This window comes from Schistocerca cancellata, chromosome 2, assembly GCF_023864275.1.
Source record: "Schistocerca cancellata isolate TAMUIC-IGC-003103 chromosome 2, iqSchCanc2.1, whole genome shotgun sequence".
NCBI classification, from domain to species: Eukaryota; Metazoa; Arthropoda; class Insecta; order Orthoptera; family Acrididae; genus Schistocerca; species Schistocerca cancellata.
Genome location: NC_064627.1, coordinates 1,144,429,717 through 1,144,501,805, shown reverse-complemented (window position 1 = coordinate 1,144,501,805; position 72,089 = coordinate 1,144,429,717).

Genomic DNA, 72,089 nt, shown 5'->3' with positions numbered 1-72,089 from the left:
TATGGTCATCAGTCCCCTAGAACTTAGAACTACTTAAACCTAACTAACCTAAGGACAGCACACAACACCCAGCCATCACGAGGCAGAGAAAATCCCGGACCCCGCCAGGAATCGAACCCGGGAACCCGGGCGTGAGAAGTGTCTAATTTAAGGCGTGTAATGCGACACGTGCGATTCAACTGCTAGACGAATTTGAGCCCAGACATTTCGACGAAGGTGAACCACACATGAGCCCGAACATCTTTGGGATGTTAGCTCGCATAATATTATCCGCCACTTACACAATTGCTTCAGTGTGAGCACCCGAGAGAGCGAAGATATATGCTGCTCCTGTGTTATCATCAGTTGTTGGGAGCAGTTCTTGTTGAATCTTAGCAACGTGTTGCTGTATAGAGGCCTTCTGATCAGGCAAAGACGAAACGTGGTAAACGCGTTCTTTTGGATATTCTCAATGCCAAAAGTCACTTGAATTCTGTTGAGGTGATTTTGCAGGCCATGCCTCTGGAAAGCCTCTGAAAATGACACATTCGTGGAACGTGAATCAAGAAGATCTTTGACTGGGCGAGTGAGGTGGGGTGAGGTGTTTTCACACAGCTGTACTCTTCGGAAGCAGGAATCACATACAGTACAAAAAGGTTTCGCTAATGGGCATTTTGCTAAATGAAGTCAGAGTGTAGCGAAATTTATTACTTCTGACAAACATTCAGTTTTCACACAACACATGTCAACCTTCAGTTTCCACGCTTTTAGTGCTAATTATATATGCATTAATCTTTCTTTTTCAGTTATTATAGTAGTTGTCCATGGGACTGGCGACCGTAATTTTCCCCAAATCTCAAATATCTAATTAACGCCAATTAATTGTTAACGTAACGGCCGCACATTTACTTTCTTTATTAACTTTACCCCTTTTCAAAATTAATTTCCACCAGTTTCATTAGCATTTTTCCTTTCATTTAGATGTAACCCTTTCCTCCCTCTTTACCGACAAATTAACTTCGGTGACGATTGCTTTTCCCAAATTTCCATTAGGTACACGCGGTTTAATTTTTCACTGTCATTAAGGTCGATAAGTGAGGGGGAGGTTACAACCACCTGGTATGACAACAGACAGAAGGAATTGTACACAGTTCACAGACGGATGTTGTACATGAATTCCCTCGCCTGAGTTACCTCGACGACTGACGTCATGAAGGGCATCCACGCACAAAGTTAAAAAAGAAAATAAAATTTGCCAAATTCTGAAACAGCGGGCACTAGCGGACATTTTACGTGAAATTCGTTGAAATTTGACATTTTCTGTTTTTAACCCCATAATGTACTTCGGACTTTGCTGAACATTTTGGTATATAATGCCTTAAAGTCAGACACTTTTGAGGCCTTCAAATAATATTTTGAATGTTGATGTGTGACTGTCAAATTTCGCAGCTGTGCATCTACTGCGCCAGTCGAGCAGTCATATCTTGGAAACAACACAATCAGAAGGGTGTGAATTATTTTTTGTTTTGTGCCTACTACTGCGTCTCAGAAGTTGGCATTACCCAATAAACATATGCGTCCTTGGCTTCTGACACTAATTTTTGTTGAAAGTAGTGTGATTGTCGGCTATTTATGTAGTGAGCTAACTTCAGTATCTTTTTATGCGTAAATAAATCGTAAAAGTAACTTCAGGAAACGCAAATTTGCGGGTAGCAGATATGTGAGACCTGCATTTTCTTGTGAAGTACACCTCCACCAAACACTTGGTGTAAATATAGGCAAGCTGAATTTTCTGGTATCCTTCATGTACACTCCTGGAAATGGAAAAAAGAACAATTGACACCGGTGTGTCAGACCCACCATACTTGCCCCGGACACTGCGAGAGGGCTGTACAAGCAATGATCACACGCACGGCACAGCGGACACGCCAGGAACCGCGGTGTTGGCCGTCGAATGGCGCTAGCTGCGCAGCATTTGTGCACCGCCGCCGTCAGTGTCAGCCAGTTTGCCGTGGCATACGGAGCTCCATCGCAGTCTTTAACACTGGTAGCATGCCGCGACAGCGTGGACGTGAACCGTATGTGCAGTTGACGGACTTTGAGCGAGGGCGTATAGTGGGCATGCGGGAGGCCGGGTGGACGTACCGCCGAATTGCTCAACACGTGGGCCGTGAGGTCTCCACAGTACATCGATGTTGTCGCCAGTGGTCGGCGGAAGGTGCACGTGCCCGTCGACCTGGGACCGGACCGCAGCGACGCACGGATGCACGCCAAGACCGTAGGATCCTACGCAGTGCCGTAGGGGACCGCACCGCCACTTCCCAGCAAATTAGGGACACTGTTGCTCCTGGGGTATCGGCGAGGACCATTCGCAACCGTCTCCATGAAGCTGGGCTACGGTCCCGCACACCGTTAGGCCGTCTTCCGCTCACGCCCCAACATTGTGCAGCCCACCTCCAGTGGTGTCGCGACAGGCGTGAATGGAGGGACGAATGGAGACGTGTCGTCTTCAGCGATGAGAGTCGCTTCTGCCTTGATGCCAATGATGGTCGTATGCGTGTTTGGCGCCGTGCAGGTGAGCGCCACAATCAGGACTGCATACGACCGAGGCACACAGGGCCAACACCCGGCATCATGATGTGGGGAGCGATCTCCTACACTAGCCGTACACCACTGGTGATCGTCGAGGGGACACTGAATAGTGCACGGTACATCCAAACCGTCATCGAACCCATCGTTCTACCATTCCTAGACCGGCAAGGGAACTTGCTGTTCCAACAGGACAATGCACGTCCGCATGTATCCCGTGCCACCCAACGTGCTCTAGAAGGTGTAAGTCAACTACCCTGGCCAGCAAGATCTCCGGATCTGTCCCCCATTGAGCATGTTTGGGACTGGATGAAGCGTCGTCCTACGCGGTCTGCACGTCCAGCACGAACGCTGGTCCAACTGAGGCGCCAGGTGGAAATGGCATGGCAAGCCGTTCCACAGGACTACATCCAGCATCTCTACGTTCGTCTCCATGGGCGAATAGCAGCCTGCATTACTGTGAAAGGTGGATATACACTGTACTAGTGCCGACATTGTGCATGCTCTGTTGCCTGTGTCAATGTGCCTGTGGTTCTGTCAGTGTGATCATGTGATATATCTGACCCCAGGAATGTGTCAATAAAGTTTCCCCTTCCTGGGACAATGAATTCACGGTGTTCTTATTTCAATTTCCAGGAGTGTATTTACACATAACCATACTCTTTCTTTGGCAGTAATGGGGGCAATCAAACGTATTAACAGAGATTTAGCAAATACTGAGATACTAAAGAAATCTTTACATGGAAAGACCCAGAATGTGAATGAGTCTTTCAATAATCTTGTGTGGGGCCGTGTCCCTAAACATGTATGACGCTGTAATAACTTTTAATGGTCGGAACTATGAAAGACGTAAGGTTCTGGAGAAGGTAGGGATAAGATTTGGACAGAACACAGCTGAAGGACTGCGGGAACTGGATGAGCTTCGTGTACGTGAAGCAGAGTTAGCTGCTCAGCAAATGACAAAAGAAGCGAGAAAGGAAAGGAGGAGCCAAGCACTGTGCTGTTGTGACACTGAAGAAGACGCAGACTATGGGCCAGGGCAATCCAATGCATAAAGGACGCAAAATATAAGTCTGTATAAGAATTTGCAATAAAAAAGTTTTAAGCCTCAATACCTCTGGACTACATTTTTTGCAATAAATGACCCGTTTTCTAAAAAATTACTGATGGTAGAGACATGAAATTTTCACAACACGCCAAATGTGAGATTTAAACCATATGGAACTAGAATAAGTAAAATAACCTGAGTTGCTTTGTTTTCGTGTTCATTTATTTACAAAATTCTGTCAAAAAATTGAGTGTTTGCAAAAAAAAGATAACATGCCCCACAGTATAATTTTAGTAGTAATTCTAGTTAAGTGTATCTAGAAAGGTGTATTCAATAATTGTGGAAAACTGTAAGTTGGTGACTTAAAAAGTTTCCAAGATAATGTGTCACAGAATTCGATAATTTAACATTGGCGGCATGGGACATACAATGTCCCCTTAATATACGGGTGAAACGCTAGGGAAAATAATTAAGAAAGTTTGACGTTTGATACATTTTGTGGAAGTACTTAATTCCTACATTCAAGTGAGCTGTTATTCTCGCTGGTTTGATTGTCGTTTGTTGAGGAAGCTTATCTGGTCCTGGTGACAGTAGATAGTTCCTACAACGTTGACTCAGGAGTGCGTCAGCAGTGCAGACAACAGGGGGCTGTAAACGGGCCAGCAGTCTGCCTATGACCAGCCATGGCAGCAGGACGTTCTTCAGCTGTGGATCCACCTGCTGCTGCTGCTCCCTCTGACTACCAGGAGAAGCGCAGAAGTAGCCACCCAAAAGAACTGGATGCGGAGCTCCACATCGCAAGCCCACTGGATGCTAGAGACTACTACCTCTCTCTGGCAAACGCCATCGAATTGACCTCCAGCAAGATCCAAGTTTTCTATTCGCAGTTGCAAAGTATGAAGGTATGTTCGTATATCAACTACGAATTAACATTTGAGAGAAATATTAGAGCAATGAAACTGACCCGTTGACCAGTCAGTAGTTCAGATGCGAATAGATTTAAGCTGATTATACTTGCTACTTCTGTCGTGAATTGGACGCGTTATCGATTTATTTAGCTATTTTCTTATCCAGTTAATTGCCTCTGTGCGGCTGAAAAAGAATATCTCGTTGCCGTACGCCCTTCACACTTATTTTCGTACCATCTTTAGCGACCGTTTCGTGTCGTCTTTTTAAATTATTTTATGCAATGGAACTGCGTTTAGTTACGTACAGTCCAGGTTCGCCTTATCTTATTACACACACCTACAGTTTGCGCTGTCGTAAATATCACGTAGTATGGTTGTTAACTGTGCACTCAAAAGTCAAGGAAAGAACATCCTAGACTGTGTTGAAATCAACTCACTACCACTACGGCCTAAAGGAAAACCGGATATTATCGGACACGTAAGATGTTCTTCGAAATTATTATTTTTTCCAGAAAGGTGTATTGGAACACTTCGTAGTAAACAATTCTATAATACAAATACAATTATGAAACTGAACGTCACAAGAAAATACGTTCGCTAAAAATGTAGGCTTTGTATTACTATGAAAACATTACACTAAAGTAAGTACAAGTTATACCTCGTTAGGACTAAGTTTCCAGGCTAGGACAAAGTTGACTCAAATAAGCAAAAATTCATAATCAAGTTATTATGTTAAAATAATGAATTATAAGCTGATCTGTAAGAAATTTAGCATTTTACTATAAAAACTTCAATAAACTATTTTAAATCTATAGCCCTTGCGGAAAACCGATTATTTCAGGGCACCCACGGAAAATGCCTTATAACTAAGGCCAAACGCGGCCGGGTGCACAAGTTAAATAAACAAAACTTAACGTGCAGGACGCAAAAGGCGTTTTTCTTTTGACCTACTGTAACTGACATACAGCAGTTGCGAAAATGTCCACCACAAAAAAATATGTTATTAACTTAAAGAACTGAACAGAATAGCCCAGAATCAAGAGATTAGGTTAACCTTTAGTGAAAAATTCCTCGCACGTGAAGACTGCAGCTCTGTAGGGGCACATTTCTCACGTGCTTAACCGTCATAAATATGAGGCTGTATTCAGGCTTCTGCGAACGTTTACTGATCATTCAGTAGTGTTTCCTGTCTATCACTGAATGTTTTTGGAAAAAAAATGTTATTTTCTAAGACAGGTTCCGATTGTTATTCCAAAATATCAGTTGTAACTACAGATACAAAAACAGTGTAGTATTGCTGAATGGCAAAGGAAACACCTCACTTCCAAGCGAAGTTCGTGCAATGAAGAACTCACTGGGAATAGATAGCTTGTTGCCACCCGGAAACGCACTGTTTCGATTCAGAACCGTGTGACCTGTCCTGCTCCGTTCTTCTATTGCTCACACTGCAGCGGTACGATTGGTACTGAGAACAGCCGACTAGTGCTGAAGTTTGGAAACAACCGATGTCCGATACAATCCACTGACTTTCCCTTATATGTGAACCAAATGACGTTCCACAAAACACGACTCGAAAACAAAGAAGCAAAACACATCTGGCAACCAGTACATTTAATTTAGTCGGAGAGATGAAATTTATACTTAAATAAGATACTAATATGTGTACTTGAGTTCTGAGGGCCTGAATTTCATTGTCGAATTGTGACATTGTAGGACAACTAAAATGATAATATAACCGTGTGATCCAGGATATATTCACAACGAAACTGTGGGCGACTATTTTAACATGTAAAAGCTGAGGATAAAATCTGTTACTTTTTAGAGGGGTGCTAGGATTGTTCGTCGGTCTGGTGTGATTGGAAAGAATGATGTCTTGATAGCCGTCTTTAAGTGATCAATAACAATATAGCAGGACCAAAAAAACGTTAAACAGAAAAACTAAAGTCATCTTTAATGCCATAACGAACTGAAAACCTCGTGGTAGTGTATTGCAATATTAAGGACACTTTGGTACAATCTGTGAAACTGAAATTGCGTAGCTGCTTGGACGGCAACTTCAAATACCTCACATTGGGATGTAACTGCTTTACGATGTTGAAAATACTCGAAATCTCGGCCGAATTGTTAAACTTATCGGTAAAGGACGCCTGTTTCGACCAGTTGCAGCGATATAGGGACTGTTCGTGAAACATAGGTAACCCCTAAAGCAGTGATAGTCAACCAAGTACCTATCGTCGAATAGATGGTTTCATGGTGGGGGCAGGTGGTAGGGATTAAAAAGAAAAAAAAACTCTAACACGTTTTCATAAAATTTTTACATAAAGTGTTTGGTAAGTAATTAGTGTTATACACTTTAGCTTGTTACATGTCTGCCTTATAAATTTTATAAAGTAATTGCCGAACTTTATATATCTCCATTACTGTGGAACCGGTGGACGATTACATGAGAAAGCCTTGGGTAAATAAGGTTGACTACCCCAGCTCTAAAATCATTACTTGAACCATAAAATTTCAACCTAACGTATTGTTTTGCTGCACTATCATCATATATTTCACTAAAAGTACGCGCAGAGTGCTTATGTGACAAACAGCAATTCATTCATTTGTATGAATATATTTCGTAAACATAGTAGTTCTGTACTGAACGTTTATGAATAAAGATTGTTTGATTGTGTATTCCGATTATGTTTACATTAAGTTACGAAGATGTCTGCAGTATGTTGCGTTCGAGACCTGCAAGCTTAAACAGTTTTCATGGCAAAATGGATTTTTCACCGGCCAAACATTCCCGCCAAGAAAAAATTTAGATTTGCATCCTTCTGAGGAGTCGACGCAATCTCTCCCCAGTTGCATTAGACGTTACTAACTTTAATGTATTCGTAATTAAACTAGATCCGTTAATATCTTGAGATAAAACCTTAATTTATGCTACAATATAAAGTACCCTCCGCTGCACACTTCATAGTGATCCATAATATGTAGATTTAGAGCCACCTCCGTCAGTGTCTATAGGCCCTCGGGTAATAAAACCTCAGCGTGAAGAAAATTCTAATTTTTGCCTTTCTTAACAGTGGAAGAAATAGTTTCAACCTTTGCTGCACTAATTTCCTGCGGTAAAATTTTTTGTGAACCTTAAGTCCCTCACAGTACTATTTTTCGCTAGAAATGAAAGTAAACAAGACGCTGAGTGTAAGTTTTAATTCACGTAGGGCCGCGCGGGATTAGCCGAGCGGGCTAAGGCGCTGCAGTCATGGACTGTGCGGCTGGTCCCGACGGGGGCTCGAGTCCTCCCTCGGGCATGGGTGTGTGTGTGTTTGTCCTTAGGATAATTTAGGTTAAGTAGCGTGTAAGCTTAGGGACTGATGACTTTAGCAATTAAGTCCCATAAGATTTCACATACATTTGAACACATTCATGTAGGAGGCTATTTGAGTAATGCCCGTCTCGGGATTAACCCCACCTCCGACAGCTGTCGCTAGTAATCATACAGGAAAGATAGAACGAGATATACATTTTTATTGATATATCCAGACTGAACGCTGAAAGGCATAATCAGTCTTAAATGATGATGATGTTGATGATGATGATGATGATACAGCAAGCCATTTATATTTTCACTACAGAATGTCAGTAACCGTCTGTCCGCTGCTTAAATATGACATTAGTAAGATATTCTCCCTTTTGGTGTTTACATCTTAATAGCCTTTTTATTGAAACGCCGGACTACTCGGCGCAGCATGTCTCGAGGAACGGCAGTGATTCCGTTAACATGTCTCGTGCAACGGCCATGATTTAGTCTTCAGTTTTCTATTTCACTTCTTGGACGAGCACAAGACGTCTGCTACACACATTGCTTTTAAGATATCCGACAACAAGATATCGCAGACATGAAGGTAAGTGAATCTCGGATGCTATGGAATGTCACCTTTACAGGAAATGATGTGCCTTCCAAACAAATGGCGAACGGTTTCCATCGATTGTGGAGCAGTATGAGTCGTTCGTTGTTTCATCTGTCTGTTAACATGTCTCTCAAGGCAAGGCGGAAGTGGGATTCCTCTGACAATCTTCTTTTTTCTTCTTTTTGCCTTAGTTGTTGATTTTAGCAACATCTGTGCGCTAAACTGCCTACACGACACAGGGTTTCGTAGACTGAATCGCCGCACAATCTGTGGCTTACAGGGGTGAAACTACAGGTCGTGCACTATTGTTTGTACGCTTCGTCGGCCAGTCTCTAGCGCAGATGCATGTTGTCGAAAGCAGTAGCGAGGGCCCCTATAGATGGGAAGTCGAGCAGTTGCAGTGTTCTCTGGGATACGAACCATTCGAACGCTGCCTGGTGGCTTCTTCTTCAAAGCTGGACCAGTTTCTTCAAAATTATGGACCTACGCTATAATCGCATGATCAGATAGGTCACTTCCATTACGGTCTATCTGGTAACGCTATCGAAATACCCTTTGCGGAGCAGTCGGTCACACTAATACCCTGGTTGTAAAACGCTTTCACAGCGTTATGCGCCACTCCTCTGCTGTTTGATCACTAAATGGCAAAGCGTTCAGAATAACTCAGCATCGTTCGCGAATGACTGCCGGCACCAAGGTGCTGACAACATAAATTTTCGAAATTACGTTTTCCTGAGCCACTCCGTAACTGCGTAACTCGGTTTCACCGAGTCGCAGAGACCTCAGCTTGTGTGGTATCATAGTAGCTGTCTTTATTTGTTTCTGAGTCACGTATGTCTGTAAACATAAAGGTCACAGTAGTATCTAGACTGAAGTTCAGTGGGCGATTAACCGACAGATGAGGCTCGAGGGCTGAACATGAACCCTCAACACCTCGTCTTAAAACAGCAGAAATTATGAAGGGTGAATCACCTACTACTTCCACCGCAAATATCGCGGAAATGGAAAGTAGTATTGATTTTCGGTTTTGACAGTCACAGGTTCGTATTGTTAGGCAATCAACGGATTACAATAAGGCGTATTTTTGTGCAGACATACACCTTTTTAAATGGAACAGTGCCTGTTGACTTAAACAAACGGAAGTATGGTAAATTAGAATGTCATCGATATCTGATTTAGGATTCTAGTGCGAGTCGTATACGAGACACAGTATTTTGAAAAGTTTCCACACCGACACTTGTTTATACCACTCAACTAGCGTAGTTCCTAGGTGCGACGTTTTTATGTTTGCTTACAGTGTGCTTGTGTGTCCCTTGAGTGCACTGCCACTTGCTAGTCAGATAGTGTGTGACAGTTCAAGCAGCAGGTCGTGACTGGACGACGAGCTTCACCAATGCAGAAAATGCCGATTTGCTTATAGTGTATGTGGAGTGTGGCAAGAATTCAGTTCATTCTTGTACGGTACATGCGTCAAGATATCCCAATAGAAGTCAACCATCTCGACAATTATTTTTCAACCTCTTCAATAATTTATTTGAAAGTGGTAGTAACACATAGAGAACGTAGCACAACGAAACAAGTGACGACAGGAGATGAAGAAATCTATGTTTTCGCTGCTGTCGCAGTTCATCCGCACGTCGGCTTCCGCGCAGTCTCACGAGAAAGTGGCGTAGTTAGGCGACTGTCGTACGCATTCTCCATCGACAAAAAAAAAAAAAAAAAAAAAAAAAAAAAAAAAAAAAAAGTCAAATGGCTCTGAGCACTACGGGACTTAACTTCTGAGGTCATCAGTCCTCTAGAACTTAGAACTACTTAAACGTAACTATCCTAAGGACATCACACACATCCATGCCCGAGGCAGGATTCGAACTTGCGACCGTAGCGGTCGTGCGGTTCCAGACTGTAGCGCCTAGAACCTCTCGGCCACACTGGCCGGCTCCATCGACACAGCTTCCATCTCTATCACAGCGCCCTCCACCAAGAGCGGCTGGCAAACGATTATCGGAATCACCCTAACTTCTATACGTGGGCATTCAGACAAGATAATCCAGATATATCATATATGTGGTACAGTGGTGAAGCCACTTTTACTAACCGTGCAAGCTAACATCCCAAAGATGTTTGGGCTCACATGCGGTTCCTCTTCGTCGAAATGTCTTGGCTCAAACTCGTCTAGGGGTTGGACCGCACGTGTCGCATTACACGCCCTAAATTAGACACTTGTGACCCTTTGGTTAAACTGTGTGACTGATGGCAAGTTTGCAAAATAAGAAGTTAACATAACATATAATAACAGTAATAATAATATCGGGAGCTAAATTAACGAACCATAAGTGAAGTAGGCCACACAGCTGCGACTTGATTAGAATAATGTTCATTCATAACGCAAACTAACAGCGGAAAGTGGACGTATTTAGAGTTACTGTTGCACACGAGCGCTTATCCATTTGATATAGTTATATCATTCACAATCTCACCGCGATTTACAAGTTCGATACTCCACGTCGTTATCTTCACGAAAAGTTAAGAGTTCTCTCCAGGAGCGCCGCTGTTCACCGCTCAGAGACTAAGTCCCGTGATACCACACAACGCGACATTTTCCAAGTCGTTTCACTTCCTGGCTACCGAAAGACCGACCGTCTGCTTTCGCGTCTACACCAGCACTGTTCCCTGTGGCGTCTAGACCAGAATTGTCAGCTTTCGCGTCTGGATCAGCACTCCCTTTGCTTGTCCCCGGCCGCGTTTCCCGCGCATCGAAATCCTCGCTCAACTGACAAGTGCTGCTCCCTTTCCTGAAGCCGTCCATCTGATTGGCTACAGCTTATTCTACATTATTTTACATTTCAACAGATGTAAATTATCAAAGATTGACCACTTTCACGTTGTAAATACAGTAACAATAATATACATTACATAAGAAACCTAAAATACTTTTACATAAAACCAATACAATATATTTCTTAGCTTTGAATGTCACGGCCAGTAGACTTGCACCATTGTGCCCTCTGATAAGTAAATAAAGAACAAAAGTAACTATTATGCACTAAACTTTACATCAAATATTACATTACCTGATGATTCAATAAGGTGTCATGCTATCATCGTTCAATGTGTTCTGTGTGCAGGAAATGATGATCTGATGCTCAACTGAAAATACTGATAATTTAAATTTACTATATCATTTAAACAAATAAAATTACTGAGTTGATATTTACAACATTTGTCATTTTAATGATGTGCTTCTATAAGAAATGTCGGTCGTGAAGATCTACCAAAGCGCGCAGATTTTAGCATTCAGGTCTTTTTTTACAAAACTTGTTAATACCACATTAACAATAAATACTAAACTATTACTGATACGATCAATACTCACAATTAATTGGGATCACCAAGAAAATTTATGGAGGATGGCAGATTAAAATTTTGTGCCTCGATTCCCTGCATTACTACAGAATTAAATAGTTTTCACAAATATTTCGCTTTATGGCAGATTTTAGGTCCGCCATATTTAACACTGCTACGTCTCCTCGGAAACATACGGATTCCACTGGGCTTCCCCATCACGTACGTTCTCGCCTGTCTCACTCACACACTACAGTGCTTAGGCCTCAATAGACAATAGAAGGCTTTGGGTTCCCCATCTTGTGGTGAATCTGTGCCCTTTGTAGCATTCGGTCCTGGACGACAGGGTTCGTTTCACAATTCCTGAAGGCTGACTCTTTCGGCCATATACTCAAATGAGGGTGAAAAGCTCATTAACTCACAATCGTGATCAGGTGAACAGTCGAAACATGCACTATCGTTTTGTTGACAATCTCTGCTGGCTTCGTCATGTGGAACATCAGCGTCCATATCTTGTAAACGAGTGCTGTGAGATAGCGAACCATCAGGTCAAATGTGCGTGTTTCACAGACGGAACACCAAACGCACACAAGTGTCTCAGCCTCGTAACGGACCGTCTTCCATGAATGTTAGAAGACGTTTCTAAGCAGACTAGGAGGAATGCGTGGTACCAGCATGATGGATGTTCAGCCCATAGTGGACGAAATACTACAGCATGTCTTCACAAATTGTTTCCAGATCGTTGGATTGGCAGCAGGGGACCTTTACCTTGACCGGCCCCCTCTCGGCTTTGACCCCTGTACACTTTTTTCTGTGGGGAAAGCTGTCTGCAGGGTTCAAATGGTTCAGAGCACTATGGGACTTAACATCTATGGTCATCAGTCCCCTAGAACTTATAGCTACTTAAACTTAGCTAAGCTAAGGACATCATACAACACCCCGTCATCTGTCTGCAGGGACATACCAGCTACACCCAGTGATAAGAAACGACGTAATACTGCAGTCCGTTCGTACATCTCCGCTGAAATGATGGCACGTGTGTAGCAGTCGTTGCACAGCAGACTGGAAGCGTGTACTGCCGTCGCAGGTGGTCTTTTTGACCCAAACCTGCGATGGTCAGTTGTCTTGTTACTGATCAGAATCCACATAAGCACCAGTGCATGCATTTCTGTTATTCTTTAGTGTATGCTACTACAAGTGTTGTACAAGTGTCGGTGTGGGAACTTCTCAAAATACGGTAGCTCGTAAACTACTCGTACTGTAGTCTTTCAATAAACACCACTGACATTCTAATTTACCCTTCTTTTACTCTGTTAATGTCAGCAGGCATTGTTCCACGAAAAAAGTGTATGTTTGCAAACAAATACGCTTTCTAAGTATTATTACAGTCTGCTGATTGGTTAAAAATACGGGCCGCTGACTACCAATCCATTACGTGAAAACCGCAGATCAACAGTCCTTTTGAATTCCGCAATATTTACGGTGTAAGTTTCAGGTGGTTCACCTTGTATTCGACCACTAAGATAGTACTGTAGTGCGGTCGAATATGAAAACGAGCTAAGACAAAGGGTAGGCGTAAAATGCACTGCAAGTGGGAGCGGAGGGGTAACCTGGCTAGGCTACCTATCGCCCAGGCAAAGTTTGAACAGCGCCCCCCCTCCCCCCCCCCCCCCCCCTCTGGTCAACCTCAGCCCATTCTTTTGCCAAATCCTCATCGGTGCTTATGCTGTTCACACATTTAATGAGATCAGTACGACTTGATAATGACGTAAAAGGTACACGCTTTAATAATCTTCTTTGTACAACATTTAGTGCAAAGTCGCATTACTTGCAGCAGTGGCCAAGACTCATGTTTCATTGCTGATAAACGCAAAGCCATACCAATCTAAACAAAGAAGGGACACAGCTCTCTCATTACAGAACATTTTTATGCACACTACTATAAAACTGCTAAAATTTTTATTATCCTACAGCTATTTTCACCACTTTGTCGTCCGACAGACTTAAGAAGATATTACTGTCGAAAGCAGATGGCCCATAATAAGGATTTTAGGAGCTTTGTAATGGTATACATAACAGATGCTTTTTTTTATAAAATTTGTGAACCACAAAATGAAGACTATTTTATACTCTTTATATTTTCTACATTTGCATACTCTTTTACGTACATACTCCGCAAATAGCAGTAGGCTACATAACGAAGTGTTACAACACTACGAGTCACTTACTCTCCAGTTCCACTCCAAACGGAGAGGGAGAAAACATGTGGTCGTTCGAACTTAATTTGTTCTCAATTTTAATTCCTAGGTATTTGGTAGAACTAACAGCCTTTGAGTGATTTGTGGTGTAACCTAAGTTTAACCGATTTCTTTTTGCACTCATGTCGACAACCTCGCGCTTTCCCTTATTCACAGAAAATTACCACATTTTGCACCATAGAGATACCGTATCTAAGGCATTTTGCAATTGTTTTTGATGTTGTGATGACGTTAGGAGTCGGTAAATTGCAGCATCATCTGCAAACTACCTAAACGGGCTGCTCAGATTGTATCTTAAATCGTTTATGTAGATTACGAACAGCAAAGGTCCTGTAATACTTCCTTGCGGTACGCCCAGTATCACTTCTGTTTTACTCAATGATTTTCCGTCAATCACTACGAACTGTGACCTCTCAGAGAAGAAATCTCGGATCCGGTCAAGATGGCCGCCGAGTGAGATCACAGGTATTTTCTTCATTCGTTAAAAGAATATATGTAAGGGGAATTGTGTCAAATTTAAATTTTCTTTGTTTCATATACTTGCTGTAGTGTCCGTTCTTGTCACACAACTGAATATTAGCTTCCCAGCAGGACTTGTTCTTGAAAAAAATTGTGTTGCCTGAAGTCCCAATAATTGCGACATAGTCCGAAATTTATCGTGACATAAACAAAAAAAATTCTGAAACTTCCTGGCAGATTAAAACTGTGCGCCGGACTGAGACTCGAACTCGGGACCTTTGTTTTCGCGGGCAAGTGCTCTACCAACTGAGCTACCCAAGCACCACTCACGCCGCGTCATCACAGCTGTACTTCTGCCAGTACCTCGTCTCCTACCTTCCAAACTTTACAGAAGCTCTCCTGCGAAACCTGCAGTACTAGCACTCCTGAAAGAAAGGAGGCGAGGTACTGGCAGAAGTAAAGCTGTTAGGACGGCTCGTCAGTCGTGCTTGGGTAGCTCAGTTGGTAGAGCACTTGCCCGCGAAAGGCAAAGGTCCCGAGTTGGAGTCTCGGTCCGGTACACAGTTTTATCTGCCAGGAAGTTTCATATCAGCGCACACTCCGCTGCAGAGTGAAAATCTCATTCTAAAAAAAAAATTCTATTCAAGCTTCCTTGATAGTGCAAAATTCATTAAAAAAGGCAGCTACTAGTTTCATCAATGTCTATTGTGGCAATAAAAGTGTAATTAAAAGTTTGTAAAACGTATTTAACTGACATATTTCGTATTGTTTACTAGTACATAGACGCGATGTACGCCCAAATTTTCTGAGTTATAAACGTTTAAAACCTGACTGAACACGATTGATAACTTAAATTCTCTAAAATCAAAGTAAATACTAATTCATTCTTCTGTCGTTGTATCTCTGAATCAGTAAAAAACCACAACGATCGTACATAAGACCTTTGTGTCGGTTTTTGTTTACATACAACTAGTATCGCGTCCATGACAAATTTGAAACATTCATTAAACTTAATTACTCTTTCGAAACTGACCATGACTGAGAAATGTAGGAGCTGTTAAAGGGTAGTGAGTAGAGGGATCTGTTGCCAATCTTGTAAGGAATATTTTCAGTGGGGGGGGGGGGGATTCTGTGAGGAGAATGTTAGGAGGACAGAAGAGGCTCTCTCCTGGGACTGCAGAGTATGCAGTAGGAACATTTTGATTGGGGAACAGGAAAGGAAAATCTGTGCGCTTTAGGGACTGATAAGGATCAAGGGAGATAGGGGGCACGAGGGTTGTTGGGAACTGGCAGCTGGTAGGAGGATAGGAAGAAAGAGAACGTGATCTGACAGTTTTATCATCAACACCATAAACAGGTATCTACCACTAGTCGAGTTAAGTGGAGAATATCCTCAGGTAGAACAAGGAGCAGGAAACGTGCAGCACACTTCGATCCAGGCCAAGATGCCTAGGAATGTACAAAGTGTTAGGAAGGAGAAAGTGCTGCTGCTAGGTAGTAGCCATGGGAGAGGTGTAGGCCGTCAGTTACAGGAAAGTTTAGGGGCAGCGTACCAGGCCACCAGTATCTTCAAGCCAAATGCAGGGCTTAGTCATAGAGGACTTAGGGTCTTTATGTAAGGACTTTACAAAAGAGGACCATGTAGTGATAGTGGGTTGGGCGGGGAAAAGTTTGGACAGGGATGGGGCATATGACATAGGTGGTGATCCAGACAGGATAGCTTCCCTGACTCATGGCACCAACATACAATTTGTTGAGCTATTTCGGAGTCATGATCGACCACACCTGGATGGTGCTGTGAGAGGAATCAATGTGGAGTTAGGAATGGCTCTGAGGGCAACTAACTGCGTTCATGTTTCTCTGGTGACCGTCGGGACTATCAACAAATGGGGTTTCACTAGGCATGGCCTGCTCCTAAACAGGACTGGGAAGGGAAGATTGGTACAGCTGATTCATGAAAGTGTAGGGGATGGATCTCGGGCCACACATGGTCAAATACTGTTGTCATGGGTGGGAAAAGTAAGTCTTTTTTAGGGTAAATCCAGACAACAGGTTCCCCTGACTAAAGAGTACCTCTAGCAGTTTAAAAATACTAAAACAATCACTCATAAGACAGATTTTAACACTCCAAATATCGTACATGACTGATGGCACAAAGAAAAACAAACAATAGGTAACATGGGGCATTTCACAGTAGTTTGTGGTACTGAGCACTGGTGTATAGACACAGAAATCCAACATGTAGTATTATCATTCTATGAAATGGCAAACTCTTATTGCAGAACTGTTTCAAGGGGTGGGGTATTATGCATTTATATCAGAAAAGGAACACAGTTCAAATCAAGACATGAGCTCAGGACAGTAGGTGACGACAAACACTTTGAAATAACAGCTATTGAAACAAAAGGGCTTGATATCACCAAAAAATTAATCATTTTGTATGTGTGTAGATCTCCCAGTGGTGGTGTGGACACTTTTTTCAATAAATTAACAGAAGTTCTAGATAAAGTCTCAAATACAAAGGTCAACATAATTCTGTATGGGTACATTAAAATCAACACTAATATCATAAATGAATCCAGCAGCACACTCATAAATATCCTTCAAAGTTTTGGCATGTCCCTATTGGTCAATAGTTACTACAATGACTGCATTAGTAATTGACCATGTGGCCACAAATATGGACAGGGAAAAATGTGATGTAGCTTTAAAACCTTTTGGATTATAAGACCATATCTGTCAAATAACAACAGTAAAATCAGGCATCGAATCATTCCCTAAACTACAAGCCTACAAACGACATCTGTCAGAACTCGCAATAAAATACTTTTTAAAAGAACTAGCAACACAAAACTGGAATGAAGTGTATGAGGAAACCAATGTGAATCGGAAATTCTCTAAATTTTCCACATTGTTTAAATTGAACTTTGAAAAGCCATTTACAAAAGTAAGCATGTATGTATTAACATCTCAGAAAACAGATGGATAACAGCAAGGTATTACGAAGTCCTCCCAAACACTTAAACACCTCAGTTCCATGAAAAAGAGTCGCAATGATCCAGAATTCCTAAAACTCTTTCATAGATACAAAAAGATCAATAGAAAGGTGCTGATTGCTGCGAAAAAGTCATTTAATGACGAAATAATATCTAATTCAGAGAATAAAAGCAAAGCAGTCATGGATGTTACAAGAAAGACAATGGGAAGAGGAAAACAAACGCAGAATAACGTACTGCTAAGGAAGGGGGATAAGATAACAAATGATCCACAACACTCAGCGAACTATATAAATGAGCATTTCTCAAGTATTGCACAGAATTTACAGCAAAAATTGCACAAAACAAATTTAACACCTGTAAATAATGCTGCACTAAATACGATGATGTTACTTCTGACCACAGAAAATGAAGTCAATAAAACTGTTCAAAAACTAAAAAATAGAAAGTCAGCTGGCTTAGATGAAGTACCAATGTGTGTACTGAAAAAATGTAAAGAGATTATACAAGGCCCCTTTAAAAATATAATAAATGAATCCTTGACATCACGGACATTTCCAGAGCAGTTAATACAGGCAAGAGTTGTACCTTTGCTTAAGAAAGGTAATGCAGAAGACGTAGAAAATTACTTACCCATTTCCCTACTGTCACCATTCTGAAATATAATAGAAGGAAATGTGAAAGAGAGATTAATGAATTACCTAAATAAATACAATCTTATAAGCGAATCACAGTTTGGTTTCCAAAGTGGCAAAAATACGGAGTCAGCCATAGTTGAATTCACAAAAGATGTACTTGATGCTCTCGACAAAGATGAGTGTGTCAGAGGCATATTTCTGGACCTTTCTAAGGCCTTTGATACAGTCGACCACAAGATTCTATTAAATAAATTAGAAGCATTAGGAATAAGAGGGGTAGCTAATGACTGGTTTCGATCATATATAGCAGATAGGGTACAAAGAGTAGTGATAACACATACTTCAAATAGATCCAAACAATTAGGAAAACACTTATCACAACCAAAATACATTAATATAGGGGTTCTGCAAGGTAGCACATTAGGACCAATACTATACCCGATATACATCAGTGACTCTCTCAGTAGTGTTACTCATGGTGAAAAAATACTCTTTGCTGATGACAGAAGTATAATAGTTACTGAGAAAACAAGGGAACTCCTTGCAGCGAAACTCTCAAGGAAGTTTACGTTCGGTCAGTAAGCAATAAAGTGGCATTGAACATAATGAAAACTAATGCCATGAGTTTCAGTTTGAAGAGGGAAAATGACAATGTTAAATTAAATGTAGATGGCACCTCTACAGACTGTGTAACAAATTCAAAATTTCTAGGAATGAATATTCATCCTCAGTTGAAGTGGAGTGAACACACAAAGGTACTTAAAGAGTGTCGTCAGCATGTTATGCCCTTAGAATCCTGTCTTCAGTGCGTAACATGCAGTGTCTTTTAGTTACATACTGTTCACATGTACCCTCGATTCTTAGCTACTGCAGTCTTTTTTTAGGGAACAAATGCACAAAATATGAACACAAATTTCAAACTCCAGAAAAGAGCCATAAGAATAGCGACCAGAAGTAGTAGTCGAGCTCATTGTAAAGATCTGGCATTTCAACTGCTCCATGTGAATACATTTACCAGTCAGTTGTACACATCAAAATAACATTGGTAATTACTGCACAAACAGCTCTGTCCATGACCAAGGATCAAGAGCTAAACTCAACTTAACATGCACCAAGAAAAAATAAACATAAAACTCAAAACAGTATTTTCTACCAAGGCATAAAACTGTACAATAAATTACCAAAAGAGATTAAAGGAACTGCACAAATACACTTGTTTAAAAAGGCAGCTAAAAGTGCCTTATATGAAATACATTTTACACATTGAAGGATTACTTAGATAAAACATAGAAGGGGTTTGGTAAAAAAAGTTACACAAATAAACAATAATAGTGATTATAAAACATCCAACATACCACATAGCACCTTCAGACTACGTTTTTTTCCTCCTTATTTCCTTTTCTGAAAACATTACCCCCAAGCTATGTATAACACAGTACTAACACCTCTTCCTCTTTCTGAGCTCAATATCTCACTCATTATACAGGGATGCTGACTAAGTTTTTCAGGATAGCAAATGGGAAGTTGCGGTACAGAAAATGGCCCAAAGATCACCGGTGCGTGTGTGTTTGTGTGTGTGTAGCGAGCTAAGTATTATGAAACAATGTATGTATAGTGTGTGCAGTGACTGATAGTGAGATATGAGTGAACAATGTGGCATTACATTATTTACTAAGTTATTTGTAAAAAAAGTATAGTAGGAATAAATCTAATGATTGTCTCTAACTAGAAGTCTGTAAATGTATGTGTATACGAATTAGCTTATCTTAAATTGTTCTAATCTTGTAAATAGTTTGGCATGTCCTACATCCTTGTAAATAGAGATCTACGGATGAATAAAGCTACTACTACTACTACTACTACTACTACAGTCGCACAGCCGAAGCGAAACTCCGTCGGCACGCAATCTGATTACCAATTTTGTTGGGAGTAACGGTGTCAAAGCTATTCGGGAAGTCTAGGAATGTGGAATGAATTTGACGTCTCCTATTGATAGCATTCATTATTTTGTGCTAATAAAGAGTTAGTTGTGAGTACAAGAGCGATATTGTCTGAATTCGTGCTGACTTTGTGTCAATACGTCGTACCTTCGATACAATTCATAACGTTCGAAAGCTGTGTATGTCCCAAAAACCTACTACAAATCGACTTTAGCGATATGGTCTATAATTCAGCTGATTACTCCGATTTTCTTTCTTGAGCACGCGAGCGGTTGTAATTGATTACTGAATCTGGGACTACTTTACCAGTACGCTCTAAAAGTAACCTTCTACGTATGCTATCTGGACCAGAAACTTGACTGTATTAAGTGCTTATGTACATGTTGGCAGTCGTTCTGAATTCGAATTTTGGAATGTTTACTTTGGTGAAGGAACTTCGGAGAACTGTGTTTAATAATTCCGCTGTTGTGCCGCTGTCATCGATTGTATTACCGTTGCCGTCGTGCATTGGGGTACTGATTGTGTCTTGCCGCTGGTGTGCTTTACATAGGACAAAAATCTCTTCGAATCTTCTTTCAGATTTCGAGACAAAGTTTAACTATGGAAACTGTTAAAAGCATCTTGCAGTGAAGTCGGAGCTAAGTTTAGAGCTTCATCGCCAATCTTGGAGATTTTGTGTTCTTTTAAATTTGACATGCTTTTTCGTGGCTTTTGCAACCGTGTTCTGACATGTTTTGTTTACCTTGGGGGATCAGCACCATTTTTATTAATTTATTTGGTACAAATCTCTCAATTGCGTCAGTTACTATTTCTCTGAAGTCAAGACACATCTAGTCTACACACACGAAGTTAGTTGGAAAAGAGTGAAGGCTGTGTCTTAGGAAGGCGTCAAACGAATGTTTATCTCCTTTTTTAAGCAGATTTATTTTGCGTTTATTTTTAATGGATTTGTATGTTGCGGAGGTCGATCTACCTACAACGGTCCTGTAGTCCCTAATCCCTGTATCCGTCATGACGATCCTGTTTGCTCAGGATTATTTGTTACTAAGTGATCAAGTTTGATTTTGGAAGCATTTACACTTCGAGTTGGCTCCTGAACTAACTGCTCATAATTATTTTCGGAATTGAATGAATGAACGTATGGTATCGTTGGCCGGGAGGCCCCTATTCGGGGAATTTCGGCCGCCAAGTGCGAGTCTTATTTCAGTCGAAGCCACATTGGGCGACTTGTGCGCCGGTGATGAGGACAACACAACACCCAGTCTCCGAAAGGTTAAAACCTATTCCCCGCCGGGAATCGAACTCGGACCCGCTTGCATGACAGACGAGCACGTTACCACCAAGCCAAGCAGGCGGACATTATTTTCGGAGAAAGCGTTCGATACAATATCTGACGTTGTTTTACACTTACTACAGACTTTGAATACGTATTTTCGCCAACAATCGAGCTCGCGCATTGATACAACCCACCGGTAACTAATCTAATCGCAAGGTAGCTTAAATCACTTAATACAGTAGAGTCTCGATTATCCATCCTAAACCGGCTGCGGCAAGGTCGGATAAGCGGGAAGGTCGGATAACATGGAAAATAATACAAAAAACCACAAAAATTAAACTAAAGTAGGCGAAATGAGTTAACATTTAATACAATACAAATCAGATTACACTGAATAGATATTTACTGTGTGAAGATGTTAGTAATTGTCTTTTGTTTGCCTGCTGTTTGCCGTTTTTCTGCCGCTAAATCACGTAGTCTCTTAAGAAGTAAAACCTGGGCGGATGATGTTTCCTCCAGTTTCTCTGCATATTTTAAAGCAGTTTCTAAGGCCTTGGGTCCTTCGTTGTGATAAATCTTGGGCGTACTTTCATCCACTACATCCGCTTCTTCGTTTCCTTCTTTTTCATTTACCATGTTGACTATTTCTTCATCTGTCACTTCAAATTCTTCATCTTTGACAATCCATTCGTTTATGTCATCTTCTGTGGCGTCAGCACATCCCGGAACTTTTCGTAACAATGAAAGCAGGTTAGTATTTTCTGGTTCGGTCTGCTGCTGTAGATTTTCATCATGTGGAGAATTTTCTTGATTTTCCTGTAGCAAAATTTTCCACGATTTTGCAATTGTATTTGCTCCAAAACTCTCCCAAGATTGGGCCACGTCATAAGCTACGTCTTTCAAATTAATACGGCGCAACTGCTCTAGCGTGTCTTCTCCCTTGTCCATAGCATTAATTAAAGAGGAAAGCAAGTTTCTGCGGTAGTTTCTCTTCAGTGTCTGTAAGGTCCCTTGGTCCATAGGCTGACATAAGGATGTGACATCTGGACGCAAAAACATGACCATTATATCTTGATCTTGAAGTTCATCTTTATTAGGATGACAAGTGGCATTGTCTAGAAGCAACAGTGCTTTGCGCGGCAAGTTGTTGCCTTTCAAAAACTTTTCAGTTTCTGACACGAACTCGTTAAAAAACCATTCTTTAAAAATGTCTGAGCTCATCCAAGCAATTTTTTGGTTGTAATACTTCACCGGTAAAGCATTTTTAGTTACATATTTAAATGCTCTCGGTTTTTATGGCTTACCTATCATAGTCAGTTTCATTTTCTATTTTGCTGTGGCGTTACTGCATGCAAGAATTGTCACTCTTTCTTTGCTACGTTTGGAGCCTGGCGCTGCCTTTTCGGCCTTTGACGCTAATGTTTTTCCGGTAACATTTTGTAATTGAGACCATTCTCGTCGCAGTTACGAATTTGGTCGCCTGTTAAGTTTTCCTTGTCCAATACCTTCTGAAGTTTATTCCTAAACAATTGAACAGCTTTGCTGAAAGCTTTTCACCACAGACATTAAGTTGCCGATTTCCGCATCTTTTCTTCCATGTAGCGAGCTAGCCTGCATTAGCTGTGAAATCATGTTCACTTTCGTTTTGTTTGTTATGAAACTTTAAGGCTTTTTTCCTGCAAAATAGGGCCCGGCATGGATACACCTTTATCTCTATGTTGAGTAAACCATAGGAACAAAGCTTCTCTTACTTTTTCATAATCACAGTATTTCACGGTTTTCCGATCTTCCAAAACAGCCGAGGTTGCTCGCTGATAACACCACTTCTCAATTTCATTGCGGTTCCTTTTCCAGTCTCCAACTGTTGTTTTCCCGACGTTATAATCTTGCGCCACTTTTAATAAAGTTTCACCATTGTCTATTCTTTTTAATGCTTGGAGTTTTTCTTCCATTGAAACGACCACCTTTTTCCGTTTTGAAGCCATCACCACAAATTTTTACCATAAACAAAGTGCAACACGTCCACTTCACTACAGCCCGCCGAAGTGGCCGTGCGGTTAAAGGCGCTGCAGTCTGGAACCGCAAGACCGCTACGGTCGCCGGTTCGAATCCTGCCTCGGGCGTGGATGTTTGTGATGTCCTTAGGTTAGCTAGGTTTAACTAGTTCTAAGTTCTAGGGGACTAATAACCTCAGCAGTTAAGTCCCATAGTGCTCAGAGCCATTTGAACCATTTGAACCACTCCACTACAGATCTAAGTTGGCACTGAGGAGTGAGGAGTAGCAGACGGCGACAACTGAGTATCAACAAACAACACGTTAGTCACTGACTTGTCGTCGGCTGGCGCACGGCCGGCGCGGTGAAAGGGTCGGGTAATACAGGAGGTCGAATAACCGAAGATAGGATAATCGAGACTCTACTGTAAAAGCAAGGCTTCCGGTCCAGATTGCATACCAGTTACGTTTCTGTCAGAGTATGCGGATACAATAGCTCCATATTTAGCAGTTATATACAACCGCTCGCTCACAGAAAGATCCGCACCTAAAGACTGGAAAATTGCTCAAGTCACACGAATACCCAGAAACGGAAGTAGGACTAATCCGTTGAATTTCAGTCCAATATCGATTTGCAGCATGGTTTTGGAACATATGCTGTATTCGAACATCATGAAGTGCCTCGAGGAAAACGATTTATTGACACGTAATCATCACGGATTCAGAAAATATCGTTCTTGTGAAACGCAACTAGCTCTTTATACTCATTACGCAATAAGTGCTATCGACAGGGGATGTCAAATTGATTCCATATTTTCAGACTTCCAGAAGGCTTTCGACACCGTTCCTCACAAGCGTCTTCTAACCAAACTGCGTACCTATGGAATATCGCCTCAGTTGTGCGACTGGATTCATGATTTCCTGTCAGAAAGGTCACAGTTCGTAGTAACAGACGGTAGTGCCCCCCTGGTTAGCCGAGCGGTCTAATGCACGGCTTTCAGGAGTGGGAAGGAACGCCTAGTCCCCGGCACGAATCCGCCAGGCGGACTTCTGTCGAGGTCTGGAGAGCCGACCAGTCTATGGATGGTTTTTAGGTGGTTTTCCATCTGCCTCGGCGAATGCAGGCTGGTTCCCCTTATTCCGCCTCAGCTACATTATGTCGGCGCTTGCTGCGCAAACAAGTTTCCCATGTACGCATTCACCACCATTTCTCTTCCACACAAACATAGGGTCTACGCTTGTCTGGTGTTAGACGTTCCCTGGGGAGGGGGGGGGGCGGTCCACCGGGGGAGGGGAGAACCGCAGAATGACCCTGAAGGAGTGGTTCGGTGTGGGGAGGCAGAGAGGTGAAACGGACTGGGGTAGTGGTCGTGGGGTTGTGGACCACTGTGGCTGCTGCGGGGATGGAGCCTCTCCGTCGTTTCTAGGTCCCCGGTTAACATACAGTACAATACAATACAATAGACGGAATGTCATAGAGTAAAACAGAAATAATATCCGGCGTTCCCAAGGAATTGTTATAGGCCCTCTACTGTTCCTGATCTATATTAACGACAAAGGAGAAAATCTTATTAGCCGTCTTAGATTGTTTGCAGATGATGCTGTCATTCACCGTCTTGTAAAGGCGTCAGATGATTAAAACGGATTTCAAAATGATTTAGATAAGGTATCTGTATGGTTCAAAAATTTGCAGTTGACCCTGAATAAAGAAAAGTGTGAAGTTATTCACATGAGTACTGAAAGAAATCCGCTAAATTTCGATTACGCGATAAGTCACACAAATCTGAAGGCTGTAAATTCAACTAAATACTTAGGGATTACAATAGCAAATGCCCTAAATTGGAACGATCACATAGATAATGTTTTGGGTAGAGCCAACCAAAGGTTCCGATTCATTGGCAGAAAACTTAGAAGGTGCAACAGGCCTACTTTTATTTATTCTCGAATGAGATCAGAAACATACAAATTTACAGTAGCCATACACATCAATATATATATATATATATATATATATATATATATAGGGTGTTACAAAAAGATACAGCCAAACTCTCAAGAAACATTCCTCACACACAAAGAAAGAAAATATGTTATGTGGACATGTGTCCAGAAACGCTTACTTTCCATGTTAGAGCCCTGTTTATTACTTCTCTTCAAATCACATTAATCATGGAATGGAAATACACAGCAACAGAACGTACCAGCGTGACCTCAAACACTTTGTTACAGGAAATGTTCAAAATGTCCTCCGTTAGCGAGGATATATGCATCCACCCTCCGTCGCATGGAATCCCTGATGCGCTGATGCAGCCCTGGAGAATGGCGTATTGTATCAGAGCAGTCCACAATACGAGCACGAAGAGTCTCTACATTTGGTACCGGGGTTGCATAGACAAGAGCTTTCAAATGCCCCCACAAATGAAAGTCAAGAGGGTTGAGGTCAGGAGAGCGTGGCGGCCATGGAATTGGTCCGCCTCTACCAATCCATCGGTCACCGAATCTGTTGTTGAGAAGCGTACGAACACTTCGACTGAAATGTGCAGGAGCTCCATCGTGCATGAACCACATGTTGTGTCATACTTGTAAGGGCACATGTTCTAGCAGCATAGGTAGAGTATCCCGTACGAAATCATGGCGGTGAATCGAGGAAGTACAGTACATACGGACGAAACTAAAATGAGCTCTAACATGGAAATTAAGCGTTTCCGGACACATGTCCACATAACATCTTTTCTTTGTATGTGTGTGAGGGATGTTTCCTGAAAGTTTGGCCGTACCTTTTTGTAAGGCCCTACATATATATATATATATATATATATATATATATATATATATATATATATATATAAAAATTGTATTTATATTACATGTGCCCAGTACTTTGCAGCCTCCAAGGCGCTTGAAGTGGCTTGCAGGAGATCAATCTTCGTGCGGGATATAGGGCACAAAAGGCACTGGAGCATGTGGCTTGTGGTTTGTTCTTGTCCACAATCACAGGACGTATCTTCTGTTATGAAGCCCCATGTCTTCCGGTTGTCTCTGGATCGTCCAACTCCTGATCGTAATCTGTTTAAAGATTTCCACACCAGCCAGCTCTCGTTGCGTCCAGGTGGTAGTTCTTCAGCTTCTGGCGACTGCAGGTGAGGCGTCGACTTCCTCCATAACTCCAGCCTTGCCTTCTCTGGTGAAATGGTGAGCTTCTCGGATGTTCTCAGGAAGCTCTTTCGCGATCTCAGCCGTTGCTGTGGTGGATTATGTCCGTGCAGCGGATGGGCACTGTCCTGTTCCACTTTCAGTCTCTCCTTGTTGGCAGCCACTGTTCTGCGTATCCATGGTGGCGCTATTCCAGCCAGGCAGTAGAGCTTATCAGTTGGCGTAGGTCTTAAGAAACCTGTGATCAACCTGCAGGTTTCGTTGAGAGCAATGTCTACTTGTCTGGAGAAGCATATTCAGCAGTAGAAAAGCACAGTGCCATTGCAGAACAGCGAATAATTTGTGGATGTGATCCCCACTAGTTTGCGAATTAGGTTGTTTCGAGCGGAGATTCTCATTCTAATCAGAATCGACAGCAGACCAACACCGACAACGATAGTTCAGGTATACATGCCGACGTCGCAAGCTGAAGATGAACAGATAGAGAAAGTGTATGAGGATATTGAAAGGGTAATGCAGTATGTAAAGGGGGACGAAAATCTAATAGTCATGGGCAACTGGAATGCAGTTGTAGGGGAAGGAGTAGAAGAAAAGGTTACAGGAGAATATGGGCTTGGGACAAGGAATGAAAGAGGAGAAAGAGTAATTGAGTTCTGTAACAAGTTTCAGCTAGTAATAGCGAATACCCTGTTCAAGAATCACAAGAGGAGGAGGTATACTTGGAAAAGGCCGGGAGATACGGGAAGATTTCAATAAGATTACATCATGGTCAGACAGAGATTCCGAAATCAGATACTGGACTGTAAGGCGTACCCAGGAGCAGATATAGACTCAGATCACAATATAGTAGTGATGAAGAGTAGGCTGAAGTTCAAGACATTAGTCAGGAAGAATCAATACGCAAAGAAGTGGGGCCGGCCGCGGTGGTCTAGCGGTTCTGGCGCTGCAGTCCGGAACCGCGGGACTGCTACGGTCGCAGGTTCGAATCCTGCTTCGGGCATGGGTGTGTGTGATGTCCTTAGGTTAGTTAGGTTTAAGTAGTTATAAGTTCTAGGGGACTTATGACCTAAGATGTTGAGTCCCATAGTGCTCACAGCCATTTTTTGAAAGAAGTGGGATACGGAAGTACTAAGGAATGACGAGATACGTTTGAAGTTCTCTAACGCTACAGATACAGCAATGAGGAATAGCGCAGTAGGCAGTACAGTTGAAGAGGAATGGACATCTCTAAAAAGGGCCATCACAGAAGTTGGGAAGGAAAACATAGGTACAAAGAAGGTAGCTGCGAAGAAACCATGGGTAACAGAAGAAATACTTCAGTTGATTGATGAAAGGAGGAAGTACAAACATGTTCCGGGAAAATCAGGAATACAGAAATACAAGTCGCTGAGGAATGAAATAAACAGGAAGTGCAGGGAAGCTAAGACGAAATGGCTGCAGGAAAAATGTGAAGACATCGAAAAAGATATGATTGTCGGAAGGACAGACTCAGCATACAGGAAAGTCAAAACAACCTTTGGTGACATTAAAAGCAACGGTGGTAACATTAAGAGTGCAACGGGAATTCCACTGTTAAATGCAGAGGAGAGAGCAGATAGGTGGAAAGAATACATTGAAAGCCTCTATGAGGGTGAAGATTCGTCTGATGTGATAGAAGAAGAAACAGGAGTCAATTTAGAAGAGATAGGGGATCCAGTATTAGAATCGGAATTTAAAAGAGCTTTGGAGGACTTACGGTCAAATAAGGCAGAAGGGATAGATAACATTCCATCAGAATTTCTAAAATCATTGGGGGAAGTGGCAACAAAACGACTATTCACGTTAGTGTGTAGAATATATGAGTCTGGCGACATACCATCTGACTTTCGGAAAAGCATCATCCACACAATTCCGAAGACGGCAAGAGCTGACAAGTGCGAGAATTATCGCACAATCAGTTTAACAGCTCATGCATCGAAGCTGCTTACAAGAATAATATACAGAAGAATGGAAAAGAAAATTGAGAATGCGCTAGGTGACGATCAGTTTGGCTTTAGGAAAAGTAAAGGGACGAGAGAGGCAATTCTGACGTTACGGCTAATAATGGAAGCAAGGCTAAAGAAAAATCAAGACACTTTCAAAGGATTTGTCGACCTGGAATAAGCGTTCGACAATATAAAATGGTGCAAACTGTTCGCGATTCTGAAAAAAGTAGGGGTAAGCTATAGAGAGAGACGGGTCATATACAATATGTACAACAACCAAGAGGGAATAATAAGAGTGGACGATCAAGAACGAAGTGCTCGTATTAAGAAGGGTGTAAGACAAGGCTGTAGCCTTTCGCCCCTACTCTTCAATCTGTACATCGAGGAAGCAATGATGGAAATAAAAGAAAGGTTCAGGAATGGAATTAAAATACAAGGTGAAAGAATACCAATGATAGGATTCGCTGATGACATTGCTATCCTGAGTGAAAGTGAAGAAGAATTAAATGATCTGCTGAACGGAATGAACAGTCTAATGAGTACACAGTATGGTTTGAGAGTAAATCGGAGAAAGACGAAGGTAATGAGAAGTAGTAGAAATGAGAACAGCGAGAAACTTAACATCAGGATTGATGGTCACGAAGTCAATGAAGTTAAGGAATTCTGCTACCTAGGCAGAAAAATAGCCAATGACGGACGGAGCAAGGAGGACATCAAAAGCAGACTCGCTATGGCAAAAAAGGCATTTCTGGCCAAGAGAAGTCTACTAATATCAAATACCGGCCTTAATTTGAGAAAGAAATTTCTGAGGATGTACGTATGGAGTACAGCATTGTATGGTAGTGAAACATGGACTGTGGGAAAACCGGAACAGAAGAGAATCGAAGCATTTGAGATGTGGTGCTATAGACGAATGTTGAAAATTAGGTGGACTGATAAGGTAAGGAATGAGGAGGTTCTACGCAGATTCGGAGAGGAAAGGAATACGTGGAAAACACTGATAAGGAGAAGTGGCAGGATGATGGGACATCTGCTAAGACATGAGGGAATGACATCCATTGTACTAGAGGGAGCTGTAGAGGGCAAAAACTGTAGAGGAAGACAGAGATTGGAATACGTCAAGCAAATAATTGAGGACATAGGTTGCAAGTGCTACTCTGAGATGAAGAGGTTAGCACAGGAAAGGAATTCGTGGCGGGCCGCATCAAACCAGTCAGTAGACTGATGACCAAACAGAAAAATTTCTCGTTTTGGTGTTCTTGCAGTGAGTTTTGAATGTCAGAGTCCTGTCGAGAGTGACTCCCAAGTATTTAGGTGCGTGATGATGCTGTAGTTGGATGCCTGACCATGCAATATGTAGCTCACGATTAGCTTCCCTGTTCCTTAAATGAAAGGCACGCACTTGTGCCTTCGAAGGGTTTGGTCTGAGTTGGTTTCGATTGTAGTAGCTTGACAGTGTTCTAAGTGCTGTTGTCAGGTTTCTTTCCACTCTTTCAGAGCATGAGCTCTGCGTAGCAAGGGCTTGGTCATCTGCATGTAAGAAGTGCCTGGGGTCAATGGCTGGTCGTTGGTATAAATGTTGAAGAGAAGTGGAGTCAAGACGCTTCCCTGAGGTAGACCATTTTTCTGCGCTCTCCAGCGGCTGCGTTGTCCTTGAAATTCAACAAAAAACCTGCGGTTTTGGAGGAGGGTGCTGAGTAGTCTAACGAGGTGGGCGTTGTTGATCATATTGTATAGTTTTGCATGGAGTAACCGATGATGGACAGTATCGTACGCTGCTGTGAGATACACGAAGACCACACCCGTTACTTGACGGGTTTCAAAACCATCCTCTATAAGCTGAGTGAGATTCAGAAGTTGCCCTGTGCAACTTGTGTTTGGTCGAAATCCTCCGTTCGGGTATGAGAAGAAGGTCTATTACTGGTAGGATTCTATTCAGAATCATACGTTCGAACAGTTTATAAAGGTGACTCAAAAGGCTAATTGGTCTGAAGTTCTTGGGATGATTTGCTTCCTTTCCAGGTTTCAGATGATCTATCACCCTGCTCTTTCGCCAGATCTTTGGTATTTGGCACTGGTTCGTGCAGTTGTTGAAAAGCTGCAGGATCCACTTTCTTGTTTCTGGGCCGAAATTCTTTATTTGATCCATACGGATGTCATCTAGACCGGATGCTTTACCAGTTTTACTCTCCTTAATAGCCTTGTTTAATTCAGATATCTCGAATGGGAGAGTCAGATCCCTCGTTTGTTCTTGGGCCTCTTGCTGTACTTTCGGAACTTTGATTCTATGGCTTCCTTTCCCATCCATGAGCAGTTGGTGTGCTACCTGATCTGCAGTAATGTTTCAGTGTGCTGTGGATCTGGTTGGGTCACTATTGAGGCGTCTCAGTAATCTCCACGCTTTATGACTGTTTCTGATGAGATCAAGTTCTTCCATTTTTTAACCCAAGAATTCCTTTTGGATTCTTTCAGAGATGCAATAAGTTTATTCCCAACCGATAGCATTGTCTCGCCGAATGGATCTTCTTCGAATAGTACCTTATACTCTGTAAATTGAGCACTGAGTTCTGAAGTTAGACCATGAATGTATGATGTTCGACAACCCCGAGGAATTGCAGTTCTGGAGCACCTCTTTACAGCCCTCACAAAAGTATCATACGAGTCAAGTGAAGGTTCAATATTGAGAACTGCAGCGTCCAGCGTTTCTGTAAACCTCGGCCAGTCGGCTTTCCTGAAGTTAAATCTCCTTCTGAACGGAACTGTCTGTGGTCTAACTAGTGCGTAAATTTCGCACATGATCGGTCTGTGCTGTCTGCAACAGGTCTACTAAAGAGACTGCTTACACCACGCTTGTCCGTCCTGTTCTGGAGTAATGCTCAGCAGTGTGGGTTCCGCATCAAATGGGACTGGCGGATGACATCGAAAAAGTACAAAGAAGGGCGGCTCGTTTTGTATTATCGCGAAGTAGGGGAGGTAGTGCCACAGACATGATAAGCGAATTGGAGTGGGAATCATTAAACAAAGGCGTTTTTCGTTGCGACGGAATCTTCTCATGAAATTTCAGTCACTAATTATTTCAGTCACCAATTTTATCCTCCCATTGCGAAAACATTCTGTTGGCACACACCTACATAGGAGAAATGACCATCACGATAAAATAAGAGAAATCAGGGCTTGCAGAGAAAAATTTAAATGCCCGTTTCTCCCGCGCGCCGTTCGAGAGTGAAACGGTAGAGATACACCTTGAAGGTGGTTCATTGTGAATAGCAGAGTAATCACTTAGATGTAGATGTAGCAGCTCGGCTCCGAATTGGTTACATGCCTCCTTTTAATCCGACCTAGTCGATATCCAGAACACTCAGGCAGTAATCGAGAATGGGTCACACAAGTGTTGTATACGCTATCTCGCTTACATGTAAGCTACACTTAATCACAGTCGACGATTCGCCTTCCGTAGTCCAGACCTTACTTGCTGTTCCGTTTCACATCGCTTTGCAACGTTACGCCTAGATATTTAAACGACGTGCCCGTGTCAAAAACCACACTAATAATGCTGTATTCGATTATTACGAATGTTTTCCTCCTGCTCATCTGTATTAACTTACGCCTTTCCGCATTTAGAGCTAGCTGCCATTCATCACACAAACCAGAAATGTTGTACAAGACATCTTGTATCCCCGTAGAGTCACTCAAAGAGCACACTTCCCCGTGCACAGCAGCGTCCTGAGCCGCCAGTCACAGTTTTGTGAGGAGCACATGCTGAGCCGTTGGGGCTATCGGTACGGTTGAAAACGAACGCATTTCATACGCCGCGATCGCACTGCATACGCTTTTATTGCCGCAAGATGACCGCTTTCAACAGTCTTACGCTGCCATAATGTGATCTTCTGGTACCTGCCATAAAATTACCATTTTATGTGACATGAAGTGCCTTTTATGTTTTGACTTCACATAACGTAACATTGGAATTTTATAGCAGGTTGCAGAAGATCAGCTGATGGCAGCATAAGACTGTTGAAACCGGTCATCTTTGAGCAATAAAAGTGTCCGCGGCGTATGGAGTGCAGTTTATTGCTCTTCCTACGTTTGCAGAAAACAAGCGTAGCCGTGTGACACTTCCCTGGGCCACTACTCGCGGTACCTGTCTCTCAGATGAACACTCGCCGTCCAGCTCAAAGTACTAAGTTCTGTTGCTTAATAGCTATTCGGGCGACACACCTGTGAACCTATTCTGTACGCTTGGACCTACATTAATCACAATCCGTTGTTTTCCTAAATCACTTTAGTTGACTGATAACGTGGTGTGCTAAATACGGCAAATCCACTCGTTCTCGAAGTGATATAAATGACGTCGGTGATCATGAGAGTACAGTCTCTATTCTTCTTTATTCTTCAATCGGGTACGAAGAGAAAACAGTTCGTAGCGTCAGCGATTCAACCAATCTTATTGTTTACACATGCTTCTAAATAGGTAAACGCGAATTATTGTAGTAAAAGGTGGAGAGCAAAAGTAAGCCACAGAGCCGTATGCGCTTAATCTCGGAATAAGGTATGTTTAAGCGTGGTATAAGTAAACGCATTTTCAGATAGTTACGCGTTATTTCTCAGTACCTGTAGAAAAATGTCAGAATGACAGAATGATCAGTAGAGTTTTTCTTGAGTACTAACGGCAGAATGTCGATGTTAACACATACGAGGGAACATCAAAAAATGAGTTATACAGTATTATGGCAAGCAGAGTAGTTTTTACTGAATGCTGCAATAGGCGTATATGACACATTATTCTTCAAGATAGTAACCAAGTGTCTGTAAAATTGGTCGGACTATTACTTGAACATGCCTAAGTTATTTTGGAATATATTCTGTTATAATGACGTTGAGTCTACATGGCTGTCACGCACTGATGATATCTGCACTACTTGCTGAAATATAGATCTATAATAAAAAAAATAGACAGATTATTTTCCGATCAATGCTGATCTCCTTTGTGTCCTGGCTATTCAGTGACATTTTTCAGACCAGTCAATGTTCCTTAGCGTGGAAACATGCAGCGATAGTGGCCATGCCGAAGGTTGGGAAGGATCTGTGACTTACTCAGAATTATAGAGCTACTAGGTGAATACCATCTCCTTTTCCTTCTCTGTCCATCGCCTCCTCTCCCCCTCTCTGTCCATCTCCTCTTTTTCTGTCCTCCTTTACCTCTTCTCTTTCTCTGTCCACATCTTCTTCTCTTTCTCTATCCATGTCCTCCTCTCTATCTCTTCTTCCTCCACTTCCTCCTTCTCTCTGCCTGACTCTGCACTTCTCTCTCTCCCATCCTTCTCCGTCCATCGTCCCCACCCCAATAGGAGGATGGTGGGTGTTACTCCCAGAATTTTTCTTACCAGATAGTAAGAAATACGTGTGATAAATTTGGTTTAAATTGATCCCACAGCCAAGGGGCATTTTTTATTTATTTTTTTTTCATTTACTTCATTTCGATTAACCCCCTTCCCCCTCAAGAGGAGGGATCGGCTGGCAGCAGCGTAATAGGCCGCTCTACAGCCTACAGAAAAGTTAAAGATAAATAATGTGAATATCAATAAGCATTAAAAACAGGTGAAAAAACGGTGACACTGTAAAATGGTGGAAGTTGAAATATAAAAACACAGTTTTGACGATGCAGATGAAGACACACAGTAAGTAGCCAGGCACAATTAAGAAACACAGCGACAGTCTGGTTTCTGTTCGCATGAGATGAAAAAAAAAACAACTAGCGACAGTACGGTGGCTGTTTGCAACACTGACAGGGGACACACAACACTGAACGTTCACTTAAAATAGCCCTATAGAGGCGACACGGCGGCGGCAGATAGGAGCGGGGGGAGGTCCCGGACCGATGAGGGGGAAAAAAGGTAGGGAGAAGAGGAAAAGAAAAAAGGGTGGACCCGATGGAGGGAGAGGACATAGAAAAATGGGGGCAGGTCGGATGCGAGAAGGAGTGGGGAAGGCAGTGGAGGGGAAATCAAAAGGGAGAGAGAAGGGAGTTAGAGTAGGCGGGGAAAAAACAGGATGGAAAGGAGGGAGAGGGATCCCGGGAAAAGGACAGAGGGAGGGAAGGGGAGGTGAGGATTGGAGCTGATAGGAGGGATAAATGGAGGGAAAGAGGTCATCATCTGTGAGGAGGAGTTGATGAGAGCCACCTTGGGAAAGGAGATGAAGGGTGTAGAGGTGGAGGGTAGGGGGCACACATCGGTGAAAGCGCAGCAGAGGGCGGGGGTTGGAGAGGAGAGGAGAAACCAGGGAATGGGGATGATGAAGTCAGAGGGAGGTGTACAGGACGCAGATACGTTTGAGGAAGAGGAGCAGATGAGGGAAAGGAATCAGGTCATAGAGGATCCATGAGGGGGACGAGAGGCATATATGGAAGGTGAGGCAGACTGCATGGTGCTTGAGGATCTGGAGGGACTGGGGAAGGGGGCCAGATATCCAGGCATGGCTAGCATAACAGAGAGTGGGACGGATTAAGGATCTGTAGGTGTGGAGGATGGCAGAGGGGTTCAACTCCCATGTCTGGCCAGAGAGGAGTTTAAGGAGGTGTAGGCAGTTGTGAGGTTTGGATTGGATATAGTGGAGATGAGGGAGCCATGTGAGGTGATGGTCAACGTTGAGTGCAAGGTAGGTGAGGGTGGAGGTGTCAAGGGCCATATGTGGAGCATTCATAAATATGTACATAGCCCACATACGCTACCCTCCATAAATCTGAAAAAACCATGCTGCATATTAAAACGGGGCAAGATGGGAGTGATCTGTATGAGTTATTGATTAGAATACGATTAATAATGACACAGTATTGTAAAGATAATTATTGAACATGTATGTTGGTACATATTCGTATTGTTCAGTTTTAAATAAACTTTTGCCAATCCAATCAGTTCCACTGCAGACGCTAGGTGGCACCAGTAGGTGGCATAACTGTGCAGAGGTACGTTATTTACAGCTATGTTCCGTTGTAGTTGGGTTTGTATGAAGGTAGGATACGCTGCGAAAAAAGGGAGCACACGTAGTGAAAGTAATTGAAAATGGTCCTGAAGTGCCAGAGTCCTAATTCTTCGTGTATAATCGTTTTGCACCAACAAGCTAATAGTGTCCGACAAATATTAACCAAATTGAAGAATTCCTTTAGCAGAGTTGTCAGGACCATACATCGACATCGAGATGCGGACTCCTATGATGATCGTCCTCGGTCAGGAACGCCCAGAGTGCCAGGGAAAGTATTTGGTTGTGACCAATAAACGTAATAGATTCAAAACTGTTGTAGGACTGGCTTCTGAACTAAGCCCAACCAGTGAGTAACAGTGAGACAGCACATGTCACAAAACAACCTCCAGTGTTACGTACCATTAAGGAGACCATTGTAATGCTTCGTTAACAAGAATAAAAGGCTTCAGTGGGCTGCGACACACTAACACTGGACAACAGGGGTTGGGAAAGAGTCTTATCGAAGTTCGGGAGGTAATAACCGTCAATTCGTACGCCGATTACACCATGAACGCTTGAATCCACAGTGCGCAATTCCAATTGCGAAGCATTGGGGTAGTCTGTGATGGAATCAAGTCGCTGGTTTCGTGAAAGTAGTAGGAAAAATGAACCAACAGGATTATCATGCCATTTTCGAGAGACACGCCAAGACATCTAGTTTGGCGTCTGGTTGGGAAAGGGTTTATGTTACAGCAACATAGCAACCCGAAAAAAACACCCTACTTGTGTCAGAATTATGTGACGCCTCTATAGATGTAGAAACTTTTGAAAAACATGAAACGGCCTCCCAAACACCTGACTATAACCCAATCGAGCTACAATGTGATGAGTTAGGCAGGAGGTTCCAAAAAAGGAGACGCATGAGTGGGACACTACTTGTGGAAGTTCCTGCAGCAAGAATAGAAACTAATTACAACTGAAACCTTGTCAAAACTGACCTATTGCATGTCGACATTATACAAGGCAGTGATTAAAGCAACGGGCGCCTACTTATAGGCATCTGAAATTTAATATTGCCTTGACCTGTGTATTGTTTGAGCTTAATACACATTTAGCAAACAGTAAAATGCAATTTTATAATGAATTTCCTTTTCATTTTCCATAATCACTCGGTGTTCCCAAACTTATGGAGGGTAGTGCACATTTGTATTATTTTAATACGTAAGAATTTAGCCTCTTACCACCCCAACCAATAATTTGGAGAAGTCGTATCTCGAAAGGCTACAGCGTCGTATTAGTTCTGAGGTGGAAGTACCCAAAATTTCTCAAGGGTCCTTAAACGGAACATCAACTCCTACTTTTAGTGGAGGAGGTCTTTGACGCTATGGAGCGCCACGAGTACTTCGAGGTGGTGCTGCTCTACCTTTCCAAAGCATTCGACGGTGTGTGTAATGAAGCCTTCATTTTTAATGAAGCCTTCATTTTTAAGTTACTCGAACAGGGTGTCTCGGCGTCACAAGTCAACATCATCGACTCCTGTCTTCACAACAGGTCCTTCCATGTTCGAATAGAAGCTGATGTTTCCACAGTTCGTCGTATCTGTACTGGCGTGTAACAGGGCTCTTACTGAGCCCGGTCACTTTAAAGCTCGTGCTATTCTTTGCTGACACAGGGTGACAGTGTTGTGGATTGGCAGGAGACCAACCCACTAAATTGAGAGGAAGCCGAAAGGCACGCGTTTAAGATCACGCAGGTTGGCGTGAGGTCTGGAACAGGACAAGGAAATTAGAACATAGAAAAACGGACGCAGATGGTGGAATACTTAACTTTAATCCATTAATGTTGAACGTAGCTCTTGTCTGTACATTCTTTAAAATATCAATAGCAACTGATAATGGCGCCTTGCTAGGTCGTAGCAAATGACGTAGCTGAAAGCTATACTAACTATCGTCTCGGCAAATGAGAACGTATTTTGTCAGTGAACCATCGCTAGCAAAGTCGGTTGTACAACTGGGGCGAGTGCTAGTAAGTCTCTCTAGACCTGCCGTGTGGCGGCGCTCGGTCTGCAATCACTGACAGTGGCGACACGCGGGTCCGACGTATACTAACGGACCGCGGCCGATTTAAAGGCTACCACCTAGCAAGTGTGGTGTCCGGCGGTGACACCACTGATAGTACTAGTGACTCTGAACAAAGAACTTCGTATGGACATATCCCCTATTCCGAATGCCTTCCGTGATAGAAAGCATGTAACATCACTTTTGCAAGTTTCTCTTGAATAACTCGAAAACCACGCCTTCCAGCGAAAACGTGTCTCCATACAAAATTAAATTACATTAAATTTCCTACAAAGACCTCCTACAAATTTTTTTCTCTAACACTAATACTTTGAGTTGAGAGAGCACGAAAATACTGAATATTTCGCGACAAGCATACTCTGTAGCTTAGGTATTTCTTGTAAGCTAATTTGAGATAGACCATAATTGTTCTGTATGAAACTGTTCGTCTCGACTTCCTCTAAACTACTGTGGTACTTTGTAAACAGTGACAATGTTTGAATAATAAAGAAAATAAAGAACAATTTAAATTGTATGTTCTCTTTGTGGGCAACACAACGTAATCCCTTCATAGTGCCTAGATACGTGTTTTCCTAACTACTATCACTCGTTCAAAACTGGTCCAAATTAGTATGTCCTTCAGTGATGTTCCATAATTATCTAAGATTATTCACAGATCTTTGAACATCCATTCTATTTGATGATGGTAGGATATGTGCCTTATGGGAAGTTGGGAGAACATATTGATTTAATTGCTTAATTTAATCCAGCCAAATTTAACCTGAAGAGCAGATTCATTAGCGCGAACCCGGTTATACATTGATACCACCTAAATAAAGATTGACAGGTAAGATATGACTCTTAAATTTTTTGAAGGTTTTACTAAAAAATTTAAGAAAGTTTTTTTAAGTGGGTATTAAATGTTTTCTCCCTCTGAAACCATTCGGAATATGGCGTATGATCATATGAAGTTTTCTGTGCAGAATCACTAATACTATCACTCCCCAACAAGTGTACCTTTCCTCCTGACTGTCCCTGTATATACCAATTTTCAGTCGCAGTATGAATACGAACAGTGTCCAACTTCAGCTGCAGATCTCCTCTGGCGACCTGCACACTTGAGACGTAAAATCGCGATTTATATTCAGTCCTACAAACACACAGTCCTTGGTAGTTAGTGGCACCGCCACCTATCAAAACCGCAGGTAGCCTTGTACATACATACATGCACTAATCCTTGTTCCATAGATCGCGAATACGACATTTCGTAATGATGTGGGACGTTTTATTTACACAAAATAATTTTTTTTTTTACAGTTACTACTTCATATCTAAGAATTAATCTATTGAGTAGAAGGAGTTGTCGTTCAGAAATTCTTTTAATTTGCTTTTAAATGTTGGTTGGCTATCTGTCAGACTTTTAATACTATTTGGCAAATGACCAAAGATTTTTGTGGCAGCGTAATTCACCCCTTTCCGTGCCAAATTGAGATTTAATCCACAATACTGAATATCATCCTTTCTTTTAGTGTTGTAGCTATGCACTTAGCTGTTATTTTTGAATTAGCGTGGGTTATTAATGACAAATTTTATAAGTGAATATATGTATTGCGAAAGTACTGTGAATATCCCGAGTTCTTTAAGTAAATGTCTAAAAGGTGATCTTGAGTGGGCTCCAGCTATTATTCTGATTACACGCTTTTGTGCAATGAATACTTTCTCTCTTAATGACTAATTGCCCAAAATACGTTGCCATATGAAAGCAGTGAATGAAAATAGGCATAGAAGGCTAATTTAACTATGTTTATCACCAAAATTTGCAATAACCCTAATAGCATAAGCAGTTGAACCTAACCATTTCAGCAGATCATTGATGTGTTTCTACCAATTCAATTCCTCATCAATGCACACACCCAGAAATTTTGAGTATTCTACCCTAGCAGCAGACTTCCGTTCATAGTCTATATTTATCAATGGTGTTATGCCATTTACGGTACCGAATTGTATAATCTGTGTTTTCTCAAAATTTAATGAGAGTCCATTTGCAGTGACCCATTTCATAATTTTCTTAAAGACATTATTTGCAATTTCCTCAGCTGATTCTTGCTTTTTGGGTGTAATTACTATAACTGTATCATTAGCAAAAAGAACTAACTTTGTATCTTCATGAAAATAGAGTGAGAAGTCGTTAATATATATTAAGAACAATAAGGGACCGAAGACTGAACCCTGAGGGACACCATTCTTGATACCTCCCCAGTTAGAGGACTCTGCTGGTTTTTGTAGACTATCTGCACTCTTAATTTCAACCTTCTGCATTCTTCTAGTTAAGTATGAATTAAACTATTTGTGCACTGTCCCACTCGTACGACAATACTTAAGCTTATCTAGAAGAATTTCATGATTCACACAATCAAAAGCCTTTGAGAGATCACAGAATTTCCCAATGGATGATTTTCGGTTATAAATTGTGTTTAATGTTTGATTAGTGAAAGCATATATAGCATTTTCTGTTGAAAAGCCATTCTGAAAACCAAATTGACATTTTGTTAGTACTTCATTCTTACAAATATGTGGTGCTACTCTTGAATACATTACTTTTTCAAGAATTTTGGATAAAGCTGTCAGAAGTGAGATTGCGCAGTAGTTGTTAGCGTCAATTCTATCCCCTTTTTTATGCAATGGTTTAACAATAGCAAATTTCAGTCTATCTGGGAAAATTCCCTGTTTCAGTGAGCTACTGCATATGTGGCTGAGAATCCTACTTATTTGTTGGGAACAAGCTTTTCGTACTCTGTTGGAAATGCCACAAATTCCATGTGAGCTTTTACTTTTGATTGAATTTATTATTTTCCTAACTTCAGTAGAATAGGGGGGTTGAATTTCAGTTTTGTCAAATTGCATATGTATTGTCTCTTCCATATACTGACTTGCATTTTCTAAAGAACAGCTGGATCCTATTTTTGCTACAACACTTAAGAATGATTATTAAAAATGTTTTCTACTTCTGATTTCTTGTTAACAAACTTTTCATTGTTTTCGATATAAATACAATCTTCCTGTACTCTCAGTTGCCCTGTTTCCCCTTCGACAATATTTCAAGTTGTTTTATTATCAGATGTTCTAATCTCAGATATAATGCTTCTGGACTTTTTAATAACTTTTCTTAATACTGTGCAGTAGTTTTTATAATGTTTCAGAGTTTTGGGATCATTACTCCTCCTAACTATAAGCTACATTTCCTTTTTCTGTTCACAAGATATTTTTATTCCTTTGGTAAACCATGGCTTTTTACATGGTTTCTTGCAATTATATTTCACTGTTTCTTAGGGAAACTGTTTACAAACATACTCACAAAGGTGTCATGAAATAGGTTAAATTTTAAATTAGCATCATGTTCCCTGTATACCTCATCGCAGTCTAACTGTTTCAAGCTTTCCCTAAAATTTTGAAGTGCTACATCGTTAATGGAACGCACTATTTCGGAGGACTGTTTTTCATTACTGTATGGAGCAATATCATATAATGTAACTAGTTGTGCATCGTGATCAGACAGACCATTCTTAACAGGAAAAGTTTTTATTTGATTGAGTTTATCTTGGTCTATGAAAACGTTATCCATCAGAGTGCTGCTTTCCTGTACCACCCGAGTACGAAAAGCAATAACTGATGTCAAATTGAAAGAACAAAGTAATACTTCAAGGTCAAGCTTTCTATCTGATTCTTTCAAAAAATCTACGTTGAAATCCCCACAAACAATAATTTGCTTTGGTTTGTCTGACAGGTAGCACAACAAAGAAGCCAACTTTTTCTAAAATAGTTGAAAATTTCCGAATGGGGACCTATACATGGCTACAATCATAAAAGTACCTTTATTTAGTTTAAACTCACATGCACCTGTTTCTGTGTTGCGTGGCAGAGCACATAATCATGGTGTCAAGCTAAACTGCGAATGACATGGGGATAGCACATTTGAGATGTTGCGAACAAAGCCATGGTCGATTAGGAAGTTAGACCGACTATTTTAATCTGTCTCTCACCCCACCACCGCAGCTTGGCTTTATAACGAGACAGAGATGTTTCGGTGTCTTTTGGCAGTGTCTTCAAGATGGAAGGAGCATATGAAGCAATAAGGTGAAATGTTGCGGCGTAGCAGTGGTAGTGCGTGCAGATTTCCGTCATTCACCTTTACAGTCCAGTAGACGGAGCTCTCCATTATATTGGCCTGACACGAATTTTCCAAATCCGAACTACATTTCTGTGCTGTATTGCACAAATCAATTACACAACACTGTGTATATTAGGCGACCAGTGCCATCAGGAATTACTAAACCTCCAAGGTCGCCACCAGATGGCAATCCTGATATCACTACTTAAAAGTGTTGCTACTTCGATTTTTTATTGCTATAAACATGCCACACTTACAACTGCCTTAGGGAATCACACTTGAATATCCATTCTAATTGTGACGCTAATTCCCGGGGCCCAGGCGAAATACGGGCTCTACAACGAACTTGCGACATCACATCGTGTTGCCCGCCATACTTCATGGACCCTAGTCTCCATGTACAGCCCACGGGAATCAATATGCAGTGGAAAGGTACCCACTATAGGCCTGAACTTTGTAGTGTGCCATCGAGAACTAGCTTGTATTTAAACGTGCAGTTAAGAATTATTAAACTTGTCCCCGTCAGAGACGGGGAGCGAGAAACTATTTGTCAAGCGCTGTGACGTACGTACCGTGGCCTATCTTTCTTCTAGGTCTATCTGTCACCATACGTGCAATGGTTTGAAAATCCTGAGACCGGCTACGGCGTCCAAATAAAGCCCAGCTGGAGCTAATGCCTGGGCCAACATAACCACTGGGGGGGGGGGGGGGTCTACAGCGACTTAGAAGTGACATCGATGTGACAACGTGAATCTATTGTGTGCAGCAACGAACGCGTAAACATCGCCGGAGAAGACGGACGTCGTACGAGGCAGGTCGACGGGCAGCTAGGGCTTCATGCCATCAACTGTGCTAACGTCTGCCGAGATTTGCTCTCCTAGGGTCAGTACCGATTGGAGTGAAGAAGGATTAAACGTGGAGGTAACAAAAGTCATTGTGTAAGGTTGCAGAATAAATGGAGGTAAATTTCGCACCTTACATAAGATTTTTAAACATCGTTATGAGAAGGTGAATATGACACCTAACTTACTTCAGCGGTAATGAGCAGATTTGCCTATAAGTGTGTAAAGCAAAACGGATGACACTCAATCGACAGTATTAACACACTGCCACTTTATAATGCATATCAATGAGCAGAAGGTGAAACAAGCAACGAGAGGAAACAATTTGTGTGAAAGCGGGCGTGGGTGGAAGCAGAGGTCGCACTATGGGAGGCACCACGAAAACCTCTTAGGGGCTGTTCCTCAGCGGGACTCAGCGACCGGACAGGTTACGCATACTGGAGAGCAAGTAACGGTCCACCAGAAGTAGGACAGGGAGGAGCTTTAGAAAACTGCGTTTTGGCATTCCAAATGGATATGTACAATGATGCAGTTGATCATGTGAAAAGTGAGTGGTACACATGTGATGTGCGCATGTAACTTTTAGGCGTCTGGAGCGCCACAAATCGTCCGATTGGCGGAAACGAACTGGGAAGGAGTAAAGTGCCGAGATTTCGATGCAGCTTAATGGTAGGACCCTTGCGATTGGCAGAGAAAGTTTCTCCAAAAATAAGAGGGACGCTCCTATTGGTCGAAAAGTACCGTGACTTGGAAAACAAAAGAACCCAGGTAGGGAGACAGTTCAGCTACGAGAAAGAGAAGAGCGAAATTTTCAGGGACTCTTCTCTGAACTGGCGTCAAGTGCAGAACGGGGTGCATAACGCCCTGTATGATGTCGAGGAGAAATTTGTGTGAACACTGCATTCACTGCAGCTGACATTCAGCTAAACATTAGCTGTAGTCTTGTTGAGCTCCAACTGTGGACAAACGAACCAGCCAGTTAGCTATTGTTCTTACAACAAGTGAGAGGGCATTTTTATATGCACGCTGCTCCAGCCATGAGCGTGCGTATCACCATATTCCAAGACTACGGATGAGTACATATTTTCTCGCATAACGAGAAACATACGGAGAGTTTCTGCTGGAAAAATCAGCAAAGGCTTAATTAGTTTTTATAGGAATTTCAGAGGATGAGAGCAGGCATGGAGATAACAGCTCATTGCAGCTAAGGTGAATACCACAAGCAGAGGCGTAAATTTATTGGTTCACCAGCTTGCATCCACCGTAAACTCGAGCGACCTTGGGTAATATTTTGCTCAACTTGTCACAAAACTAATCATCCCCTCTAGGCTTGATTGTCATCCTAAATACTACCAAAATTTTAACCGGAATCAGATGATTTATCGTAGTACTGACGTAGTTGTAAGAATAATTTTGCAAAGAAACTTCTAGTTAAAATTTACCATTGTTGTGTTTAGGATTATTTCACTTTCTTAGGACGAGACGCGTTCGTTTGACAACTGTCGTAACATTGTCACACTGTTAACTGGGTCAGTGCGTGTATTTCTCTGATAAGATTGCAGCATTAAACCAAAAATATTTACAGGTTACACAGTTGTTCTGTCGTCTAAACCTTAGAGTAGGTGATCCTGCCAGGATGGCAATTGGTCTGCCTGGATGGCAATTAGTCAAATTAGAAAGGGAAATTAAAATTTTTGAATTGAAAAATTTTTTTCTGTTTTGTTTTGTTGTTTTTGTGACTAGGTTATCCACTGCTCGAACAGTCCACGGGTGTACTGCCGGTCTATAGTGTCCAACGGGCACAATATTTCGGCGATCAGACATGTCGCCATCGTCAGGTGCGCTGACGAACTGAGCTCCTGAGGGCGGGCGGCCGATTTAAATCCCCTCCCCCCGCGAGCCGCTCTCTTCGCCGTCCGCGTCCGCGCGCCGGCGGTCGCGAAGACGTGGGCGTCGGAAGCTGTCGTAGCGTCGATGTGCTTGCTACGTCCGGCCTGGCCGCTAGTTCGTACTTCTTGCTGAGATTCTCAGGATCTATGCACCCAAATTGCGTGAAAATGTAATGAAATGTCAGTTCTAGTATAATATATTTGTCCAATGAATACCCGTTTATCATTTGCATTTCTTCTCGGTGTAGCAATTTTAATGGCCAGTAAATTCTGCGTCATGTGCCGTAGACTGCACGCAGACAGTTATAAGGGATGAAACTGTGCTCCACAGACAACATTGTGGATGCTGTTCAGGAATATCTCATAAATATTCTAATACAAGGAATTAGTGGCCTGCAGTAAATCGTTACAAAGTAATCATATAATTATATTTTCTAATGACATGCTTATTACGAATATCAGCCAGCTATACTGCTATTTAAACGGTTTTTATTTTATAAATCATCCACGATGAGCCCATTTCCGCATATTGCCATCACCCCCTCAGGTGCACTGTAAATACATAAGTAAGCGATGGTCTTAATATAATGATCTGTAACTATGATCACAGAAATTATCATACATCGTCAGGTGTTTTTGGCCTGTCATGCGTACTGTGATGAGGCAACAATGTGCGGTAGACAGCACTTCCCTTACTTTCAGTGTGCACTGTGTCGTGCACGTGGTTGCTACTGCCTATCAAGAAGGTCCTGCCTCTGGACCTAGCTTCTCTTCCTGACAAATTGGGTTAGGCTAATTATGAGTACTGTTACGTTTTATTGTATATTTGTTTGTGGTATTGGTGCTTTTTCAGGTGGGTCATACAGCTTGAATTTATTCATATTCATCAACTCTTTTTTTATCTTCCGATTCTGGCATCTGTCTACGCCACTTCGCAAACTGGCTGACCTGATCCCAAACTCAGGAAAATATTCGTCATTGGCATGTCAATTTTCAGAGATGCTGGCTTTTTCCCGACCTACACGATTTGAAATTGTTAATTCAATTCTGCTTCACTTCTTTCTTCGGAGTTTGGCCGACCAGTTTCAGCCGCTTTGTGAACTAGCGGGCCGAATACCGAAATCAGAAAAAGATCGGACATTGGCCGGCCAATTTAGAGTGACATTGGCCACTTTACGACTTGGCCGGACACTTCCCCTTTTGGCCAATTTCGGGCTCTGGCCGTAACAAACATACTTCGCTTTTTGTCCGTTGGTTTACGGTTGGCGCGGTGTAAAACGAAAGAAGACGCCAAATTTTTCGAACTACGAGATGGATATGCTTCTCGAATTGGTCGGTGCGAATGCATCGGTTCTTGAAATACAAGAACTGACGTTGGCAGTATAAAATAAGACGTGTACAGTGTCTCGTTTTGCTGGACATTTTTTCCCCTTCTGTTTGAATACCTTCTCATCTGAATATAAAATTCATCAAATATGTCTTAATTAATACATGTATGCTCATTTTTATGAAAATTGCACGTCTTCTTGTTTCAAATTATATACTGCATACAAAAATCCAGTTATCATTACAAACAAAAATTCTTAGTTACCGATTTTTGATAAAAAAATTCTGAATCGTGATTGTATGATTATAAAAACTACAAATTAGATTTTTAATTTTTATTTATCTTTCTGTATTTTACATTTCACGTAAATGTTCACAGAACATGCACCTTTCTTTACAAATTTGTATTCAGTTGGAATTGAGGGTAGAATCTAACTCCTTTTGGAGAGCTATATTTTAGTTTTGAATTTCGCCCACAACAAATATAAAAAAAGTTACATAATGAGATTGTCGCGTGGTCCTCTTGATAGAGAAAAATAGGTGTTGTGTACATAGTTCCGCGTAGTTAGCGCGTACACAACTTTCCCAGTAGAGCGTGCCCCGCTAAGCACAACAGCGCAGGCGCAGCGCTCGTCTGTCTCTGCACTACGAGATGGCGCTGTCTTAGAGACGGACCCAATTCTGCTTCCGCCGATCCGCGTATTAATATGTAACGCAGCCAATGAGATTGCTGCTAACGTAGAACCTTTTCTCCTCGCGGATCACACTCGCGCAGTGATCCTTGAACGTGCGAGGGATTATAACGAGAGTACAGACCTCCGATTACTCAGTCTGCATTAGTCTGCATCAGTCTGTAGTCAAGTTTCAGTCTCCGCCTAATAAGATTATCATATTCCTGTACATAGCCATGAAGATAAATGGCCGGCCGGTGTGGCCGAGCGGTTCTAGGCGCTTCAGTCTGGAACTGCGCGACCGCTACAGTCGCAGGTTCGAATCCTGCCTCGGGCATGGATGTGTGTGATGTCCTTAGGTTAGTTAGGTTTAAGTAGTTCTAAATTCTAGGGGACTGATGACCTCAGATGTTAAGTCCCATAGTGCTCAGAGCCATTTTGAATATAAATGTATAGACACTTTGTCAAGTATCAGAGATACGTGAGAATAAGATTAACGTACCAAGACCTAAGGAACTTCAGATTGTCAATTGTAAACAGCATCCAGAATCAAGTTAAGTAATTTCTATGCTTTTTATTATTTTAATAAATATGTGTAAAAATTAATCAAGTTCTGTTTAAAGATGGTCAGCGTCAATCTGCTACTCTAAGTGGCATTTCTATCGTCTGACCTAATGGCAGAAGATAAACACGCCACGATAAGACCACGATATTGCTGACACTCGCCTACTTCGTTAGAGCGACAAGTCAAATAATCTGATGGTGTGTGTACCGAAGGTCTTACAGTACGCACATCACAATAGGCAGTGTGGAATCGTCTGGAGGCACAATTCACTTTTATTCCTGATAAGTTTGATTCATAAATCAATAAAATTTTTGGGTTCATCTGACGTATAGAGCACGGTACACAGTGCTTTGAGTCTATCTCAGAAACACGCAGCCAACTTCCTAGGTAAAATTGTAACCGCGGCCAACTCACTCGCTTCACTTTGATCGAGGTCGGTACACCGTAATTTTACATTCAACAGGATTAAGTTCCGACTCTGCCGCGGTTACCTTCTAATCGATATTGGTGCAATCGACTGTTAATCAGTAAATCTGTCCGTCACCGTAGCTGAGTGGACAGGGCGCCGGCTAGTCATGCCGGGGGGCCCGGTTCGATGCCCGGCTGGGTTGGAGATTTTCTCCGCTCAGGTACTGGGTGTTTGTGCCGTCTTCATCATCATCATCATCACATCCTCATCGACACGCAATGTCACCTCAAAAGACTTGCACCAGGCCATCAGGTCTACCCACCGGGAGGCCCTCGCCTCACGACATTTCATTTCATCAGTGAATCTGTCCATACTGCTGTGTATCACTGGTAACGTACAACTAACACTGCCGTAAGGCTGTCTGGAGGGTTGAAGCAGGAGAGAACAGCACTGAATGCGATGACTAGAGTGGTCACTGATGATGTCAACAGCGAGTACCGTGAGTGCACAGAACAGGTTTGTTTCCAAGCAAGACACACAACTCATACCGTCGACGTCTGTTGTGCAGATGTTTTTAGTGCCGTACAAAGATGTACAGGTAAAACAAAATGAAATCACTCGTCCATAAGATGAGGTTCAACAGCCGTTAAGTATTTTACAAAATGCATTTTAACCATCAGCCGTTTATTGTCTCATTGGTTGTCCACCGGTTTCGGTTATCAACCGTCGTCGAGGACGTAGGGTACAACAGTTTAGTTGAAAACATCCCATATTCTTTTGAATCTGAACTATATCGAAATTATCCACAATTGTACAACCAATTTGTCAGTATTCTAAAAGAAACTGGTTGTACAGTTGTGCATAATTTCGATATGATTCAGCTTCAAAAGAATATGGGATGTTTCTGACTAATCTGTTGTACCCTGCATCCTGGGTAATGGTTAATAGCCAAAAACGGTAGATGACTAATTGGACGATAAACAGCTGATGTTGAAAGTGCTTTTTATATTAAAAAATGGACCAACTCTGTAATGAGTAATCGGAGAACACGGATCTATTCTACCAAATTCTCAGATGGTTCAAATGGCTCTGAGCACTATGCGACTTCACTTCTGAGGTCATCAGTCGCCTAGAACTTAGAACTAATTAAACCTAACTAACCTAATGACATCACACACATCCACGCCCGAGGCAGGATTCGAACCTGCGACCGTAGCGGTCGCTCGGCTCCAGACTGTACAGCCTAGAACCGCACGGCCACTCCTGCCGGCAAAATGCTCAGAAAAGAAAAAACTCCGAAATTTTGTGGGTAGAATTCGAACCTCTGGAACCTGGTCAAGAACTGAAGTAGGGTGTCCAAATTATTACGACTTCTAACGGATGATTAAAATATATTTTTTTAATTTGTAAAGGAAGTGAGACCTTTCATTTAGCAGATATTTTTGTTACTTTGCATTTGATTAAAAACCTCAGCTGCAGTAATATAAGCAACTGTTTCTATTTCCAGGAACACCTACGACGCATGAATCCAAGAGGGTATTACGATATGTCCGAGATACAAAGTAATCTGAGATCGAATGCCTTCGACCACATCGACTGGCTGGATTACCAAGAAATGCACCTGGAACTTGCGTATTTCAGAATTAACTCGTTGCTGGAAGAAAGCGACGAGGTTGAACCTGTGGTCGCTCCTTCTCGTCTAACCGCTAACCAGTGCCCTCTGAAGAAAAGCTTCGAGCTCCTGGCCATGTGCTTGTGTGACAGGCGAGGGTGAGTAGCCGCTATCCACACCCTCACCAGGACTCCCAACATGAAAAAAAAACCTCCTCCGTTAAGTTAAATTCTCCTCTGTCGCACTCTGACGCCCACAGGCAGCCTGTCGACGGCATCTGGAAGCAGCTCCACACTTACAGCTGAATGCGACACGATGTTCCAACTCCAGAGACGTTTGGCCCTCGTATCTCTTTTATTCCCCTCAAACCGTTAACATAAAACGCTTAGTCCTAATAACTTATGGCTTAACTGGGTAAACGTCATATAAAGAGACTATTTCATGATATGCTTATCGACATTTTTCTAACATGATGATGATGATGAAGTCCCATACTTCTTGACAGAGCGCAGGGGAACCTTGTGGAGGACTCGTACCGCCGTTCAAAATGGCTCTGAGCACTATGGGACTTAACATCTATGGTCATCAGTCCCCTAGAACTTAGAACTACTTAAACCTAACTAACCTAAGGACAGCACACACATCCATGCCCGAGGCAGGATTCGAACCTGCGGCCGTAGCGGTCGCGCGGTTCCAGACTGTAGCGCCTAGAATCGCATGGCCACTGCGGCCGGCCAGTTAATTGCAGGTTTCAGTTAGTTCACAACACATCACAATAGTTGCGATTGTTCACAGTTTCGCCTCTTGGGATGAAATGAACTGCTACCACACCTTCCATGTCCCAGAATAGTGTTAGTATAATCTCACCAGCTGTGGGTTGACGTTTAAATTTCTTAGATTCTGGTGACGATGGGTGTTTCCAAACCATACTCGCCGCCTTACTTTCCGGTTCCTAATGATGCACCTACGTTTAGTCTATGGTAACGATTCGCTGTAAAAATCCATCTCCCTTGCGACGATAACGGGCCAGACCTTGGCGAGAGATGTCCATCCTTTGCTTCCTGCGCTGCGATGACCATTCTTTCGGTACTCACCTTCCGAAAATTTAGCCTGTCGTGTAAGATTTAATACTTTGAACTTTGACTGTATATAACGTATTGAGGATTTCATCCACTGCGATTCGTTTGTTTCCCATCATCATACCATCAAAAATTTACTGCGTTCGCACTCGACAAATAATTTCTGCACGTTTAACACCTACTGTAAACAACAACTAGCTTTGTGCAGATCAACAGTGGAGTTGCCATGTTTCATGGTCTGCTACAACGCAACTACTAACGCGGGAGTAAGAGTGACACGTTGTGTAGAATTATTACAGACGACAATACTTCAGTCCTGGATAACAATAGTATTTCCATTTATCATATTATGCATATTCTGTAATCCGCCATGTCGTGGAATTTGTATGTAATGAATATACTTTACTTTCCTTATAGTCTCTACGAAAAAAAAACATTTTGTATTTGTGCCTTCTAATTAATATCTTCTCTAGACCCTCCGGTTTTTCCCTTTAGTTCCATCTCTCATTCACATATTTCGTTCTGCAGCATTTGCTAGCATAGACCATATTTGGTACTGTGGTATTACTGATTTTCCTGTTATCTAATTTGCTACTTTGAATATTAATCGATTTGGTACAAGCTGATACTTGTGCAATAAGATATCTGAGAAGCTCCAGGCCCGATCAGGAGAAAATATGTTAATAGCTAATACAAATTTCTAGGACAAATAAGTTGTCTTTGAAACTTCGTAGCAGATCAAACTTGTGTTCCGGCCAGTGACTCGAACTCGGGACCTTTGCTTTTCGCGGGAAAGTGCTCTACCATCTGAGCTACCTAAGCACGACTCATCCACATCTACATCTACATCCATACTTCGCAAACCACCTGACGGTGTGTGGCGGAGGGTACCTTGAGCACCTCTATCGGTTCTCCCTTTCGTTTCCAGTCTCGTATTGTTAGTGGAAAGAAAGATTGTCGGTATACCTCTGTGTGGGCTCTAATCTCTCAGATTTTTCCTCATGGTCTCTTCGCGAGATATACGTAGGAGGGAGCAATATACTGCTTGACTCTTCGGTGAAGATATGTCCTCGAAACTTCAACAAATGCCCGTACCGAGCTACTGAGCGTCTCTCTTGCAGAGTCTTCCACTTTAGTTTATCTATCATCTACGTAACGCTTTCGCGCTTACTAAATGATCCTGTAACGAAGCGCGCTGCGTTCCGTTGGATCTTCTCTGTCTCTTCTATCAACCCTATCTGGTTCGGATCCCACACCGGTGAGCAGTATTCCACCAGTGGGCGAACAAGTGTACTGTAACCTACTTCTTTTATTTTCGGACTGCATCTCCTTAGGATTCTTCCAATGAATCTCAGTGTGGTATTTGCGTTACCGACGATTAATTTTATATGGTCATTCCATTTTAAATCACTCGTAATGGCTACTTCCAGATAATTTATGGAATTAACTGCTTCCAGTTGCTGACCTGCCATATTGTAGCTAAATCATAAAGGATCCTTCTTTCTATGTATTTGCACCACATTACATTGAGATTCAATTGCCATTACTGCGTCATGCTACAATTCGTTGCAGATCCACCTGTATTTCCGTACAATTTTCCATTGTTACAACCTCTCGATGTACTACAGCATCATCCGCAAAATGCCTCAGTGAACTTTCGATGTTGTCCACAAGGTGATTTATATGTATTGTGATCAGCAACGGTCCTACGACACTCCCCTGCGGCACAACTGAAATCACTCTTACTTCAGAAGACTTCTCTCCGTTGAGAATGACATGCTGCGTTCTGTTATCTAGGAGCTCTTCAATCCAATCACACAATTGGTCTGATAGTCCATATGCTCTTACTTTGTTCATTAAACGACTGTGGGGAACTGTATGAAACGCCTTGCGGAAGTCATGAAACACGGCATCTACCTGGGAACCCGTGTCTATGGCCCTCTGGGTCTCGTGAACGAACAGCGCTAGCTGGGTTTCACACGATCGTCTTTTTCGAAAACCATGTTGATTCCTACGGAGTAGATTCCTAAATCTCCAGAAAAGTCATTATATTCGAACATAATACGTGTTCCAAAATTGTAGAACTGATCTACGTTAGAAATATAGGTCTGTAGTTCTGCACATCTGTTCGACGTCCCTTCTTGAAAAGGGGGAAGACCTGTGACGTTTTCCAATCTTTTGGAACGCTACGCTCTTCTAGAGACCTACGGTACACCTCTGCAAGAAGGGGGGCAAGTTCCTTCGCGTACCCTGTGTAAAATCGAACTGGTATCCCATCAGATCCAGCGGCCTTTCCTCTTTTGAGCGATTTTAATTTTTTTTCTATCTCTCTGTCATCTATTTCGATATCTACCATTTTGTCACCTGTGCGACGAACTAGAGAAGGAACTACAGTGCAGTCTTCCTCTGTGAAAAAGCATTGGAAAAAGACATTAAGTATTTCGGTCTTTGTCATCCTCTGTTGCAGTACCATTTTGGTTACAGAGTGTCTGTCACCTCCCGTTCTCACAGTACAGACGAGGTACTGAAGGAATTGAAGCTGTGAGGAAGGGTGGCGAGTCGTCCTTGTGTAGCTTATATGGTAGAGCACTTGTCCGCGAAAATCAAAGATCCCGAGTTCGAGTCACGGTCCGGCACACAGTTTTAATGTGCCAGGGAGTTTCATATTAGCCATACTCCACTATAGAGTAAAAATATCACTGTGGGAATTTTACTTGTTTCACATCAGATTCTTTGGAATAGTAGATATGTTGAGTCATTTTTGTCATTGATATCACCAACACCACTAACATAAATATCACTAATACACTTTCCTGTAATAGGATTCCTATTATTTGTAACGTAGAGGAAGTTGTCGAATTAACGATGAAAATTTTTAAAAGTCCAAGCTTATTACCTTATTTCCATATTTACAGGGATGATAACAAGATAGCTGACGCAAAGGATAAAAACAGACAAAACTCTGAGGCCAGAAAGATTCAGAACGAGGCCGGCACACAACTGCCTGAGGATGTTCTGACGCCACAAAGGGACGACGAAGTAGCACCGACGCCGATCAGTGCCAACCTGCAGCCACAGGTCAGGAACACAGATGAGGCGGGCGAGGAGGTGCCCTCAGACGAAGCCGGTGGTGACGCAGAGCATGTGCAAGTCAGTGGAGCCAACAGAGTAAATGATGAGCGAGACCGAGAAGCCAGAAGTGCACCTGAAGCAGATGATAAAGCCAAGCCACCACCTAGCGGAGGAAACGAAGCAGTCGGCGAAGCCACAAGAGTTACCAAAGAGGGTAATAACAGTGGCTATCAGATGCTGAGCGAAGGTCAACCACTGGACGCTAGCGTCAACCATTCCAGTAGGCGTGATAATGGAAAAACTTGCGACCTAATTAGATTTCAAATATCAGTTCGATATTAAACTACAGTGTATGTATTTTTTTTTTTTACAGATGTTTCAGACGGTAACAGCGAACATCGTGTGAATGTAAATGGCAGCAGCAGCAGTAGTGATGAAACACAGTCACGAAGTAGTAGTGAGAGTAGCTGCAAAACTGTAAGTTTACTGGGGAAACCAGTTTATTTGATATTGGACTCCAATGTTGATAGCTTGGCCCAATTATTATATAACAATTCAAAGTCAAATCCACGACCTGTTTTAGGTCGTGTTTATGGCAGCGCTGAAACACTGAAATACGCTGTTCCTCCAGCGCACTGAATAAAGCACTTGTGAAAATTTGGGCGTATGTGTCCTTGTACAGAGTGGTAGTGTTCGTATTCTGTGGGTGGACCTGGCCCATTCGCTAAAAGTGGTCTACTGGCCAAATATTTAACCTGGTGATTCAAGTATTCTGTTGTTGTTGTGGTCTTCAGTCCTGAGACTGGTTTGATGCTGCTCTCCATGCTACTCTATCCTGTGCAAGCTTCTTCATCCCCCAGTACCTACTGCAACCTACATCCTTCTGAATATGCTTAATATATTCATCTCTTGGTCTCCCTCTACGATTTTTACCCTCCACGCTGCCCTCCAGTACTAAACTGGTGATCCCTTGGTGCCTCAGAACATGTCCTACCAACCGATCCCTTCTTCTAGTCAAGTTGTGCCACAAACTTCTCTTCTCCCCAGTCCTATTCAATACTTCCTCATTAGTTATGTGATGTACCCATCTAATCTTCAGCATTCTTCTGTAGCACCACATTTCGAAAGCTTCTATTTTCTTCTTGTCCAAACTATTTATGGTCCATGTTTCACTTCCATACATGGCTACACTCCACACAAATACTTTCAGAAACGACTTCCTGACACATAAATCTATACTCAATGTTAACAAATTTCTCTTCTTCAGAAATGCTTTCCTTGCAGTTGCCAGTCTACATGTTATATCCTCTCTACTTCGACCATCATCAGTTATTTTGCTCCCCAAATAGCAAAACTCCTTTACTACTTTAAGTGTCTCATTTCCTAATCTAATACCCTCAACATCACCCGATTGAATTCGACTACATTCCATTATCCCTGTTTTGCTTTTGTTGATGTTCATCTGATGTCCTCCTTTCAAGACACTATCCATTCCGTTCAACTGCTCTTCCAAGTCCTTTGCTGTCTCTGACAGAATTACAATGTAATCGGCGAACCTCAAGTATTCTAATTTACCTAAAATGCTGAACCACAGGGATGGCCAGCGAATATTATATTAGTGTTAATTTTTCAATTTGAACAAATAATTGTTGTTTTTATGAAATATATATGACGGGTTATATGATGGCATCCCGGCGGTTTGGAAGTCGAGCTCCACAAGCCAATTATTTTATGTAGTGTTATTTTAAATGGCTTCCCTTCTCTAAGCCTGCAAGTAAGGCTTTAAGCCCTGAGCTAGAAGGGTGCTGTTAAAGCTATGTTCTCCTACAAATGATAATAATTTTGTGAAGTATTACTTGACTGGTCACCAGTGCGGTTCCTTTTCCTAAACCTCTGACCCTGGAGTATGTTATTTAGGTATGAACCATTTTCATTATGTGGGAAAACGGAATTTTATTGTCACATGTGTGAAGACTTAGTGGTACTATGGATTATAAACTTTTACCTTGGCCAAATCCTGATGTGATTTTTCTTGTGGGTCATCAGGTTACCAGTTGTATACAAAATTTAGTGAACTGTTGCGAACGACTCTAAATAATGGCTGACTCTAAGTGCTAGAGGAACGTGGTTTCAAAGGAGTGAAACTAGCCATTCACTGTAAATTGTCTAATATTTAATGGTCGTGGCAGCGACTCTCTTATTTTTGTTTTCATTTTTCACTTGCTGCTTTTGTTTAATGACCCACCGTCTGACTGCTTAAGGTGAGTCTCTGAATGCCTCTCGGCCGCTGTGACTGGGTACGGGATCCGAGGCGGTAGTTTAGCACTACCCCGGCACCCGACTCCATTCCCACCGTTGCCCGTGTCCCGCAACGTGAAGGTGTACTTTTTTTCTGCAGCTCGTTGAAAACTTTTCAAATAATAACAATTGTAGATAAACAAACAGTAACCTCCCCTTCACTTATAGACCTTAATGACAGTGAAAAATTAAACCGCGTGTACCTAATGGAAATTTGGGAAAAGCAATCGTCACCGAGGTTAATTTGTTGGTAAAGAGGGAGGAAAGGGTTACATCTAAATGAAAGGAAAAATGCTAATGAAACTGGTGGAAATTAATTTTGAAAAGGGGTAAAGTTAATAAAGAAAGTAAATGTGCGGCCGTTACGTTACCAATTAACTAGCGGTGATTAGATATTTGAGATTTGGGAGAATTTACGGTCGCCAGTCCTAAGGACAATTACTATAGTAACTGAAAAAGGAAGGTTATTACACATATAATTAGCGCTAGAAGCGTGGCAACTGAAGGTTGACACGTGTTGTGTGAAAACTGAAAGTTTGTCAGAAGTAATAAATTTCGCTACACTCTGACTTAATTTAGCAAAAGAATTAATAAAACCGGAAAATCGAAAGTTAATTTAGTGACTGAAGTTAATAGTGACCTTTCTTTCTGAAGCACATCGAAATTCAGTAAAATACAGTTAGTCTTAGACTACCTCAACAATCATTTCAAAAGCTACTTGAATCTACGCAATTTAGAAATAAGAGATTTAACTTTGAACTTGAATTAAATGATTCTGAACAATAGTAAAATTTAGTACGTACCAAGCTGAGCTGCAGTCACAGGTAAGCTAAAATACGGTAACAAAACTCACACTCTTAATTCGTGCCTCTGTAATCTAAATATTGTAGCCAGCTATGAATACTTTAACTGAACTTTGAAATTAAAGCAGTGAAATGCTATAATATTACTTTAATGCTGGCGTTTGAATTTCAACGACACTCGGGTTCATTCCGGAAAAGGAAGGGACCCTGCTTGGTAATGCAATTGGGACAATGAGCAACAAAAGTTCATGCTAAGTAGCTGTAATTTTGTGATGCAACAATTTTAAAAGTTGGAAAAGCTGAGGTCTGCCATACAGTTCTAAAACTTTACGTGCTTCCTGTCTTCCTTGTTGGTTAATTGAAGGTTTGAAGCCGTCGATCGAGGAGGTGGCGACAGTCAATCATTGTCGGCCGTCGCTGTTGCAGAAGCTGGATGTTGGCGCGCCTTCTTCTCGACACGGTCACCAGACGAAACGGGCTCTTGATGTGCGTCAGCTAATGCTTCCCGTCCGCGACACCATGTCAGAAACTATCATCGCAAGTCGAGCGCGATTACATGCTGCCAAACCCCGAAAGCGCGGCAACTCGCGGGAGCTTCACACAACACACCTGCTCCACTCGCTACTCCAGCCAGACTCTCTCTGCCCGCGCTCCACGCGCCAGAGTTAACACTAACAAAGATCCTACACACTTTGATTCTTCACACGACCTATCGATGTAATCGTTCGATAGCAGTTTTCCCTAGGCCAGACCCAGCGTAAAAATACAAATAATATTTACGAAACAAACCAATTATACATCGACATAAATCCATAAATATATATATACAAATAGTAAAACAATTACAATCTGTAAAGACACAGAAATGTCATATATTCAGGTAACAAAAATAAGGAAAAAAAATAATAGTACAATAGATGGAAATAGGAGGATATGCATTTCCGGCGTTACAAAATACAAATCCATTACCATGACACAAATAACAACAATTATAAAAAACTTACATAACCAGAGTGATGTCAACCTTGATGTACGATGTTATCAGTGAATCTTATCATTGAAATTAGAATTATATATTAATACCTTCAGCTGCTGATCGGCGTTGATATATATCGACGGAGACAGGTTAAAATGAGTGACCCAACTGGGATTCGAACTTCGGATCTCCTGCTCACATGGCAGACACACTATCTATCTGAGCCACCGAGGGCACAGAGGATAGTGTGACTGCAGGGTCTATCTCACTCACGCCTCCCGCGAGACCCACATTCTCACCTTATACAGGGTGTTGCAAAAAGGTACGGCCAAACTTTCAGGAAACATTCCTCACATACAAATAAAGAAAAGATGTTATGTGGACATGTGTCCGGAATTGCTTAACCTCCAAGTTAGAGCTCATTTTAGTTTCGTCAGTATCTACTGTACTTCCTCGATTCACCGCCAGTTGGCCCAATTGAAGGAAGGTAATGTTGACTTCGGTGCTTGTGTTGACATGGGACTCATTGCTCTACAGTACTAGCATCAAGCACATCAGTACGTAGCATCAACAGGTTAGTGTTCATCACGAACGTGGTTTTGCATTCAGTGCAATGTTTACAAATGCGGAGTTGGCAGATGCCCATTTGATGTATGGATTAGCACGGGGCAATAGCCGTGGCGCGGTACGTTTGTATCGAGACAGATTTCCAGAACGAAGGTGTCCCGCCAGGAAGACGTTCGAAGCAATTGATCGGCGTCTTAGGGAGCACGAAACATTCCAGCCTATGACTCGCGACTGGGGAAGACCTAGAACGACGAGGACACCTGCAATGGACGAGGCAATTCTTCGTGCAGTTGACGATAACCATAATGTCAGCGTCAGAGAAGTTGCTGCTCTACAAGGTAACGTTGACCACGTCACTGTATGGAGAGTGCTGCGGGAGAACCAGTTGTTTCCGTACCATGTACAGCGTGTGCAGGCACTATCAGCAGCTGATTGGCCTCCACGGGTACACTTCTGCGAATGGTTCATCCAACAATGTGTCAATCCTCATTTCAGTGCAAATGTTCTCTTTACGGATGAGGCTTCATTCCAACGTGATCAAATTCTAAATTTTCACAACCAACATGTGTGGGCTGACGAGAATCCGCACGCAATTGTGCAATCACGCCATCAACACAGATTTTCTGTGAACGTTTGGGCAGGCATTGTTGGTGATGTCTTGATTGGGCCCCATGTTCTTCCACCTACGCTCAATGGAGCACGTTCTCGTGATTTCATGCGGGATACTCTACCTGTGCTGCTAGAACATGTGTCTTTACTAGTACGACACAACATGTGGTTCATGCACGATGGAGCTCCTGCACATTTCAGTCGAAGTGTTCGTACGCTTGTCAACAACAGATTCGGTGACCGATGGATTGGTAGAGGCGGACCAATTCCATGGCCTCCACGCTCTCCTGACCTCAACCCTCCTGACTTTCATTTATGGGGGCATTTGAAAGCTCTTGTCTACGCAACCCCGGTTCCAAATGTAGGGACTCTTCGTGCTCGTATTGTGGACGGCTGTGATACAATACGCCATTCTCCAGGGCTGCATCAGCGCATTAGGGACTCCATGCGACGGAGGGTGGATGCATGTATCCTCGCTAACGGAGGACATTTTGAACATTTCCTGTAACAAAGTGTTTGAAGTCACGCTGGTACGTTCTGTTGCTGTGTGTTTCAATTCCATGATTAATGTGATTTGAAGAGAAGTAATAAAATGAGCTCTAACATGGAAAGTAAGCGTTTCCGGACACATGTCCACATAACATATTTTCTTTCTTTGTGTGTGGGGAATGTTTCGTGAAAGTTTGGCCGTACCCTTTTGTAACACACTGCATGTCCCTAGTCAACACACTCATTACTCGTGGAAGACATTCTTACCCATACCCGTAAGAGTTCGGGTAATATGTGTGCATCCGCACAGAAGAGGAAGGTCATGGCCGGTATTGCCAGAACTATATACTTATATGGATATGGTGCCTGTTCTTTCCTCTGTGCCCTCGGTGGCTCAGATGGATAGAGCGTAAGCAGCTGGTCCCGGGTTCGAATCCCGGTCGGGGCACACATTTTCACCTGTCCCCGTTGATATATATCAACGCCCGTCAGCAGCTGAAGGTATTAATACATAATTCTAATTTCGTTCTAGACGGCTGCTGGTCATCAATGGTGTCTACTGTTTCCGACATGCCTTTGGTTTATTTTAATCATGGCTTCCATGTATTGATTGGCCACTAGGGCAGAGAACATGCATCGCTGTCTTACCCGCCTTTCAGTCCGAGTAATTCGTTCTTCAACTCTAATTGTTCTGTCTTGGTCGTTGTAGATATTCTATATTATTCGTCTTTCATTATACCTATTCGTATTTTTATCAAAAGTTTTAACATCTTGTATCATTTTCTATAGATGTACGCTTTAACTAGGACAACATATCCTATCATTTATTTTAAGTGCTGCATGTATTATTAAGCGCAACGTCGGAATTACCCCTTTGGTACCGTTACGTTTCCTACAGCTAAACTGACTGTCGTGTAGCACATCCTCAATTTTAATTTCCATTCTTTTGGATGTATGTGCCGGTAAGTTGATTGTGTTTCAGTTATCGCATTGATATACTCTTCTTCTCTTCGAAATGATGTGGCTGACATTTTGCCAAAAGTCTGATTGCATGTCTCCAGACTCATAGATACTACACACCAACGCCTGTGAATACTGACTTCCAACTCGACATTTTCTCTTGTATATCTCGTCATTAGACAATTCCTCGCCCTTGTACAGGCCGTCAGTGTCCTCTTACCACATATCCACTCTCTCCTACACGTTTAAAAGTAGAATTCCGAGTACCAATTTCGTGTTGTCATCCTTGCCTTTAATGTCATCGAAGGTTGTTTTGACTTTTCTAAATATTGAATAGTCCTTTCGACGACCATTTTCAAGCCGTCCATTTGCATAGGTTGCCCTCTACGCCTACTTTTTTTTCATTCCAAGGTCACTTACATAGTGCTCTTCCTTTTTTTTCATAAACATTTTTTTACTTCCTTCTTTCGTCGATCAAGTGAAGTATTTCTACTGTTACCTAAGGTTTCCTTGCAGTTATCTTCCACGAAGCTATGTTTGTCTCTCAACTTCTGTGATTGTGTCCGTTTGAGATGTCCACTACCCTTCAGCTGAATTGCTTACTATTTCATGATTTTAAACATGGCTGCGGCAGCAACTGTTAAAATTCTTCACAATAAAGGATGACAGCCAAAAACAGTTGCAGGATAAAATTTATTAAAATTCTTGACCAAGGTTTCGGTACATATAAATATACCTTCATCAGAGTAAAACTTCCTGAACAGAAAGACAATTCATTAGAAAAGCCATATCAACGAAAGTGAGAAACAGAAGCTTAAGTAACGGTGAAATTACTACAGTAATGTAGGCACAGAATCATTAGTACTTACTAAAATTACATCATGCAATGGAGAGTAATAAAAACAATTATGCCAAAGGCGTCGTCAGTAATTAAAACATCATCTCCATTTGTACAACATGTGTAATGGGCACAGGGTCAAAGCGAACAGTATTAGCAGCATTACTTCACTTATGAACTATTGAGACACGAGTGTGAAAGCACTAGGGCAGATGGTTTCGCCGAGAGAGGGCACTTGCATGTGCCAGACTCACGCATATTAAAATCCATAAATACATACACAAGCGCATCAAAAAATTATTAAAGGTTGTGTTAATTCAAACTCTGTCTTAATAAGTAAAACGTATCAAGCCAATTAAAGAAATTTATGTGAAATAGAAATGTAGAACCAATTTATCTGTATCCTAGTGTCAAACGGATAAAACTTGCGCTTGGAACATCTGACAAGAGAGGGCACTAGTGTAATGCGCGAGAGTCTCGCGTAACATAGGCAGTGAAATACATACTAGCGAAACAACAAAAAATATTATAATAAAACGAAAACATTCTGTCATTATGAATAAAACATGGTAGTCATTTAACCATACATACACATTGAAATTCATAACAAACAAACATCACAATACGTAGAATCCCAACAAGACAGGAAAAGCGCATTTCACCGGCATTAACAAGCAAGAAAATAACTACTAGTCAGCCAGACTATGTTACATTAAGGCAATGAGGGGTTTGACACTATCTAAAAAATTTTTGTTTCGAAGCTGCACCTGTTCATTAAGAACAAAACCGTCTTTTAGAGACAGATGCTTGAAAATCTCTAATTCTTCGAGCAAGTCTAGTTTGTAACCTTTATTAGCTTCATGAAGCAGCTCTACGTCGTCCAGTTCACTTGGCGTGTGCCGTAAGAGCCATAGATGTTCAGCAAAGGTGGAATTATATACGTTTTCCCCATTTTTACCTATCAAGTGTTCTTTATACCTAACTTTAATGGGTCTACCTGTCTGCCCTATGTAATAGTTTGGGCAGTCGTTACACGTAATTTTGTATACCCCGGACTTAGTGCTGAGTTCTTCTCGTGTTCCAATATTATGAATTACTCTACGTTTGAGGCTATTATTTACGGAAAAGGCAACTCTATAACCGTATTGTTTCTGTAAAAGTCTTCTTATCTTATATGAAACGTTCCCTAAAAATGGGATAGAAATAAAGTTATTACTCTCATACTTTTTTTCCCTGTTATCTCCTAAAGTAGAAAATTTTACAACTGTTTTTTTCTTAGCAATTTGGTCAATTAATTTAGGGTCATATCCATTGTTAGTAGCTATTGATTTTAATAAAGATATTTCATTTTCAAAACAATTCTGTGCTAAAGGTGTGTTCACAGCGCGATGAACTGCGGAATGAAAAAAGTCGATCTTGTGAGATTGAGGATGACAGGAATCTGCTGGAATAATATTATCAGAAAAAGTTTCTTTACGAAAAATGTCGAAGCTAATAGTGTTACCCGATAACTTGAGTTTCAAATCAAGAAAATGGAGTTCTCTCTCGTTATTTTGAATCTCTTTTGTGAATTTCATTTTCTCATGGAAACTGTTGAAAACATGAAACAGTTGTTGTAGATCTTGGTCACACCCTTGAAACAATATGAGTATATCATCAACATAACGAGCATAAAAAGAAATCTTATTGCCTAACGTAGGATTGTTTTTGAAGAAATTTTCTTCTAGTGCATTCATAAAGATGTCAGCTAAGATGCCAGCTAACGGGCAACCCATGGCTAAGCCGAATGGTTGTTCATACATTTTACCATTAAACTGGAAGTAATTGTAATCTAGTACAACATGCAGTAGTGACATAAGTTCTGACAACTGTAGCTCACTTAGAGTTTTATGTTGTCGAATGTTACCTTCAATAATCTTAAGAGTGGTATCCACTGGAACATTAGTGTATAAACTTACGACGTCAAAAGAAACCAAACGAGAGGAAGAAGTGATCTCTATCGATTTTAGCTTGTTTATTACCTCAGCACTATTTTTAACAGAGTAGTTGTTTCCAAAAACAAAGGCTTCTTTAATTTTAGTGTGTAAAAATCTCGCTAGTTTATGATGTGGGCTCTTTATTCCGTTAACGATGGGACGAACTGGGTGTTGACTTTTGTGTACCTTAAACTGACTTCTAAGCATAGGTGCTCTAGGGTTCATATTAATTAAGGTTTTCTTTTGAAACTCTTTCATAAGATGTTTACTTCTTCTTAACGTATCCCTAATTTGCTTTTGTAACATAGGGGTATGATCCTGCTCAATTTCAAATATACCATTTTCATCAAAAAAAGCCAAAGTTTTAGCAATATATTCACTTTTATAGGCTACAACAAGCGAATTTCCTTTGTCTGATTTAGTGATGAGAGCCTCATTATTTTTTAGTTTACGGTTAATACTAGTAATAATGTTACCCCCTCTATGTTTTAAATCACTGTTTTTTACCGACTTGACCTCTCTTTCTATAATTGCGCTACATTCATGAGCAATCCTATTTTGTTGGGATTTTTCAGTTTTTACGGAATCAAGACCAACTTTAAGGTCAACAATAAAATTATCTACCACTTTAGGATCGTTAATATTAGGCATGAAATTATATTTAAAACCTCTCGCTAGCATGGAGCTTTCTTGAGGGGTAAAGCTTATAGAAGTTTTGTTTATTACTCTGTCGACAAAATTGGTGTTCGCAATTGACAGTTCTTTTTGCATGAACAACATTAGATTTTGGGGTAACATTTTCCAGTTTATGATGTTTAAAATCATGCCTACACTGAATTTCAACCTTACGATTGTGTAACCACTCATTAACACTATGCCAAATACGGTCTACATGAAAGTTAAAATAATCTTTAAAAGTTCTAGTAATATAGAGATACAAAGAGTAAGCTTCTTCATTTAGTTTATCTTTCTTCTTATAAAGGTCACTGATTCTGTCACTCATAATTTGTTTCACCAGTTTAGCTTTAGTAGATGGAAACTTCTTACACTGTTTCACATTGATAAAGGCCTTCACATAATTCGGTGTCAAATGGCGTCTCTCACACTGTTTAGTGAAGTCAATAGCCATACCTGTTTTCAGGATTTTAAATGAGATGTCCATGTATTTAGAAACAGCCTTTGAAACCTGGGCAGGTACATATTTCATGATTTTAAACATGGCTGCGGCAGCAACTGTTAAAATTCTTCACAATAAAGGATGACAGCCAAAAACAGTTGCAGGATAAAATTTATTAAAATTCTTGACCAAGGTTTCGGTACATATAAATATACCTTCATCAGAGTAAAACTTCCTGAACAGAAAGACAATTCATTAGAAAAGCCATATCAACGAAAGTGAGAAACAGAAGCTTAAGTAACGGTGAAATTACTACAGTAATGTAGGCACAGAATCATTAGTACTTACTAAAATTACATCATGCAATGGAGAGTAATAAAAACAATTATGCCAAAGGCGTCGTCAGTAATTAAAACATCATCTCCATTTGTACAACATGTGTAATGGGCACAGGGTCAAAGCGAACAGTATTAGCAGCATTACTTCACTTATGAACTATTGAGACACGAGTGTGAAAGCACTAGGGCAGATGGTTTCGCCGAGAGAGGGCACTTGCATGTGCCAGACTCACGCATATTAAAATCCATAAATACATACACAAGCGCATCAGAAAATTATTAAAGGTTGTGTTAATTCAAACTCTGTCTTAATAAGTAAAACGTATCAGGCCAATTAAAGAAATTTATGTGAAATAGAAATGTAGAACCAATTTATCTGTATCCTAGTGTCAAACGGATAAAGCTTGCGCTTGGAACATCTGACGAGAGAGGGCACGAGTGTAATGCGCGAGAGTCTCGCGTAACATAGGCAGTGAAATACATACTAGCGAAACGACCAAAAATGTTATAATAAAAGGTATATTTATATGTACCGAAACCTTGGTCAAGAATTTTAATAAATTTTATCCTGCAACTGTTTTTGGCTGTCATCCTTTATTGTGAAGATTGCTTACTATCGTATTCATTATCGCTATATATACAGTCTTACAGTAGTTCAGACGTGTCTTATCAATCCTCAGTATTTCAGTATCCCATTCGCTTCCACGTAATTTTTACGGACGATTGTCTTCGATCTTAATTTTGATCAAAATCTAGATATGCTCCTCAGTAGGCGTTACAATATCTGATATCGGAACTTCTCTCTGACCATGGTGTAATACAGCTAGATTACGCATATTTCTCCGGGCCTTTTCCAAGACCAATCCTGTTGTGATTATTGAACACTGTATTCACTATTACTAGCCGCAATTTATTGCAGAACTCAGTTACTCTTTCTCATCTCTTATTCCTACTACAGAGGCCATATTCCCTCGTAGTTCGTTCGTCTATTCTTTTCCTTGCTACCTTGTTCCAGTCTCTCATTATTATTAATATCTCCCTTTACGTAGTGAGTAATCTTTTGAGTATTCTCACATCTTTCTCTATCTCTTCCTCTTCTGCTTGAGACGTCGGCATGTACACCTAAAGTATTACTGCTGGTGCTGGTTTGCTGTCAAATCCGAGAGAACAACCCTGTCACTGAAAGATTCACATAAACTCACCCTGGCCTACCTTGCCACTCATAACGAACACCACTCCGTTACAATATATTCCACTGCTTTTGATGTCACCCCGTATTCGGCTGACAAGGAGTCCATTTTACCTTCCCCCGCCCCCCTCAATAACCCACTCATCACTTTGCATGCTTAACTGAATGGCTGAACCTTCCAGTTCTCCTAATTATGGTTTTTCTCCAAACTACGGTTGCTTATTTCAGAGGCTGGTTTTGTATGTTGCCCTTAACAGCAATAGTTGAAATAACAGTCTTCACAAATGTTTTTACATGAAAGATAAATACAAATAATAATCTGTTGTCTTATGTGCAAACTAAAAATCCTGATAGCACCACATCGGTATAGTATACTCCTTAGCTGCATATACAACCCGGCTACGAGGACTAATAAAGTAATAACACACAAACTGAACCTCGAGCTCTGAAATCAAGTGGCACGTCAGACAAGATTTATTTATCTGAAAGGAAGATACATTCGTAAGAAATTCTAAGTTCACGTAAATCGTAATCACTGTTTGCGCCTGTAAGTAGGACAACCGAAGATAATGTTTAAGCTCTGATTAGCAGCGCATGCTTTTTATCTTCTGTTCAAGTAGTTCAACTTGCAGACTTAATAACTCGCCTGCACATCACAGTTCGCAGCTGCCTGTACAAACCTGTTGCAAACTACAAACACAGAATTACCTGACACTACTAGCGCTTCCCAGCAAACCAACCCACCGCACACATATGTCGTCACCCGTTACAACACCACTACGTCACGGCGATATCGAAGGCTCAGGATGACCCATTATGTTTGCAGTAAAATGTGTTTTTCGTATTACAGGAAAAGGAATGAAAATATCGTACGTCTAGGGAGTGAGGATGGGATTGTCACACGATGAGAGTGATTTCATTACGAAGGAAAGACCGACACCAGCCGCAATCCAGCATCGAAATAATTCTGTGGTGAAAACTGAAAACGTATGACGGACTGGGATTCTAACTCGGATCTGTCGCTTAACACCAGCAGTTGATTAAACCGCTTCGGTCATCCGGACGCGCTTGCCGTCCGGCCCAAATTCTCAACTTCTTACACTCTAGAAGTGTCGACACTCCGTTCACCGACTTGTCCTCTGTTTGTTCCTGCAAGAGACTCAAACCTTCTTGTGCACCCACTTTGAAGTTATCGAGGCATTTACGCCTACGAATAGACTACTGGTTTGGTGCATAAGTTCGTAGCGTTTATACGTAAATTTAATAAACACAACTGATACACATAACACAAAATTTAGCCAACAACGGCATGCTCTCCTTCACTATTTACAACAGTCTGCCAACGATGGCGTAACTTTACGATTCCGCGACTGTGGAAATCACGAGGTTTTGAGGCTAAGAACTCATTGTGCCATGTTCGGAGTGCATTTTCATCTGGAAAGGAAGCTCCTTGAAGGTTTTTCGATAGAGAGCGGGTAAGGTGAAAATCTGAGGGCGTGAGTTCAGGTGAGTGAGGTGGGCGCGGAATGACTTCCTAACGCAACTCCTGTGTAGTGCTTTTGCCAGTCTAGCAGAATGAGGGCAGGCTTTGACGTGGAGTAGAATCGCTTCACGCAATCTTCCTGGCCGTCAGTTTTGGATTGCAAATGTCAGCAGTCACGATTACACCTCGGGGAAGCAATTCGTGGTACACCACAACGTCGCTATTCCGTCACATAGGTAACATATCCTTTTTTCCAGGAGTGCTAGTTCTGCAAGGTTCTCAGGAAAGCTTCTGTGAAGTTTAGAAGGTAGGAGACGAGGTACTGGCGGAATTAAAGCTGTGAGGACGGGTCGTGAGTCGTGCTTGGGTAGCTCATTTGGTAGAGCACTTGCTCGCGAAAGGCAAAGGTCCCGAGTTCGAGTCTCGGTCCGGCACACAGTTTTAATCTTCCAGGAAGTTTCAGGTAACATAATATTTTGTGTATGCGCGCAGTCTTTGTACAGGGAGTTTCTGCTTTGTTTGGGCTTATCCGTTCCTTCCTTTACCATGTGTTAGAACAAAGACACCATTTCTCGTCACCGGTAACGATACGTGATAGGGAAACGAAATGATGACGAGGAAGCAGAGATGTGCTTACGGCCACCGCTGGTTTTTGTGATTTTGACTTAGAGCAAGCGGTACCCGTACACACGATTTTTGCACCTTCCTCATTGCATGCAACTGTTGCACAATGGTAGAATGATCATAGATCATCGCCTTGACAGATCTCTGGTACACTGACGAGAATCACTGTGAATTAATGCGTTTAACTATGTTCGTCGAATCCCGAAGGTCTATCTGATCTTGGAGAGTCAATAACCTCAAAACGATCCTCCTTAAAGCGAGGAAACCATTTCCTTGCTGTGATCTGTCCAATGGCGTTATGCCCACACATGGCGCAAATGTTGCTGGTTGTCTCCGATGCTGTAACGCATCTATTGAATTCAAAACGTAACAGACCCATTCTCCCGCCAGCACACACACACACACACACTCACACGACTTTCTACTGTTTCATCACTTCTTGTGTAACTTCTGTGTACTACTGTCACCTAACATTTCTTTTACGTTTCACAGTGATTTTAGTTAATACAGTACTGGCCATTAAAATTGCTACACCACGAAGTTGACGTGCTACAGACGCGAAATTTAACCGACAGGAAGAGGATGCTGTGATATGCTAATGATTAGCTTTTCAGAGCATTCACACAAGATTGGCGCCGGTGGCGACACCTACAACGTGCTGACAACAGGAAAGATTCCAACTGATTTCTCATACACAAACAGCAGTTGACCGGCGTTGCCTGGTGAAACGTTGTTGTGATGCCTCGTGTAAGGAGGAGAAATGCGTACCATCACGTTTCCGACTTTGATAAAGGTCGGATTGTAGCGTATCGCGATTGCGGTTTATCGTATCGCGACATTGCTGGCCCCGTTGGTCGAGATCCATTTACTGTTAGCAGAATATGGAATCGGTGGGTTCAGGAGAGTAATACGGAACGCCGTGCTGGATCCCAACGGCCTCGTATCACTAGCAGTCGAGATGACAGGCATCTTATCCGCAAGGCTGTAGCGGATTGTGCAGTCACGTCTCGGCCCCTGCGTCAACCGATGGGGACGTTTGCAAGAGAACAACCATCTGCACGAACAGTTCGACGACGTTTGCAGCAGCATGGATTATCAGCTAAGAGACGAAGGCTGCGGTTACCCTCGACACTGCATCACAGACAGGATCGCCTGCGATGGGGTACTCAAAGAGGAACCTGGGTGCACGAATGGCAAAACGTCATTTTTTCGGATGAGTCTAGGCTCTGTTTACAGCATCATGATGGTCGCATCCGTGTTTGGCGACATCGCGGTGAATGCACATTGGAAGCGTGTATTCGTCATCGCCATACTGGCGAATCCCCGGCGTGATGGTATGGGGTGCCATTGGTTACACGTCTCCATCACCTCTTGTTCACATTGACGGCACTTTGAGGAGTGGACGTTACATTTCAGATGTGTTGCGACCCGTGGCTCTACCCTTCATTCGATGCCTGCGAAATCCTACATTTCAGCAGGGTAATGCACGACCGCGTGTAGCAGGTCCTTTACGGGCCTTTCTGGATGCAGAAAATGTTCGACTGCTGCCCTGGCCAGCACATTCTCCAGATGTCTCACCAATTGAAAACTTCTGGTCAATGGTGGCCGAACAACTGGCTCGTCACAATACGCCAGTCACTACTCTTGATGAACTGTGGTATCGTGCTGAAGCTGCATGGGCAGGTGTACCTGTACACGCCATCCAAGCTCTGTTTGACTCAATGCCCAGGCGTTTCAAGGCCGTTATTACGGCCAGAGGTGGTTGTTCTGGATACTGATTTCTCATAATCTATGCAACCAAATTGCGTGAAAATGTAATCACATGTCAGTCCTAGTATAATATATGTGTCCAATGAATACCCGTTCATCATCTGCATTTCTTCTTGGTGTAGCAGTTTTAATGGCCAATAATGTAATTTCATAGTTCTTTTATTTCGAAGTGGGAGCCTGAAAGGTAAACCTTTATTTTCAGATTCCTGTAGACAGTCGGCGAATCGACGGAGATCCCACGGAGGAGTCGGTACTGAGTGAGGTGTCACGGCTGCTGGAACAGCTGCTCATGCTGTACTGCCGCCACATGGATCGCGTGCAGGCAGTGGGCTCGGACTTCCTGGAGATGGAGCTGCCTGTGTGCGCGCGCTCAGCGACGGCGCGGCTGCCGACCCTCTTCCAGGACACGCTGGACAGCATGGAGGCGGAGCTGTCGGAGACGCAGCGGCAGCTGGCGCTGATCGCGGGCGCCGCCAGGGCCCTGAGCGAGTGTGCCTGGCCCGCCACGCCCGGGAGTCGAACCCAGTGGCCCGCGGACGGGCTGCCGCCGCCTCGGCGGCCGGATGTCAGCACTCCACGGCGAAAGCCACAGGGCACCTTCTGGAGACTCTGCTGCTGTTTCTTCTCGTACTGCTTGAGGAAGTGCCAATGAACACTCTCTTGGAGGATCTGGCGACGTCACAGACATATGTCTTCCCCCCCCCCCCCCCCATATCGTTCTCGACGGATTTCTGGTATATTCTACATCTATATATACATTTATACTCCGCAAGCCACCCAACGGTGTGTGGCGGAGGGCACTTTACGTGCCACTGTTATTACCTCCCTTTCCTGTTCCAACCCCGTTCGGTTCGCGGGAAGAACGACTCTCGGAAAGCCTCCGTGCGCGCTCGAATCTCTCTCATTTTACATTCGTGTTCTCCACGGTAGGTATAAGTAGAGGGAAGCAATATATTCGTTACCTCATCCAGAAATGCCGCCTCTCGAAACCTGGACGGCAAGCTGCACCGCGATGCAGAGTGCCTGTCTTGCAGAGTCTGTCACTTGAGTTTGCTAAACATCTCCGAAACGCTATCACGGTTACCAAATAACCCTGCGACGAAACGCGCCGCTCTTCTTTGGATCTTCTCTATCTCGTCTGTCTACCCGATCTGGTACGGATCCCACACTAATGAGCAATACTCAAATATATGTTGAACGAGTGTTTTGTAAGCCACCTCGTTTGTGGATGGACTACATTTTCTAAGGACTCTCCCAATGAATCTCAACCTGCCACCCGCCTTCCCAACAACTAATTTTATATAATCATTCCACTTCAAATCGTTCCGTGCGCATACTCCCAGATATTTTACAGAAGTAACTGCTACCAGTATTTGTTCCCCTATCATATAATCATACAGTAAAGGCTCCTTCATTCTATGTACTCGCAGTACATTACACTTGTCTATGTTAAGGGTCAGTTGCCACTCCCTGCACCAAGTGCCTATCCGCTGCAGATCTTCCTGCATTTCGCTACAATTTTCTAATGCTGCAACTTCTCTGTATACTACAGCATCACCCGCGAAAAGCCGCATGGAACTTCCGACACTATCTACTAGATCATTTACATATATTGTGAAAATCAATGGTACCATAACACTCCCCTGTGGCACGCCAGAGGTTACTTTAACGTCTGTAGACGTCTCCCCATTGAGAACAACATGCTGTGTTCTGTTTGCTAAAAACTCTTCAATCCAGCCACACAGCTGGTCTGATATTCCTTAGGCTCTTACTTTGCTTATCAGGCGGCAGTGCGGAACTGTATCGAACGCCTTCCGGAAGTCAAGAAAAATAGCATCTACCTGGGAGCCTGTATCTAATATTTTCTGGGTCTCATGAACAAATAAAGTCGAGTTGGGTCTCACACGATCGCTGTTTCCGGAATCCATGTTGATTCCTACATAGCAGATTCTGGGTTTCCAAAAATGACATGATACGAGAGCAAAAAACGTGTTCTAAAATTCTACAACAGATCGATGTCAGAGATACAGGCCTACAGTTTTGAGCATCTGCTCGATGACCCTTCTTGAAAACTAGAACTACCTGTGCTCTTTTCCAATCGTTTGGAACCTCCCGTTCCTCTAGAGACTTGCGGTACACGGCTGTTAGTAGGGGGGCAAGTTCTTTCGCGTAATCTGTGTAGAATCGAATTGGTATCCCGACAGGTCCAGTGGACTTCCCTCTGTCGAGTGATTCCAGTTGCTTTTTTATTCCTTGGACACTTTATTCGATGTCAGGCATATTTTCGTTTGTGCGAAGATATAGAGAAGGAACTGCAGTGGGCTCTTCCTCTGTGAAACAGCTTCGGATAAAGGTGTTTAGTATTTCAGCTTGACGCGTATCATCCTCTGTTTCAGTGCCATTATCATCCCATTATCATTCTCTGTGAACTTGTCGCGTTAACTGTCTACGAACGTCCGCCTCCTTAGCTGAGTGGTCAGCGAGTCTGATTATCATGCAGCGGACCCGGAGTTCGATGCCCAATCTGATACGAAATTTTCTCCGCTCAAGGAATGATTGTTATGTTGTCCTCGTCGTCATTTTATCATCACTGAAAAAGCACGTCGCCCAAAGTTGGGTCACCTGGAAAGAAATGCAACTCGGTAGCTATCACTGCCGTATCACCATTTTTTTTTCATTTCTACGAAAATCTGAGCTTCCTATAGTGACTGCCTTTGTCAGGAAAGTAACTGGGTGTCAATGAACTAACGAAATCTCCATGGAAATCTCACTCATACAGTAATGTCCAATGTGATCGTGGATTACGTTTGCACAAAATATGGAACGTCATTCGCAGCAGAGTCACTGTTCCCATCAAGACACATAATATTGGACATTCTACTCAACTGACAACCGCGTGTCCTGCTCGCATGGTAATTACCTGAAACAGCAACTCCGCACTTGGCCACATCTAAGAGAGT